General features: G+C 37.5%; 1 protein-coding gene across 2 annotated transcripts; it reads right to left on the bottom strand.

The window, feature by feature from the left end:
* Positions 1-44856: 44856 nt before the first annotated feature.
* LOC113656395 (proline-rich extensin-like protein EPR1) lies at positions 44857-51182 on the bottom strand. 2 transcript variants are annotated; one of them, XR_007138609.1, is made up of 6 exons: positions 50890-51182; positions 49264-49491; positions 47530-49173; positions 47129-47224; positions 45604-46894; positions 44857-45500 (listed from the first exon to the last, which is right to left on the bottom strand). XR_007138609.1 is itself a non-coding variant. In XM_027167662.2 (5 exons), the coding sequence occupies exons 1-5, from the start codon at positions 50890-50892 to the stop codon at positions 46670-46672; spliced, it is 2196 nt and encodes a 731-aa protein (XP_027023463.2). In that variant the 5' UTR covers positions 50893-51182; the 3' UTR covers positions 44857-46669. The 2 variants fall into 2 exon arrangements, 1 of the variants encoding a protein (XP_027023463.2); XM_027167662.2 differs by having other exon boundaries at positions 44857-46894.
* Positions 51183-72089: the final 20907 nt, after the last annotated feature.

The raw sequence follows: 72089 nt of genomic DNA, 5'->3' as shown, positions 1-72089 counted from the left end.
TCTTAGCACCTATACATACACATGCCATCACAAACATGGCTTATTACAGTGGTTCCTTTAAACTTCTCCTTGACATCCTTTATCTGTTTTTCTTTTACCGCTAGCGAGGCCTGTAAACATGTCACCAAAGAGGTCTGTTCCTGCATGCAAGCTTAGATGTGCGATCTTAATTAAGACTCGAGGAAGCCGGGGTGTAATGTCTCACAAAGGCCCAGCTCATTATTCTGAAGATGATGGAAAAACAAACATGGCATAAAGCAGCAGGGAAAGGAAGCCGGATACAAGCATTCACAGGTGGATAGAATTAATAATTTGTGAGGTAGATCATACCTACCCATCTTCACACAGATTACTTACTATGCTCATTTAACTGTATGAGTCTCTGTGGTATTCAAAGCTACTCCTGAAAGCGGTTCTGTATTTATTTATTTATTTATTTAGTTTGATATACTGATGTAAACCCTATCATTAAACAGGAACTAAACTTTGCAGTAAAGGAAAGTTCAAGGATTTTTAACTAAATCAAATAGATTTGAGAGACGACTTGCTGAAAAGTGCCGATGCTTAAAATATCATAGAAGAAAGACGACTGACGTTTTACTTTTTTTTGTTCTTTCCCCATTAGATTCGTCTGTAGCTGCTCTCGCTTCTCGCCAAAGAGGAACTTTTGATGTGTGCAATCAAGAAAAATGTCTTTCAGCTTCATCATTGAGACTGATGAAAGGCTAGTGTACACCTCTGGAGTAGCTTAGGGTTGTTGTTTTTTTATGCTGGGTTCTTTCAGTGAAGTTTATTTTTTGCTGAAAGATTCAAAAATTCCTTTGTCCTAATATATATCAGTGTGCAAAACAGAGAAATTTCTCAGCATGCATCTAAATCGCTGGAACAAAAGACAACAAAACGCACAATGAAGGAACGATCCTGCTTCGGAGCTTATTACGCCTGTTAATTATGTCAGAGTCCGAACAGTTTGAAGATGTGGGAAATATGTTTGAGTTATAATTTGTTACCATTCTAAGTTATTTTTTAAAATACTTTCTTGTCCAGCATCAGAGACTGGTAGCCCCGCCCTCTTTCACTACATAAGCAAAGCTACAATCGCTGCATACAGTGTTCAAAGTGTTCAACCTTCCACACTTTGTTTTCTCAGTTGAATAATCACATCAAACTCAAATACATTCTCAAACTATTCATACTAAAAATGTGTAGAATAGGTATGTGATTTGGGATGAACCGGTTAATTTTCCAATGAGTAGTCCAGCAGTCAGACTCACCGGCATTGTGGTGCCCTCGGATATGGTTTGATACAGCATTGGCGCGTTGGAAGCCGTGCCTCGATGTGGGATACTGTCAGGATCCAGCCCGGACTTTGGCCACGTGCTATCCTGCATTTGTGTCTGTTTTTATCCACGCATTGCTGACAATACTAACTTTAGAGGTTGAGGTCAGAACACAGGGTCAGCCATGATACAGCACCATTGGACCAGTGAGGGTTAAGGGCCCAACAGTGACAGCTTGGCAGTGCTGGTGCAGGAACCCCAATCAACACCCAGAGCCTTAACTGCTTGAGCCACCAAGGCCACTTAGTATTTGCTTCAGTCTTTCTCAATTGAGATCATTCTAAAATGATTCTAAGATGTGTTCTGTCAAAGAATTAAGGCAATCAAAATTTTTTCAATATGTTTTTTTTTAAAGAACATTTTACCAAATCCAATGTAATCCAATTCTACAGCAGTCTTTCTTTTCCCAGCAATGCTCTAGTTGCTTCATCGGCAGCTTACATAATCAGGATCTTAACATGCCATGGATTCCTCTGCTTCATCTGACTGTGAAAATTGTACATGAGTACACTTCATTATTATTCATTTGCTCTGTGCATTACATTGCATGTTGTGCTACAAAAGGTCTTGATTAGTGTTTGTTTAGTTACCATGAATCTACAGTATGATGTTTCTGACACCTGACAAGTGCTATGCTCAATTAAATAGCATGAAACATAGAAAGCATTTCAGAAAAATACAGCACGAATGAGAGAATCTGTCTTTTCATATGTTAGTAAGATAAATATGAATTATACTAGAAGTGAAGACAAGCAGGTATTTATATTAAAACAATCTTAAATGTTTCTTATGAAGTAGATTTGAAGGCATATTGCATCTAAGGGAAGGGTATATGTACAGTAAGTGTATATTAGATAAAATCCCAGACAACATGGGAGTGTATTCTGCTGTAGAGTGCTCTAAATTCTGAAGCAGATTGAAAGCTTAACCTCTCTGTATTACAGCTCCAAGGCTACAGTCACAGCACAGGGCTGGTGTTCAACAATCAAATGATGACCTCTTTCTCCGATTTCAGCAGAAACAAAACCTGCTACACAGCCCACTATTTATCTGGGAGGTCAGGATGTTCTGAACACCCCCCTTATTTCTGGGAAATCTCTTGAGAATCACTGCATCTCAGCACTACTGTCTGGCTAGTTGATGACTCCTATACTTTTCTGGAGTCTGCTGGATTTTTAAGGAAGATATATAGATAGACCCTTCATACATACACGGATAATAATGTTTAGTCTGGTGTTTATATGTTCAGTTATTCTCATATTATTTAATTAATTCATTGTTATATTACCCGAAAGATTTGTTGATTAACATAACTTTATAATTGTGTTGTTTCACCTTTTACACTTTTAAATGTAAGGATTTTGAAAAAAAAAAAAGTGCTATACTACTACACTACATCCTATACATTTCCTGATAGATAGATAGATAGATAGATAGATAGATAGATAGATAGATAGATAGATAGATAGATAGATAGATAGATAATAATCCATGCATATATATATATATATATATATATATATATATATATATATATATATATATATATATATATATATATATATATGCATGGATTATTATTATTGTTATTATTATTATTGCACTTAGTAATTTCATTGCCTATTAATGCAACAACATAAGAATTCCTACAGTAACAAAAACTATAATATTTGCCTTAATGAGAACAAAGAAAATATTGTTAATTTGTTAATTAAAAGCCAATTGCACAGCCTGCATTTCTCAAATATAAACATATACGTTGCTAAAAGATAAAAAAAAGTTAATGATGACAAGCTTGGTGTGTAGCACTTGTATTTTCCAACTCAAGATGAGCATATAGTCCCTGGAGATTGAACTGTAATGCTACTGTGCTCCAGTTTTGTTTCAAGTGTACTTTTCTACACTCCGATGGATTCACTACTTTTGTTCCTCAATTTAATTTCAGGCCTCAATGAAAAGCAATGACTTACAAACAAGCATCACCGTCTCCTTAGTCATACAGCGATGTCTTTAACGAGGTATTTTCCAGGGACCCTTTTCTATCTACCCACACAAGCTCTTGGAGAGACGAGAGCTCGGCACAGAAGCAACTGGGGCATTTAGCAGATGGACGATGGCTCATGAGTATTTAGTAAAGAGAAAAATAAAGCAAGTCAAACTCTGAAGAAAAAAAAAAACTGACATGATTCTAAATGCAGGAAATATACCCACAAACAGCAAGGTCCAATCACATTTCACAATTTCATGATTATGACTACAAAGTTGTTTCCAAAAGACCGTGGCATAACTTAGTAATCAATCAAGTTTTGTGACAATATCACAATAATAATCATGTAAAAATGCCTGATTAGCTATTGGTGGCTTTAATGTTCTTTAAAAATTCAGATCATTGTCGCTATACTGTATATCTTCTAACAGGTTAGTACAAATATACAATAGACCAAATTCTGCCTCAACTGTTCCTGAGGACAATAATTTGCACAATCATGTTGCAGCTAATTTGAGTAAATTATTAGTCACTTTGAAAAGGTTGTTTGGCATGAGCAGTTTGGTGAAAATACTAGGAATTGCATGTTATGCAAATTAGCTTTATCTGGTGGAACTTAATCAAACTGTTGTCTCTACAGCCTAGAGGGTTTTCCAGACATGTTCTAAGAATACAAAGTGGAAAGTGGGTTTATCTTACAAGCTTAGAATAACAGGTTCTATGGTATCTGCTGTCATAATTTGGTCTGCAAAATTCATTTAAGATGACAAAAATTACAAAAATGCACAATAACAAAATCATCGGCATCGTTTGCGATTATAATTGCGATTATAACTATTCTCCAGTAACTTGAGCCCCTACCTTTTGTTTGTATAACTATAATTGTGTCCATTCTAAACCATTTCTGGTTCTTTGCATTGTAAAGGGTCCCTGTATATATTTTAACAATATGACAAAACACACTAACCACTTTACTCATTAATCCACCCAACCTGTGGACTATTCATACATCATACCATTTCTTTATAGACATATATTAAATAGGAACTATTTTTTTTTTATGTCATTAATAGAATATTTCACTAGACTTCAGACTATTTATTATTTGGAATAGCTAAGTTATAGGGAAACTACACTTTTGAGAACATAGCTAGCTACAAGATACGTTTTAAAAAAAAAAGTAGCTAACTACACTGAATTTAGTTGTGCAGCTTTGTTGCATCAAACAAAATATACAGACAATGATATAGAATATTTATTTATTTAGTTTTCTCAAATAAAACTGAGAGGTTTGATCCTTACATAAAGCGATGTGAACTTTTTGCATTAAGCTTCCAAATACATAGAGTGAACGATCCATTAGCTTATTGGTCATCAAGGCATTGAGCCCAAAATGGAGTTTGGGATTTCAAAAATATGAATAAAGCAAGGAGCGGGCCTTAGTGGCAATACAACTTCGTAGTGTGTATCTAAAACTAGCAAAGGTCACGTGTAATACATCAGTCTTGGAAGATTGCTTTCTTCTCAAGTGGCTCATGTTTGAAACCTCTGTGAGTCCCTGTCTCCCTCGTCCATTTCTTTTTGGCTGGATGGAAAGAGTAAGCTTGGAAGCCTTCGGTTAACCCCTTGGTATTTGCAAGATCGACATCCTAATTTTAACAGAACAATGAATGGAAAATCTATGTCAATGTCGTGAACTCAAAGACCATGTCTAGCACTCGAAATCCCAGAGCTTCCAGAGGAGAATAGCTCAATAGTGCCAAATGGGCCAAGGCGCCAAGGCTGTTTACTGCTGAGTCAATGAGTATTTGGTGAAGCATCACCAAATAGGTGCGAACTAACAAAGACTGGGTGGAAAAATCTGGAGCCTCTTTTAAATACCAAAAATCTTATTAACTTTCTACCCATCTATGTGAAGATGTGCAAACACATTTATTCATTTTAATTATTGAACACTTTCCATTTAAAGGATGTGCTTATTATACTAGAATGTCATTATATGCGGTGGGATTACAATTTCCCTTCATTGTAACTAAGAGGACAAACCTGGTCCAGCATGACAAAAAATGTGTGTATTTCACCATATCTGTGCTTTTTAGCAACACTTGTGTCCACGTGTAAGCATTAAGGATGGGAAAATTGATCTGAGCTCCTGTTACTGAAAATTAATCAACAACCTTCTGATCAATTACAATTAAGCTTTCAAGCAAACCTGATATCCTTGTTTGCACACTGAGCTTTAGAAACTCCCATGCAATTGTAGCAGCAAAGCAGCATCAAATTAATTAAACACTGTAGGAGTAAGTTTTATCCATATAAAAAATTACTCAAATTAAATTTTGATCAAATTCAGGATGGGATTTTTCAGCTCCAGCTATTTATATTCTGTACTGCTTATTCTACACAGTGTTACAGAGTCACTGCAGTATATATTAGGGGAACCGGGGCACCAGTCTGCTGCTAGGTACAATCACATAAACACACACACAAACCCACACATCCATTGACACACTAAGGACAATTTAGAGATACCAATCAGCCTACAGTACCATGTCTGTCTTTGGACCAGGAGAGGAAATCAGAGTTGTTGTTGTTGTTGTTCTTTTGTCTGCTACCTGATTCGGGTCATCACAGCTGATCATTTGGTTTGCATATTTGATATAGCACAGGTTTTATGCTGGATGCCCTTTCTGAGGAAACCCTTCCCAGACCAGAACTGATTTAACCCGTCAGCGGCTGGGTTGGTTCCCTGACTGGGAACAAACCTGTAGCAATGATAGAGCAGGATCCTGCCACCGGACCACCAGGGAATCAGGTGAGTAAACCTGAGTAAACAGAGGAAATCCCCAAGCAGGGGGAGAACATGCAATTTCCAGGCAAACAGCGCAGAGGTGACGATGGAACCCTAACCACAGAGGTGCAAGTCAAACTTGCCCTATGGACAATGCAAACTGTTTGTTGTGGCAACCATTTGCAGTGAGCAACTGGAAATGTGGTAGCAGACAGCAGCTTGGTGGTCAAGTGCAATAAGGTAATTTGCAAACTTCATGTGATTTCAACTTGTCCTATCAGATACACATTTCAACACAAGTGTAATTGTGTGCAGTCCCAACAGGATTAAACCCAGATCCAAGAGGCCTTAAACAACAAGGTGATAAATGAATTTAAAGAACCTGTTTACACTTTCATGCAGCTTGAGTATCAGGGTTATGACCCCATAGAGATTAAAATGCGGGGTTAACCGCACCGAGACTCCCCTCAAACAGATTGTACACACTAATTCAGAGACAATTGTCTAACCAGGCCACACCAGACAATCAAAACACCCTTTCTGAATAGTTATATAATAGCCAGACATGTAAGGAAATAAAAATTAACACAAAAAAGTAAAAGCAATTGCTTAGTTATTGTACATAAAAATGTTTACACATTATTCCTCAGCTATATTGTCATTTTATTCTCATTTTATTTTCCATATGATTTGTTTCTTTTCACTTGAATTTCTACAATTTATTTTCCAACCCTGATTTTTACACATGATGTATTTTCATGTGATTTTTTATTTTTTTTTACATGAGTCATTTGTTTTCATGTTACACCCACAGGACATATTAATTTCCCATTGCCATACACTGTATATTTTTTTTTCTGTTCACAATTAATTTCCATCAGTGCATAATTTTATGTGATTCAATTATTCTTCCTCTCTTTTTCACGATTCATTTATGTCCTGTATCAAATGATTCGCATGAATCAAATTATTTTTTGATATATTTCATTCATTTTCAGTTGCTTCATTTTCCCCATGCTCAATTTAGTCCCATGTGATTTTGTCATGTGAATCGTTCATTTTCCACAACATAAAATTCTCACATAAAACTCACATAAAACGTTTATTAATCATCTGTAAAATCTTGATAATAACATATTAAATGTAAATGATGTTTCTACACAGTTAGGGTCATGGGTGGGCTTTTACCCCTTTCTACCATTTTTGCATGATTTCATGAATTTATCAAACAATGAAAGAAGATTAACTAAAATGCCAACACAAATTTATACAGATCTACTTTGAGCTCAGTTCTTTTTTTTTCTTTCTTTCTTTCCTTTTTTTTTTTTAGAGATGCGTTTGACTACAGATTTACAAATGTGCATACTTAAAATCTCATCAGGACCCAATCCTCATAGAAGGTGTATGATATATAGCCAGGTGTAAATTGAGTTTACAATTCAATCTTGGGGATTGTGTCGAGTGCTATTCTCCAAACAAGGGAAAAAGTTTTATTATTATTATTATTATTATTATTATTATTATTATTATTATTATTATTAAAAGACAATGGAGGTAATGGAAATTGCTCTCTTCTGAATCAAAGTACATTAAAGCTGTCATTGTGGATGAATCACAGCATACAGATTTACTTCATCTAAGCATTAGAGCCATGTATTCACACCCTGACACTGTAGTCTGAGAGAACCCTGTTTGATTCCCCTTGGTTAGCCAAGAGTCTGTGTAATTGTGGCTCTCTCAGAGGGATATATAATGAATCACAGCACAAAAGGAGCAGAGGAAGCCATCTCGCCTGCTGTCCAGATCTCCTAGCTATAAGATACAGAGAAAAATAATTGTGTGAAAGGGATGAGAGGTAAAAGAAAAAGTCATAGACCATTTAGAGCTCATTTGATGACTAGCACAGTACCGCCTGAAGCTTGTACCCACTCCTGTCCTTGCTGGAGCTGCTCTTCCTCCACTTTTTTCTTTGGCAAACAACAAAGTGATAATGGCTACATGAAAGCAAGTTATTTACAAAGTCCACTCTTCTCTTCTCAGCTATTTTCTCCCAGAATGAAGCATAATTCCGTTTTCTGCAGTCGTCCTTGGGTGAAAGTAGACTCCTGCAGGGCTGTTCCTCTTAAGTTGTTCGAAATGTCCTGATTATGAATGTGACGCCATGACACTGCTGGCATTCGCCAAATATATCAGTATCTGTATCCAGATTCATGCTGCGTTCAGGTTTTTATGGTTTCCTCTTTTTTAGTTGATCAAGTGACATCAAAACAACATGGCTGCTTACAACATGGACAGTAAATAAATATACTGTATAGAGTACTAGCATTTATTTTAGATCAGTCAACACAGTTATAACTGTTCTAGTTGGATATTTTACTCTCAGGGAGTTTAAGCTAGATGTTCCTACTTATGAAGGAAATCAAACACAGCATTAAACTAGAACTTGGTATATAGCCTAAAGCAGTTATTCTTTCTTTCTTTCTTTCTTTCTTTCTTTCTTTCTTAAACCCACTTCATCACGTCACTTCAGTTCATCATTCATCTCTCAACTAATTGTTTTTGACAAATTCTATTTGTTCTATTGCCCAAATATAAGAATTGTAGCCTGATTTGAATCGCTGCAACATTGAGTTACTAAGGATGAAAGAATGAACTCTGAAAGTATTTGTTAATGAATATCGATGTGGTCATGAACGTATTAAACATGACCTTGTTGGTGTGATCTGTGAGTTTTTCAGTCCAGATGCACACCTACTTCTCAACCCAGTGCTCTAAGAACCTTTCTGACAAGAAACAATCAAATAAACAAAACTAACTGTTCTGCATCCTATTCATTTTTGCATTTTTGGTCCCTAGAACCTCCCTAAAACTGAAATACTGTACAGGAGTCAGAAGATCAAACTGCATTCATAGCATCACATCACTGTAAATATAAATGTGTTGAAGAGCAGAAAACCTTACATTTTCACTGCCATGTATTGTAGGTGATGTTCTAATCATGGGTTCAGTTCATTTGTTTGCCACAATAGACACACTGTTAAAATAATTGAACTCAATCGCGTTTGCAGTTTGTGTTCCTATCCACTACAGGACAATCAGATATAATAAAAGGCTGTGTATTGCATTACGGCTTTTAAACGTGTGGGTGGTAAACATTTACCCAGATAAAATGAATCATAATTATGGGATAATTGCCTTGAGTACAGGAAAAAGCCAGGATCCAAAGTCCAAAATAATGTTTATCTAAACAAACAGGACTATAATGCATTCTAAGTGCATTGTGTGAATTTATAGCTCACTGAGTTATTATATTTTAACTGAATATTGTAGCAAACTCATATTTGACATTTTACCCAAAGCATGTTTTTATGTCCAACAGATTCAATTATTTATGCGATTGCATTGCATTTTACCTGTCTTACCTGTTTTTTCCAGAGGCACCTCATTTAAATTCTATCCAGGGCAATAACTTGTGCTATATTTTTATTTATTTATGTTTTTTATTGTCTAAGCCAGAAGATAAGTTTATTCGCTGCTTGGTTCAGTGTCACTTGTATTTCAAATCCGTCTTCCTTTTTATAAGAAACGATTGGTCTCTCATGGGAAATGGAGGGCAAAAATGCTTAGGTACGTCAAATCACCGTGGCTGCTCATAACATTACATATCTGTATCAACTTAAAGCTGTAAAGATTTTTTTTTTTTTTACTAAAATTCAAAGAAAAAAATGGAAAATGGAAATCCTACAACAAAAATCTTTCTCTGAAACCCAGAGTTCAGAAATAGTAGCATCTGGCTTTTTGTATAGCATTTAGCATTTATTTTAGACCATAAAGACGCAAATATTTTTGCTTGTTAGTTTTATCATTTTAATGATATAGTTGGTTGTTTCGATGCAGTCATTTTTTATTAAAAAAGTAATACTATTTACAATTCCATATGCTATGTCTGAAATAATTGACTGCAGCCTTAACCTAGAAATGGGTGTGACCTAAATTGTGTCTTTCTTTCTTTCTTTCTTTCTTTTCATGTCTTTTCTTTTCTTTTAAATTGTTTTCTAATTTTTCTTTATTTTCATTTTTTCTCTTCTTTTCGTTTCTGCTTTTTTCTTTTCATTTCTTGTATATTATTTTCTTTTCATTTCTTTTCATTTCTTTTCTCTTCTTTGCTTTCAAATTTATCATTGGTTGTAGAACAAATGCTGCTCTGCCCAAAATATAGAGGGGGAAAAAAACAAAAACAAAAGCATGTACATATAATCAGTCCAAAGCAAATCTACTTTAGTACCTGAGCAGGTGATGTTCTTGTAAAAATGGTTGATTTGTTAGATTCAGTAATGACCTATTCACTATAGCTGCCTTTTAAATAAACTCACTGTAGGAAAGCACTTCGATTTAGGAAATCCTACTGTTTCATAAAAATTTTAATTAAGTAATATTCGTCCCGAAGGAGCAACAGAACAGCATCCTGAATGACTTTATAAAGCACAGTGAGATACATGGCTTAATTCTGTTTTTAAGCTGTCCATGGAGTCTCAAGAATTAATTTTCACATCTCATTTTTTTCTTTTACCCAATTATTTTATTTTCATCTCATTGTTTTTCACCTGTTTCACTTCCATTTTTGTGATTTTTTTTTATCTGGTGATTCAGTTCTCTTTACAGGTGATTTGAAATTCAGTTTAAAGAAATGGAAAGCATTAAATTCACAACATTTAATAGATATGAAGAAAAAGAAGAAAAAGAATCATTAATTTAGTTAAATCATTAATATTATTTTTCACCTGGTTTTTATTTTTTCACATATGATTTTTTTTTTTAGATTTATCTTATTTATTTATTTTCCATCATTTCTGGACCAGATCTGTTAACATGCGTGTAATTGTGTGTGATCTATTTCACTCAGTTTTTGCTGCTGAGTTCAAAACAAATAAAAAAACAAACAAAAAAAATGTAAATCTTGTCAGTCTTTTCAAGCTGGAAAATTTATTAGCTTCTGTACGAGTGGCAACAAACTCCTTTGGATCCGTGTTTCAAGTCGTGGAAATAAGAAACCGCAGACATTTTGAAATGAGCTGATTAACTGATAATCAAAAGCCTTTTTCCTGCCTGTGCATTTGCTAATGTGAAGGGTGCTGTAAGTACACTTTGATTTGAGACTGGAGTGTGTTTCCTCATGTGGGCAGGAAGGCAAGAGGGTAAGAGAGAGTATGTTAATTTTATACAGTTACAAGGATAATTAAAGTACTCTCAATAATTAAGAGTTTAATATCTCAGAGTTTCACATTCTATTTATGCCAAGTGTGACCTTCAAAGACCAAGCTTCTTTAAGACTATAGAAGGGCTTCCAAAATTATTGGCACCCTTTGTGGGGTGGGGGGTGGTTGGGACAGATCATGTTAAAAGATCAACCTGTGAAGTAAATATTATATGCTTGCATATATGCTGATAACATTTTTATATAAACATGTGGCAAAACATTTTTTTCTAAATGATTAGCGCCCCCACAATTAAGCCTCAGCTGGTAGGGTGTTTTTCCACTGATCCTGAAACATGTGTTATATTGTTATTTTTGTGTATGAGGAATTGTCCATTCAGCTTCAAAGGTTAAATCCATAAACTGGGAAAACCAAAACAAAAGACTACATTTTTTTAAAATTTAGTCTTAAATGAATTTACAGTAAGTGAATAAATAAAATCTTTTTCCCCTCTACAGACTGTTCATGTTTGTTTTTCATTGTGTCTTTGAAAAAGACTCTACAGACAAATTGTAACCTTATGGCAGAGGGTCAAAGTTTTGGCTGGTCAAAGTTTTTTGTTTGTCCATGTATCGAGCTCTTTATTTTTTTTGACAAATATGCTAATGATGTACAAGATTCAAACGATGTTTTTCTTTCTTTCTTTTTTTTTTTTGGCAAAACACAAAAGTTTGTCATGAGTCTTATTTTGATTGTGCTCCAGCTACCGACTTCTTAGTAATGCTAGTGTTAAGAAAGGCAATTTCCGGATTTCACGTTGCATTTGAACCACACTGAACTTGAACAAAGAAGCAATGTTTTATTTCCCTGTTTGGTCATCCATGCACTGCAGTCTTTAGTTGTTTTGATGGCATCTCTGGTAATTATAACGTTCATGGATCTCCTGGCAGAGTAGAGTAGACCTGAAACTCTCACAACGCTTAGTATTTTCTAATTAAGAGGTGATTATAAATATATAGCATAAATGGAATTCTGAGCTGTAATAGCCTTCATGATAAGGATTATCTTTGTGTGTGTGTGTGTTGTCTCTCTCTCTCTCTCTCTCTCTCTCTCTCACACACACACACACACACTCTCTCTCTCTTCCTCTCTCCCACCATTCCCTCCAGATAAAGTCACACAGATAAAATTACAATCTCTCACTGTGAGACTAACTGCAAATTTAATTTGGGAAATTCAGAAATGATACCCTGGAAACTTCCGAATCACATTGTCACACCATCACAACCAGCCAAAAAAGAGACAAGATTACACTTCAGAGCTGGAAATTTTCCAATAGCACTTAAAAACAGCTAAAAGCAGCTGAGAGAAATCCAGTTTAATAATGACTTCACTCAAACTGATGTCTTCCACTGTTTTATTTTTATATATCCTCCAGAAATTCTCATCATATCTGATATGAATATCATATTATCTTATAATGTGCTCATATAATGGGGATGATCTTCAACATACCTTTTCTATCGAAGAGAGATATTTGGGAAAAAGTTGTCACCCAGCAGTTTTGTTCTCTTCTAAGTAGTAACAATATTTGGATTAGTTTCCTGAAGCAGTATAGTAGAGTCTCTGTGCCTTCTGTGTGCCTCAGATTGTGGAAATGTTTCTGTATTGGTAATTAAAATTTCAGTGATCACTTGATCCCACTGACCAAGATATTTGACTGAAAATATTTCATGGGTACAGTACTTTTTTCCTTGTCTGGTTTAAGCCTTGTTTTGGGGATGTGGTAGCCTAGTAGTTAAGGTGTTGGGCTACCAATTGGAAGGTTGTGAGTTCGATTCCTACCTCCACCAAGCTGACACTGCTGGGCCCTTGCGAAAGGCCCTTAACCCTCAATTGCTCAGTTGTATAAAAATGAGATAAAATGTACGTCGCTCTGGATAAGGGCATCTGCTAAATGCTATAAATGTATAAATGTTTTAGGTCTCCAATGATGCTCCGTTTCTATCCAGCAAACACAAGGTTTCACTTTCACTTCTACACTGATGATACTCAATTCCATTTGTCAGCTCAGTTCACTTCTGTAAGAAAATAAAACGATGAGAGTGATCTTAATGAAGAAGAATTTGTTTATTAGCCTAGCAGAGACAAAATACATGCAGTACTTTGGGTTCATCAGAGTCAAGAAGAACACAGGACAAATCCTGCTCAAGCATTTTATACTCATTTTCCTCTGTGTAGTTTGAATGGGGTTTCACTATAAATGTGTATTCGATACACATAAGTAAGAACTCTCTAATGGCTGGGTCACACATTGTCTTCTAGACAGATGTCTTTAAATGGTAATCACGGTCACGTACACCCTTTGTTTATTGACGGACCTTGATGTCCTGCTGCCGCTCCCATACTAACAATTAATCAAACCATTCATTTAGAGTTCTAAACGTATTACCTTATGATACTTAAGTCTTTTTGGGAATGAACTCTTTCTGACATGTATCTTGAAGTAGAATATGGGTGCATACAATTAGAAATTTCTTACACTTCCATGCAGATTTCTGATTTGCCAAGAAATGAGGAAATTAAATTTTTTGGCCACTGGCAATAAAAAGACTTTTTGACATTTTAATCTTTACATTTCTAAAGATTTTTTTCAGATTTGCTCCAGGTTTAGCCATAAACGTCTTACATTTCCAAATCTGTCTAACTCTGTAATAAAAAATGATATATAGATATAGAGATTTTTAGCATTTAAACCTTCCTTTAAATTACAGCCCATATACTTTACTGACAAATTTGCAGCCATCAATGTCAGGACACCAAAGATAAGAAAAAGCTTATCTAACATAGTATAAGAAATTGGGTTTATATTGCTAGTGTGACCGTAATAAATTTACATTAACCTTTAACTTTCTTTTAAGTTTCTAATATTATGCTTAGTCGTGTTTTATCACCGATTCTTAAATTGGAACATAGCTACTGTACACTATTCCACAGGAAAAATAGCAGGTAGACGCTATCATCGCTGATAGAGTCGTCTTTAAAAGGTGTTTAAAACATTTGTTTGATTTTGTATGATTTAATATTATTTTTGCTAAAGAGCATGAGAAATATGTTCTAACATACAGTACACACAGTCCTTAGGTATGTGTTGTTTTAATTTAGTAACATAGTCCTGAAAATACAGGGTTAGGGTTAGGGTGACTGGCGCAACTCTTCAAGTGGTTCTATCCTCAGTAATCGCATGGATCTCAGGCTGTCAAGGAAGATCTTTTGTAAATTCTGTAAATAGATATAAGTAAAGAACAATTCAATGTTATTGCTGACATGAATAGACTGACTAAGAAGTGAAGTGACCTAGGGTGCCTAAACCATTTCAGACAACTGTATATGACATGTAAACTTTTTCTGCCATCTTATCTTAACATTTCCACACACTAACTCTATTCGTATTTGCTCACTCCAGTCTTAAATGCTTAAACTGAGGCTAAAGAAAAATACAACAAGGAACACCACAAGTCATGCAGTGTTGTACCATGTAGGGATGTAGCTAAGAATACTGGAGAAGTTGTGCCAGTTTTCTAACTTCAGATCTTTTAAAGACACTGCAGATACCCATTTTTTATGGCTTATATCTTCTATTTTTCATTGTCTGCTGAAGCCCCAAAAGCTTTGCAAAAGTGTTTGTTTTTTGTTTTTGTCTACTGACATTTGGTTTAATTCTTCTTTAGAGAAATGTCACTTCTGTTTATGACAAAAGTTTGCCATGATTCATAATTTATGCAACAAAGTTAATTGTGAGCCTTTTTACTTGTTTGTTATTTGTCTGATAATGAAGACCTTTGGGACATACACACAAATTCAGCTTGTACATAATGTCTGTCCATTGTACGTCCTTTGCTTGGACATACTGTAGCTTTGTTAACCACTAAGATTCATTTCAATGCATGGGAAATGCACCCCTGGATACTTCTCACTAATGATACCTAGTTTTTATAGTCTTAGTCTTATGAGACAGTTCGCCTCATCCAACTCCTAAGCTTAATGGGTCTCAACAACATACCATATAATGAAGCCACACTCTAAAGATCTTGCAGCATCGCCACTCTCTTGATGACAATCCTTAGATCATGTGGTGCAACGTTAACTGTGTCCTTGAGAACAAAGATCCCCAAAGTGGTCTTCTTCTTTTGGTATTGTGATCCAGATCCTTGTCCATGCCCTCTTAAAAAAGAAAAAGAAGTAGTGAGAAAGGCTTGCTGTGGAATACCTGTGATTACTTCTCAATGAAAAACACAAACAAGACCAAAGTTTAAATTTTTCAGTAATGTGTGTTCATAATGTTTAAATGAATGTCAAGAAAAAGTTTCGTACCTCAGACATGCCTAAGCTTGAAGACATTAGCTAAACTGATTGGTGACCAACTGTTTACATATTACACACAGAAATTGAAAAACTTGAATCTGTCCATTTGTTGAATGATTGATTGGTGCATCATTTATTATCCAGGGTTTAAAACAATTTTATGAAGCACCAAACTGTCTACTGTATATGCTGTAGTATTACAAGAAGAAGGAGCCTCATGTACATTACATTATTTTTACCTCATGTACATTACAGCACAGTGAAATTCTTTCTTTGCATTTCCCAGCTTAGCTCGTTGAGGTCAGAGCATAGGATGCAGTGGCCCTGGAGCAGGGATGAATAAGGACCTTGCTCAAGTGCAACACCTGAACTTATTATTATGTTCTATTCACTGGAATTTAACAGCCCCAAACATGTTCCAGCATGCTAATGCCCTTTTGCACAAAGCAAAGTTTGGAATGGAAGAACCTGAGTGTCCTGCACAGAACCTTGACCTCAACCCCACAGAACACGATTGGAACATTGACTCAACCCCAGACCTCCTCACCCAATATCAGAGTTTGATCTCACTTATGCTCTTGTAGCTGGATGATCATAAATCAACAGAATCATGCTCCAAAATCTAATGTAATACCTTCAAAGAGTAGAGAATATTATGACAGCAAAGGGAATCAAATCTGGAATGGGATGTTCAGAAGGCACATGAGCATGATGGTCAGGTGTCCACATACTTTTTGCCCATATAGTGTATATTAGTCAGAATAGTTGTACTGCATGTTGATGTGTTTTAAGACTTGTATTAAAAAAAAAACATGTTAATAGTCATACATATCTAATAAAAATTTCAGTGTAATTGATAAATAATGAAAATAATCTCAGTCTAATCAGCATCTCTATTCATATCATCCAATAAATTCAAATCTAAAGCAGATAACTAGCTAGTCATTTATACTGTATGCTCCTATGTATTGAAAGGGGAGTAAGCCACGGAAATCAAGTATGCTAAAAGGCAAAGCCTTGGAAAGCAGTTTTCTTATTTGTAGATAAGTTATGCAAGTTCTGTCAAAATGTTAAAATGAGAAGAAACACTATCTTCTTTCTACAGACACCTGCAAGAATGTAATTCTTGCATGAGCAACATTGGTACCATAATACCAACCAGACAGAATCAGATAGGTTTCAGATTTGCTGCAGGAAACAAAGTTGGCTAGAATCTGCAGAAGTTGTGTTGGTACCACTGAGAGCATCCTGCCTGTGGTCATGGCAACTATGGAAAAAATGCAGCCAGATAGCTGCCAAGTAAAAGATGAGCAACTCCGCCTGTCAAAATGTCAGTGTGCATGATAATGAGTCAGATGGAAAAAAATTAATCCTGTAAGTTTTATTAGTTCGCAAGCAGCTGGTTCGGCTTGAACAATTTAAGCAAAAGTATTTTCTCCTGAGCAATCTAATTATTTATTCAGTTGGTGTAAACTTGGGAATTAGTTTTATAGCTCATTTTCCCCCAAATAAATGAAATTTTAAACATAGAAGTTTAATAGGGTTTTTTTTTGCCTCCTCCCCATATATTCCAGTTCCATTCCTTCAATTCAATTAAAATTTATTTGTATAGCGCTTTTAACAATGAACATTGTATCAAAGCAGCTATAAAGAACATAAGAAAAGTAATACATGAAATTTTATATTATACAAATTAATATTAATTATACAGATTAATATTAGACATATTTAAATATGTTTGAATTTATCCCCAATGAACAAGCCTGAGGTGACTGAGGCGACTGTGGTGAGGAAAAACTCCCTTAGATGGAGGAGGAAGAAACCTTGAGATTAACCAGAATCAAAAGAGAACCTTATCCACATTTGGGTGACACTTGGGGGTGTGATTATAAATATACAGTCTGACAATTGTGTATTAATTAGAAGGTTGTTGTCCTCAAAGACCACATGTATTTGGCATCTCCTCTTGGAATGTCCGAATACTAATGTGACCCGAATGTCTCTGGGTGACCCGAGAAGATTTTCCTCTCTGGTTGTAAAGAGATATTTGATCTACTCTAGCCGTCTTTTTAACATAAATACTGCTCACTGAATTAAATTAAGCTTTTTTTTTTTCCTTTGGAGTCATTTACATTCTGCCACCATATTATTAGAGATATAAGAATTAAAAACAAATCCAAAGCTATCTTGATCTGGACGTCTATGTCCATATGGCTAGTTACAGCTGCATTGACATCTTTATAATGATAAAATCATAAACTTGCCTACAGACAGAGAAAGCAGCAGGTGTTTAAACTGCTATTATGAACATAAAACATTGACAATTTCTTAAATAGCTGCAGGGTCGTAGATAATATGGCTCCTTTTAATTGTCATCGTTAAAAATGGAAATGAAAACATGCTGTTTGAATTGAGTTTTGTTTTGTTTTGCCTTTGTAAAACCGCTAATTTCTGGGAAATACACAACACATCGCTCACCGTGGAGCAGAACGTATTCATGCATGGGCATGCTCTGTGAAGAGGACTCTTGGGTGAGATGAGAATTGTCTTATATTTCCTCACTTTCTTGTTTCGCTGCATTTTCCTTGTCAACTCAGAGCACAGTGTACTCCTGTTCCCTGATTTGTTTTGCATTTTCACCTCTGAATGGAGCTTTTCTAACGCAGTACAGTACAATGTCTTTCCTAAAGCGTACAGCTTGCTCGTCTCTTTCACCTGTTTATTCCTCACAAGTCCCAAGACCATGATGTGTTATTTTTCCATAACCCTTGTGATGATTTTTTTCATCAAGCCAATGCGAGCATGCAATCTCTTGCTACATCTGCCATAAATCTATCACTACGACACACGTTAACACACACACTCACACACACACACACACACACACACACACACACACACACACACACACACACACACACAGTTTTTCCCAAGCATGTCTTCGGAAACCTTATACTGTACGTAGAGTACTGTAAATCTTACACTGTGGAAGGAATATTTGGTATCTAGCTACTGTACTTGAGAGTACTTTTCATTATGCCAAATTACACATACAGCACAATAGCCTCACTTGTATAATCCTATGTAAAAACAGTGTATTCCATGACACTTTTCAGGAGATGCCCTTACAAGTTTATGGGTTCTAAAAGGTTTTTGCAAGAAAAAGTGTGAAAATATTATCATCAAGATGTGCCACACCAAAAGACTGAATGATTTAATAAAATTTAAAGTTGCTTCTATTAACTAATTAGTTTAGGGGTGTGCATACTTATGCAATCAGGTTTTTCATTTTTCTTTTTTTTTCGTAACTTTTATTTTAACTTAATTTGTATATGTTGTAATTTCATATTAAGGATGGAAATAATTCTGGTATGATTTATCTTGGTCATTTTGTTTTATACAAACTGATTCCAAAAAAGTTGGGACACTGTACAAATTGTTATTAAAAAAAAGGAATGTAATGATTTACAAATCTCATAAATTTATATTTTATTCACAATAGAATATAGATAACATATCAAATGTTGAAAGTGAGACATTTTGAAATGTCAAGCCAAATATTGTCTCATTTTGGATTTTATGAGAGCTACACATTCCAAAAAAGTAAATAGGCAGCAATAAGAGACCGGAAAAGTTAAATGTACATATAAGGAACAACTGGAGGACCAATTTGCTAATTATTAGGTCAATCGGCAACATGATTTGGTATAAAAAGAGCCTCTTAGGGTGGCAGTGTCTCTCAGAAGTCAAGATGGGCAGAGGATCACCAATTCCCCCAATGCTGTGGCGAAAAATAGTGAAGCAATATCAGAAAGGAGTTTCTCAGAGAAAAATTGCAACGAGTTTGAAGTTATCATCATCTACAGTGCATAATATCATCCAAAGATTCAGAGAATCTGGAACAATCTCTGTGTGTAAGTTCAAGTTCAAGTTCAAGTTTTTCTTTATTGTCAACTCTTTCACATGTACAGTATATACACAAAAAAGATTCGAAAATGTATTTCTCTCAATCCCAAGGTGCTGAGGTAAGGTAAGGGTCAAGGCTGGAAAACCATACTGGATGCTCGTGATCTTCGGGCCCTTAGACGGCACTGCATCACATACAGGAATGCTACTGTAATGGAAATCACAACATGGGCTTAGGGATACTTCCAGAAAAAAATTGTCGGTGAACACAATTCACCGTGCTATTCGCCGTTGCCGTTTAAAACTCTATAGGTCAAAAAAGGAACCATATCTAAACATGATCCAGAAGCGCAGCCATTTTCTCTGGGCCAAGGCTCATTTAATATGGACTGTGGCAAAGTGGAAAACTGTTCTGTGGTCAGATGAATCAAAATTTTAAGTTCTTATCAGCGCTCAGTTCAGAAGCCTGCATCTCTGATGGTATGGGGTTGCATGGGTGCGTGTAGCATGGGCAGCTTACACATGGCACCATCAATGCCGAAAGGTATATACAAGTTCTTGAACAACATATGCTGACATCGAGACGTCACATCTTTCAGGGAAGACCTTGCATTTTCCAACATGACAATGCCAGACCACATACTACATCAATTACAGCATCATGGCTGTGTAGAAGGATCCAGGTACTGAAATGGCCAGCCTGCAGTCCAGATCATTCCTATTCCTAATCTTGAGCAACTTGTCTCCTCAGTTCCCAGACATTTCCAGACTGTTATAAAAAGAAGAGGGGATGCCACACAGTAGTAAACATGACCAATGCAGTTGGATTGGACAATTGGACAATGAAACAACAAACCTAACACGTGAGAATTAAATGTAATGCTAATAATCATTCATGTAGCAGTTCTAAACTTCTCTAAAGTTGGCCTCATGATGCATTTATTTTATGTTTTAATTTATTATTATATTACTAGTAACATTTAATGTTTCCATATTTATTAATATATCTATATTTTATTTTAGATATGCTCTCATTTATCTGCACTTAGTGTAATATCTTACTGTATTAGGTGTTGCACATATTAAATCAATAACATGAAGGAATTTAAATTAAATAACGCTTGACTTGAATGTCTGGTGTGTTCACTGCTCTAAAAAAGGATTTTAGCTATTTTCTTGCGAGCAGTGCGTACTGTTTATGTAATCCAGTGCCTTCCAGTTATAGACAACAAGATGTTTAGCTGCTTGAATAATCTAATGCTGTAATAGAAATGCGTATCTAGGGCAAGTATCCTTTTGGGAATATTTCAAACATGATCCACAAGATGAATTAAATGGACAGAGAAAACAGATTTGGGCATGTAGCAAAAACACTTTGCACAGAGATCCTCATATGTGACTTTTGGCATTTACTGTACATGATACTGATTGTGAACACCTTCTGATTAGATGGATAATGCCTTATAAACAAATACAAATATGAATTGTAGGTGTTCCAGATAGATAGATAGATAGATAGATAGATAGATAGATAGATAGATAGATAGATAGATAGATAGATAGATAGATAGATAGATAGATAGATAGATAGATAGATAGAAGGTTGTGGGACAAACATGGACCACATTTATTAACATGAATATTCTGCATCCTTGGTCATTTAGTTCTTTTTTTAGTCTGATCGTGATGGTATAAATTAGGCAGTTAGTATTATATTTCTAGTTATAGGCCTAATGAATTCATTGAAAATCAGTGTATTGAGCTAACAACAATTATAATAACTGGTATAAAAAAAAGACCTTCCCTCATTCATCCAGAAACACCCAGAGTGCACAGAGCAGTTCCATCCCAAAATCCCACAGCCTCATTTGAACAATATATAGCCTTTTTCATGACTTTTCCCACTGAAATCGGTAGTGCGTAGGCTGAGACCACTCACCCTCCCAGTCCTAAACACCTGTGACCTGAGAAAGGGAGTCAGCTGTGAACTCAACGGCGGCTATCAATTGCCAGTCGATATGGCCCACATCCAATATCCACAGTCATCTTGACTCAAACCCAGGCCAGCTGCACACATTGTGATTGATTAGAGCCAGTCTGGCATTGAGCCTCGCCTCTAGGACAGGCAGGTGGCACTCTCTTTCTCTCTCTCTATTAATCACACACACACACACACACACACACTTACCCACTCCCACACACTCCCATACATACAAACACAAGCTTTATTGCCAAGGTTGATCGAACCCCTCATGTATGGAGAGACACGCACAGAAATGAATTGAGCTACTCCAACATCTTTTTTTTTTTTCTGTGAGTTCATAATATGCTTATTCATTGTCCACTGAGGCAGTTTTATGAAGACATGTGTGGCTTCACAGAGTGTAACCCTCTTAAGAGCCTTGTTGTTCATACTGTATATTGTAAATGCATGTTATGCTTGTAACTTAACTTTATGAACATATTTGTTTTTCTACCATGTTTAAATAGATGTATGTATAGAAAATACTATCTATCTATCTATCTATCTATCTATCTATCTATCTATCTATCTATCTATCTATCTATCTATCTATCTGTATGTATGTATGTATACGTGTGTGTATGACCTTCTAACTTTATATACCTAATATATCTAGTATATATGTAATCAGATTTATAGATAATAAGTAAGCATATACAGTATGTACTATGTTTGTACTATGTATGTACTATATATATATATATATGTGTGTATATAGTATATGTGTATATTATTGTTGTTTTCAGTCCTCTTGGATGTGATGTCCTGTACATACAACAGAATTAACAATAAAGCTGACTGATTGCATTGTGAAACTACTGTAAAAGCCCAAAGTTCAGTGTGTCTACACCCTGGATGGAGTGCCAACCCATCGCAGGGTACACACACACTCTCATTAACTCACGCAATCACACACTACGGACAATTTTCCAGAGATGCCAATTAACCTACCATGCATGTATTTAGACCGGTGGAGGAAACCGGAGTACCCGGAGGAAACCCCTGAGGCACGGGGAGAAGATGCAAACTCCGGACACACAAGGCGGAGGCGGAAATCGAACCCCGACCCTGGAGGTGTGAGGCGAGCATGCTAACCACTAAGCCACCATGCCCCCCACTACAGGCACCTTTTATAGAAAAAAATATATATATTTTTTCAATAATATATAATTGAAAAATAATTTAATAATAACAATCATTTTCCGTATTTACTATGCACCCCTTATTATCTCCACACATTTCTTCACTGCAGTCTATGACTAATATGACTAATAGACATATAATTAGTAGATCCAAAAGTCAAACAGTAAATATTAATCTTCTGACTTGTCATCACCCTAGAAGTGTAATTGAAAAAAAAATCTAAGTGAAATTCATTATTAATACTATTTTTTTTATTTTTAATCAAAGTAGCCTTTTATTAAAGCCATGAGTCACTTTTCTAAATGGGAACAAGCTATGATGTGAATTAAAATCTTCATATTCTCTAATATTTCCTCTTCATTATTTAACACAATTTCTTAACCAAAAAAAAAAAAAAAAATCAAACTGACATTTAATCATATTTCATCAAGTGTTTTTGTCTGTTACTGACTGAGTTCCCGTATTAACGCTCGCTCATTGTTTCTATCCTTTATTCTTTTTGACATCTCTTTTTAAGTTCACGTCACTTGCTTGAGGTGGTTTTTTCTTCTTTTTCTTAAACTTTAGCTCATCCTGATATATTTATGTGTACAAAACTTTTCACTATAGATATTATGAGAGGCCCAAAGACGTACTGCTGGAAAATGCACATTGACCTGTGTACACTATGCATCTTAGTCAGAGAAAGTGAGGGCCAACAGGGAGCTAGGAAACTAGCAGAAGAGCATGAAAAAGCTCTTAAAGGTGTTTTTTTGTTTGTTTTTTTCTCGGACCGACTCACAGTAGGAGTGCTGTTTCTAAAGGAGTTGTGCACTATACAGTAGCATACAAGATATGACACACAGCATGGTTTCATGATGGTCTCACTTTATGTAATATGTCTCATTTCTCTCGTCAGGAGAAGGGAAAAAAGGACATACAGTAGAAAGGGTCCTTAAATGAAAGTAGAACGAATGTGTCAAAGTCTTACTCAATTAAAAGTGGGAGTGGAAGTGAAGTTTGCAGCCAAAGATGTACTCGGGTGAAAGAAATGTCGTGTTTTCGTGTAAAGATGAACTTTGATTACTCGTTGAAAACTTTTAGCTAGTAGCAATTATGCCACTTGGCTTGAAACATCACTCAGTTTTGTTGCTTATATGCATAATTAAAGCTATATAGTTTGCTAATGAATTAACCAGAAGTCAAATATCATGTAAATAACCAATATTAACCATTAACCAGAATTTATCTAGCTAAATCACTTTACTACTACTTATACTATAGGCACTGTACAGCCTCCATTTGCTTTTAAACAACTTCAGCTCTCCATATTGTGGATGTTAGAAATGTTCTTGTGAGATTGTGGTCCATGTTTGACATGATCACCTTGCACTGTTTCGTTCTACTACATCTCAAAGGTGTGACTCAAATGACTGTGATTCCACTGTAGAACTGTTGTCATGAAGAAACGCACATTCAATTGAATTCAATTTTATTTGTATAACAATGGACATTTGCTCACTGCAGCTTTACAGAACATGAGATATATACTACAAAAGTTTAAGATTAATATTATACAAAAGTTCAAGATTAGTATTAAACTTGTATTTAAAAGATAAAAGTAGCATTTGTTGATATACAAAAGCAATTTTTGTATTTTGTTTAATTATATATTAAAAAAATGTGTTCATTATTTTGCACATTTATTGCACTGATTGGTTTATTTTTGTCATTAAATACATAGACATAAAATGAATTAAGGAATTGAAGCTATTCACAGTTTTGTTTATATTCATGTGTTGTCTCCACCAATTTTTGTCCCTAATCTGTTTTGATTAATCTGGCATGTTTTCAGATTACGTCCCGATTTGTGTCTGTATTTAAACCTTTGTGTGTGATATTCTTGGCGGAGTATACAGTCCGTGCTCTCAAGTCCGCAACATTACTTAACCTCTGTTCCTTACTGACTAAATCTGTCTTTGCCTATGCTAACCTTGTCTTTTTGGCCACAGCCTGTTCTTTGACCTTTTTGTGACACTAGGAATGCACATGACACTAGGAATGTAATTATTATCCTCTGTATTGCTGTTTACTGAAATAAAGTTTAGCACATTGTTTTACTGTTCTTTACCTATTAGCATTTAGCTGTGCCAAAAAACGGGGGGCACGGTGGCTTAGTAATTCACCTCACACCTCCAGGGTTGGGGGTTCGATTCCCGCCTCCGCCTTGTGTGTGTGGAGTTTGCATGTTCTCCCCGTGCCTCGGGGGTTTCCTCCGGGTACTCCGGTTTCCTCCCCCAGTCCAAAGACATGCATGGTAGGTTGATTGGCATCTCTGGAAAATTGTCCATAGTGTGTGGTTGCGTGAGTGAATGAGAGTGTGTGTGCCCTGCGATGGGTTAGCAGTCCGTCCAGGGTGTATCCTGCCTCTATGCCCGAGGCTCAGGCTCCCCGTGACCCCAGAAGTTCGGATAAGCGGCAGAAAATGAATGAATGAATGAATGAATGAATGAATGTGCTAAAAACAAAAATGAACCTGTCCTGAAATCGTTGCTTTAACTATAGAAAAGATGACTAGTTGTCTACTTTTTTGAAAAAACATTAGGACATGAGTATGAGGAGTCTGGTTCCTCTCAAGGTTTCTTTCTCATATCATCTAAGGATGTTTTTCCTCACCACACTCACCTCCAGCTTGCTCATTAGGGATAGATCTTAGATATAAAGAGTAATTTAATTTTAAACTTAAAATTTATTCTGTTTATATGCTTCTAAAATGCTGCTTTATGACATGTCCATTGTTAAAATAAAAGTAAATTAAACTACATTTAATTGAACAGAGCATCACGTAGCAGACAAATGAAGCTCTGCTGGATTTTTACTTTTTTCCTGTTAATTATAATTCACACCATTTATGCCTTTACCTCATTACAGTCGCTTCAAACCAATTTACCTCATTAAAGTCGCTTCGAAACAACTGTACTATGATTCATTTACAATTTAGTTTGCGCTCTGACAGTCTCAGCAGTCCTGATCTGTGCTATTTCTTCTCTACTCTTCCAAGCATCACGCTTTACTAATTAATTGCAAACCAATTTGTTTGCTGAAGCAGACAATGACACGTCACATAACTACATCATTCTCATTGCAATTTGCTAGGGTCATACCCATGATTGAGGATTTCTTTTCATCTGAAATTCCATAGATGTTAGTCTTCATGTCGGACTCCCATCCCAAATCTTCTGCTCCAGATCCATAATTGCTATTTTGTCATTCGAGCGAAACACGTTGTGAGAGAATGTTACTGCTTGCCATCTCTGCATAAGAGTTGGAGTACCTAATTAACGGTTTGTTTTCTAAACACTAGAAGCCGACGCATTCTCCAAGTGCTACATCAAGCATTTCAAGCACTTACTCAAATTGCAAAGCACTTGCAGTTTATTTTGCTTTGTTTTGATTTTTGATTTTTTTTTGTTGTTTTACTGCCTGAGAACAATGAAAGCAATTAATGCAAATCCAGTAATTTTCTGCAAGACTAATCTATTTTGTACCAAGTTTGGAATTGCTGAGGATTGGCATTCACATGGGGAAAATTACGCTCACCAAGTGAAATCATTCGTTCAGAATTCAGTAAAATTTGCGAAAATGCATTATGAAAATAATTTTAAATAGAGAGAAAATTTTTTTTTAGTTTTTTAATTAATTAGTTAGTTGTTTTTTAAGGTTTTTATCCTCACTGGACATTTCAAGACAGTTATGATGTAACTTTAACTTGCAGTCTGATTTTATCTACTTTCATCACATCGAAAATTACACTTTTAGCCAATTAAGGCTGTCAGCAAAACCTTTTCCAACATCAAAAGCAAAGGATAAAAATGTTTTTTTTTTGTTTTTACGTGACATTTTTCCTATAAAAAATGAAAGGTTTCAAAACGTTTTTGAAAGATAGTGGATCGTCATAATTGCACTTGCTTTTCAAGTAGGAACAGATTGCAAATCCATGTACTTTTCATGAAGATCTTACTAATATATGACATGGCAATTGGCTCAAAAAAGGCTTAGCATCTAGACTTTTATTAGGAGACAGAAAACACTGCAGTGTTTTGCTAACAATGCAGAAGCCTGGGGCTTTCAAGATATGTCGTAAGTCTCATTTTCTCAGGACACTAGAAGTTGTGTAACTTCTGAAAGGTTAATGCTCTTTCTTTCTTTCATATATACAACTGAATGAAGAAGGAAGCTGCTGTAAAGTAACAATACATCAGTGAGTATATCAGTGTGTACATCAGTGTGTATATGTGTGTACATCAGTGTGTATATCAGTGTGTACATCAGTGTGTGTATCAGTGTGTACATCAGTGTGTGTATCAGTGTACATCAGTGTGTGTATCAGTGTGTATATGTGTGTACATCAGTGTCTATATCAGTGTGTACATCAGTGTGTGTATCAGTGTACATCAGTGTGTATATCAGTGTGTGTATCAGTGTGTATATGTGTACATCAGTGTGTGTATCAGTGTGTGTATCAGTGTGTACATCAGTGTGTGTATCAGTGTGTATATGTGTGTACATCAGTGTGTGTATCAGTGTGTACATCAGTGTGTACATCAGTGTGTGTATCAGTGTGTACATCAGTGTGTGTATCAGTGTGTGTATCAGTGTGTACATCAGTGTGCACATTTATATTCAATCTAAAACCACATAAATATGTGAGAGTTATGTGGCTTTAGACCCATTTTAAATTAAATCATTTCATTTTTAAATAAAAATCATTTTACATACCCCCCCCCCTTTTAACAAAATATTTTCACGTATGAGCGAGTTAAATGATTCATTTATTTTCACATGCATTTTGTACAAAATTCATTTTCAAGTGATTTTCCACAAGATTAAATAATTTGTGTTATCATTTTTAAATTACTTTTTGGAATTATTTTCATGCAGCTTGTTTAAAATTCATCATCATGTTTTTTTACATGCATCATTTATTTCACGTAATACACACATCATTTATTTTTACTTACTGTACAAGAGAAACAAATTTTTCTAGGACAACATTAACAAACATAATATAGAAAACAATATGAATATACTTCATGATGTGCTAATATTATTAAATAATCATGATTATGGTGGTAACAGTAACTCATTCTCAAATATCACACGATTTGGCAGTGTTTTATTACAGTGTCTCTGCATTTGGCACCCAAATATTATGGAGCTTTTAAGACCTTCAGACAGTATCAATGTGCATTTGGGAGCAGTTTCTAATCATAACATTTTTTCAATAACAAGAAGTACAACTTTTCTTGGCTGGAATGATTGCCGCAAACCTCACATGCCATCCCAAAAGACCTCAGAGACTTTTTATGGTAACTGAAACAATATTTAGACAAGCCAGGTAAGTCTCACTGGCTTTGTAAAAAGAAATGAATGTTAGTGACATGTCATACGGCGCTAATTAAATGTGATCAAACGCCTTTCAATGGTGTAATACATTGGCTTTGCAAACAAAGACCTCCATAGTTCAGTTGTTAAGGCAGAGCAAAGTGTAAGTAGAATTTAAGGGCATGTAAATGAGGTTTATTGTTCTTGTATCCCTCAAAATTTTCTACACACAGTTTAACTCTAACAACTTTTGTCTTCAATAGTTTAAAAAATGCACTAACTAGCCTACGATCCTTCTTAAAGTACCACATGACTAAGCTAACAAATTTATAGGACATATAAAATGTAAATATTTGATATGTTTGTTTTTGATTAGGAAATTAAAATGTCACCAGAAAGTGAGTCATGGAATATTCAATTGTATGGTGAGTTCTTACCAGTGCCCCAATTTATTTACATGATATATTGATTCACCACCTTGGTAGCTAGATATCTGATTGTGATGCACCCAAAGTACTACTGTTGTTTATTTGGGATGTCTGGAAACATATGTATTTATTTTTGAAGCATATTATTGTTTTATGCTATTATTGACAGCTCAGACTATTCTCTGCCTGAACACCAGAAGGGCATTCTGGCTAGCTTTGTTTTTCTTGTGCCATGTGCCTTTGTTTTAGTTCTGTGTTCATGTGTTAACCCTGCCCTTTCCTTAATCCGTTCCCGCCTCTGCACACCTGTTCTCTGTGTCTCAATGATTGTCCTCTCTTTATATATCTGTTGTCTTGCGCTTGTTGTTTGCTGAGTCCTTGTGCTACTGTTTCTCCGTCTTTGGGTTGTTGATTCTGTTTCCGTGTTTCCAACCTTTTTATTATTTATCCTAATAAACCCCCATTTTATGTTATCTCTGCTTTTCGGTCTGAATTTTACAGTAATGTATACATGCATGTCATTGCAGAGAAATGTAATTTTAATGCAACTTTTCCAGCATGTATGATTTACAAAGAATAGGAGGCATTAATATTTTGAAATATACACCTCTAGCTCTGCTGTATTTCGAAATGATTCTAAAATCAACATATATCAGACATGAGCATTGGGCTATTACTGTAGAATTGCTTGTTGTAAATGATATCATTCAATCTTGTAAGAGAAATCAATATTTTGCTGTTCATTTCATCGACCTGTACAACGCATTTGACACAGTCAAGCAGAAGCTCCTGCGAACACTGGCCTCTATATGTCAGTAAAATTAAATGGGTTCACGATATCTCTGATTTAACTTAACATCTGGATATATGTGGATGGTGTCCATTTTCTGATTTTGTTGGAATCTGACAGGGTATTCTTCAATAATCTATTTTCTTTTTTTAGCTAACTTTTTTTTTAGCTAACTTTTGTTTGTTGTATCCTTTGTCATCAGGAAGCGCTCTGTGTATGTTTGTGTCAATTGTCTGCCCTGTCTGCCTAGTGCAGGTGGAAAATAAAAAAATATATATAAAATATATTTGGGAGAGGATCATGCCTGGTTGGCCCTCGAGGGAGCCGGCTGCATGCATTGCGTGGGATCTGCGCAATCTCCGATCCTGCTTGGCTGTATTTTCAGCTTTAGCTACACCTCATGGTTTGGATCCTGGGCGGCCGGTCAGCGTGCCCAGGCCCAGACCCTTCAGGCGAGATCGGACCTTATGATCGGACCTTATGGTAGGCTGGCTAAGAAGGAAACCTGATGCCCGAGGGCTGGGATGCTTAGGACGGTCCTTTTAGGCTTTTACAGCCCAAATTTTATTGTTCCCAAGAAGGACAGGGGGTACGTCCAATTTTAAACCTGCAGGCTCTGAACTGTACTCTTAAGACTTACAAGTTCAAGATGCTCCCGCTCAAGTTTACTTTGTTCCAGATCATGTCTGAGTACTTTGTAATGCTTATTTTCACATAGTCATTTTTCCAGAGCACAGGAAGTTCCCCAGGTTCGCTTTTAGTCAGTGTTCTCCCTTTTGGCCAAGCCAAGAGAATCTAATGAATACTGGGGCTCCCTCCACTAGGAAGCTGAATTGGAGGCTTTTTTGCCTCTGGTGCAATGAATGCTGTCAGGATCCAGTTCACTGACCAGTCAGTTTAGTGCTGGAGTTCCTGCAGTCTTGCTTTTCTTGGGGCCTGTCCTACTTTAAAGGTATATGTGGCAATATTGCTGCGAACCACGGACCTGGGCCTCCTTGGGTGGGCACCCTCGGGTCTCTTGGTTTCTGCGTGGTGTCAGGTGGCTGAGGCCTTCCGGCAGACCGCACCTTCCTACCTGAGACCTTTCTGTGGTCCTGGAGGGGATGCTGGTAGCCCCCTTTGAGCCCATGAAGTCAGTTTCTGAGAATTTTCTGACCCTGAAGATGGCACTGCTCCTGACGCAGCATCGAGTTCTCTCGAAAGGGAGCCAGGTTCCCTGAGAAGGGAACAAGATGGGCATCCGGGCATCCTCTCGTGCTTCCTTAAGACAAATAGAAGCTGGAGTAATGTGATGTAGATTGTAAATCTGATGTGTTACTGATGCGTAATCACTTCATCAACTGTCCTTCCTAGTGATGATTTTGAACTACAAAATCATTGCAAATACATTTCAGCCCCAATAAAAAGGCTATACTTTAAAGAAACATTGTATAAATCATTTTCCAGCCAAAACTCAGTTCTAAGCTTGCAGTTCAGTCCATATGCAGCATACCCAGGTGTCCATCGTCGACCATCTGCCAAGCTTCTAACCAATCACTGGGGAAATCTCAGCAAATACATGAGGACCATAAGAGCAAAGTCTCTCACAAAAAGCTCAGATTCCTCTGTAGCTTCTGCTGAGTCTGTCTGCCGTACATGATTAAAACATGGAGTCAGTCAAGCTTAATGTGCTTAAAACACACACAGACACTTTTTATATTGTATACATGCAGAATCTAAGATCAGCTTCACATTCTGCACAGCTAAATACTCATTAATCATGTCAAAAATATGGAAATTCTGACACACATCAGCTGTAAAGGTGGCTTCTGTTTCAATCACAAACTCACTTTCATAAATGAATAACTATATGCTACAGTTCTTGCTTGTTTAGTTAGATAGAAAGCAATTAACTGTTGCCAGGCAGCAATAAAAAATTATAGTGGTGTAATAGAAATCACATTGCCTAGTGTGATAAGGGAATTTGGAAAAAGCTAATCCAGGAATAGCATGCATAAAGCACTTCCCAGCAATCCTGTGATATTGGGAATCAGCTATGACTTTTAGAATACAGTAGATGCAATGAACCTGCTGAATATTGGTTCTTGATATAATAATAGCGATGTGGGTTATTGAGGTGGTTGGGAAGGAATTCCAGAGTCATTGTCCCTAATAACAGAGCCAGCAAGATGTTTAACAAAATTCATATCAGTGATAATGAGTGAAATTGATTTCATTTGGTTTAATAAGAATGAAGTGATGAGAAACGTTAGAACTGCTAGCTCTGCCTCCTAGCATAATCTGACATGTAATTATACTAAGTACTGAATTTGAATGTGAACATAATTTTTTTTTTTTTTACTTTCTTTTTTTCCCATTTTGGTAATTTGCCAATTGCCCTATAACACAATACTTACCTAGTGGGAAGGGTGATGAGTAACACATGCATCCTCTAAGATAAGGAAAAGCCAGGCATACATCAACACTTTAAACTGATTCTCATGCTGCATCACAGGGCAAGTAAATGGAAAACGCTATATGCCCTCTTCCACATACCATACTATAAGTCATGGATAGTTACTGAATCCGTGGGATTCAAACAAACAGACCTTTTCAATTTTGTGTAATTTCATCCAGGTGCATTTTAACCCTGTGTTTGCATGATGTATAAGCCCATAGAAAACAAGATGGACCTGTTGTTAACATTTTACCTTTTTGAGTTCTGATGGGTTTTCCCAAAATGGTATGCAAAAGTTTCACATTATATCCATTTCTTCCAGCTCAAATTCCAGTTCTTTATGACAAATGATGATGATGTTTATCCCAAGCACTCTCAAATTAGTGTTGTCTGATGTCTGTCTAGTGTCTGCAGTAGTGTATGTACAAAAAACATTATCTGTGTTATAAACATACAAATTATCAGACAGTTATGTGACTTACCATCCCAGTACTGCCAAGCTGCCAAGTTTGGGTCCTTGTGCAAGATTCTCAATCCTCAACAGCTCAGTGTCTGCCAGAATGAGCCAAAATGTAATTCCCTTTCTCAGATTTGCCTAGTAGCTCTGCTCTCTGCAAGTCGTTCTTGAGTACAGCTCAAGGATGCCAACAGAATATCCATTAGTGTCAGACGAATTGACTACAGCATTAATTGAAATCCCATATTGATCTTATCAAGTTAAAGGCATTCTGCAAAATGTAATTCCGACAGCTTGAATGAATAAACAATAGACATACAGGGCAGAAAGACTTCACTACTTGTTCTCTTAATAGAATGGACAATGTAATGCCTGACATAAAAAAGGAGGAAAAAAAACAATATATCATCTCAATGATATGATAGGACATTTTTTAATGGACAGCACTTATTTTAACTCTTTTTACAATTAAACTGATGTTCCATTAAGCAGGTGGAATGGAAATCGACTTTTTCAATCAGTATAAACAAATTAATCATTTTATTGCCACAAGTCAGATATAAAATTAGTCTGTTTTTTTTTCTATGTTGGGATAACCTTACACAGAATTTTAGTGGTTGAATGTAACACCTTCAAATTTAAGATGCTTTAAACACGCTACTTGAGGCATCTCCTAGATTTATTGAAATTTTATAGGAATTTATTGGCTAGGAAAAAGCAGAAACACATAAAACTACAAATTCCTAAAGCCCAGAGTATGCTTTAATATGAGCCATAACGCACTATTGTGGAGTGTTACATGACAAACAAATTCAATGCTGAACATTGACACCATCAAAACATACACACATTTTAGTTTTTGCCCTGTGATAAAAATATCAATGTAGATCACTTTCCAAGCAGGAACCTTTCATAGTAGCAGTTAATATTAATGTCATGAAGTGAATGTGTCGATTTTATAATAGGTTTCATATACGTATAGGTTCTTAAATTAGAGGAGAATTTAAAATCCTGAATCCAAAAGGTGGAGGAGTTTCTGTACCTGTACAAAGGTAGAGTCTGTTATCTGATGGATAATGGTAAATATGTTGGAGCTCCAACATATTTACCATTATCCATCAGATAATGGTAAATATGTTGGAGCTCCACAAACAAAACGGCTGGCATTCATTTGATAGTGGATTAGTTTGGCAAATTATAAAGCAGACATTTGCAGCACTAAGAACATTAAGCCCTTTCTGTTTGTCGGTAGCTCATGAACAGAAGATTCTAAGTGCCTGAACTGAAGATGTTGCAATGTAGAGCAACTGATTTTGTTTTATCCAAATTAGTACATGACTGTTATGATTGGTCATTAGTCTTTCTTAAAATAACTTTTAATACTTTATTATTTCTATAGTAACAGCTTAATCAAAGTAAAACTGCTAAATTCCAGTTTTAGGTCTTGTTCCTGCAGCTCAGTTGTTAAGGTGTTGGAGCAGCAGGTCATGAGTTCAATTCCCTCTTACACCAGTCTGTGCTAAATGCCATAAATGTAAAAAGTGTATAGATGTTGATGTAGCGTTTATTGTTAAATAGAAAAATATTAATTTAGTTTCTTTTGAAAAGAGTTCTCAAGTGTAAGCACAATGGAACAGTTAAAAGAAAAGGCTGATGAAGGAATGACTGCAATAATATACATGATAAAATTAACTGGATTGTTTCATGGAAGTTTCAGAGAATAAAATTTAACTGGAAACACATAAAGAATAAAATTTTGTTCTTTATATAAATTGAAATAAAAGCTTTCTATATATTTGGAAATAATTTGGAAAAATAATTATATATATATATGTTTATTGGGTATTATGTATAAAATTATATCAATTTCTGATTAACATGATAAACACGTATAAAATAAAGAAATGTTTACGATATAGTTCATTAGCTATTTTTGTTTTACAGTATGTATTGATGGACATGTTACTTGAATACTGAATAAACTGGCCAAGATTGGGTTAAAATATCATATATTGCATTGTCAACAGTTTTTTGCTAAACCTCAAGAATGCAATACTCCAGAGCCTCATTGACCTGCTCTTTCAGATGTATATACAAATAGATGTCTTGGTCATGCATACACAATAATTAGGCAAATTAACCAATGTATTTAATGAAATTAACTAAGGAATTTGCCATTGAAACTTCCAAGCCAACTAAATTAAAGGAAAATCTACTCTTCCCACCACTGGGACTGTTTTGTAATGCTATTGCTATTCAACTCTAACAGGAATCCAAGCTGTTTCATAACAGCTCGATACTGATTTTATCCGCTGTCCCCACTTTAGATCAAACAAGACTTGATTATTTGTCATAAATACCAGGAGGAGGGGGTGCTGTAGCTCTGCCATGCCTGTCTACTTCTACATGAATGTTTTGCTTAATGGCTGGAAGGATTGAACATTTTCCACCATGCTTCAAAAGAAATAGGGACACTTGTGCATCTTAATTACAGGATGTAATGATGCTTGTCTGTTCAGATGACGCGACCATTCATAATCAAATTGCGATGCCTGAAGAGGATCTGAGGAAAATGGTGTCTTATTCATATCAAATAATTAACGCAGAGACACAAAGCACGTGCCATGAGTGTTAGGATACTGAAAAAAATGACCATATTTTCTTTTTACTCAGGTTTATTAGATATTATATAAGGAAATGGACAGGGTGTCTTCACTAATAAAGATTTTCACTGCATAAATTGGATTCAATTGTTAAATTTAAACAATATTTCCACCTTATTGTTTGTTTGTTTACAAATCCTCAGTCATGCTAGTGGTTTTTTTTTTCACATTGTTCAAATGCATGCACTTAACAGATTCTTCAGGTGTTTGACAAAGGTTTGACAGACTCCATCAACTGACTGCCTTTTTGTATGTATACATTTAAAAATGCATGGATGTATTTTTGAAAAGGCTGTTCATGAGAACCAGTGAAAAAGTCCTATTAGTATTGAAGTAGGCAATTTATATTGACTTGTTACATAGGCCTTTGCTCTTTTTTACTCTTATAATCCTGGACTAAATCGGTATTTAACCTTAGAATGTGGGGTGAAATTGTGTCAGATTTGTTCAAGATAGCTAGCTATGTAGCTTTAGCAGTGAAGAGTATAAACATTATAAAGTATTAATCTTTGTCAGGTTAGTTGATGTTAGTTTTGGTTATTTAATGTCCCCTAAATGTTACATTGTAATGTTAAATATAAAATTTTTAATATAAAATGCTATGATTTTGCTGTAGCAACTCCCAGCAACTGTACGATACACTGACTAGATCATGTCAGAATGACATTTTACTATTACACAGACACATTGTTAGTCTATTCTTTGTCCATTTTTACAAATGTTTCCCTCTTTCCTGTGTTTAACAGTATTTTAATGAGCTTACTTATACCAATGTAGATTTTGACAGCATTGTATTGAAGAACAACCACTGATGTGAAAATGAAAATGAAACTGTGGCTTTATAAAGAAATAATACATCTAACAAAAAAAAAAAAAATACATTCTAAACTAGAATATATGTAACTCTGGTGCTATTCCATACTATATACTATTTTATGATAAGGCTATATCTTATTTGCCACACTATTTCTGAGTCAAATGTTTACCATTCTTATCAGTTATTATGAATACCCATATGACCCTTACATGACATGTTTCACCCCACTGCTGTATAAAGAAATGAATTATTAATGTGAAAATAGGCATACATAGTGTGAGTATGTGAGAGAAGCAGGATTATAAGCTGTGAGGGTGAAATTTGTGACTCCATCAAAGTTCACCCTGTGACAGGTTTATGTGTGGTCCAGGGCTCTTATAACGGACTATAAATTTCCTCTCAGTAGCAAGAGCTGGCAGCTAAATAAAAGATGAGTCCCGGAACATGAGACTTGTCAATCTGCCATTATACATCCCTCCCAAAGCGCTGACCAAAGACGGGTGAAGAGACATGAGCGGAATGAGTAAGGCTCTGAGATGTTTAAAGCAGGGACAAACCTAACACACCTGAGGAGATTGACATGGCTACAAAGGCTAAAGGTGACCAGAGAAGCATGATAGTCATACAAATACAGCGACACTGTTGCATTTGCGTTCCAAAGTGTTATCTGCTGCAATGTTTGTAATGTCATGTCATTTACCTACTGTATCTGCAGGAATCTCAGAATAATAAGAACTGATATTGGACCGATTAGTAATATTTGTAGGTATTAATGATTAGGCATAAACATAAAATTGATTAACATAAACATAAAAAATAAGATGCATTTTGGTGCATATAAGCCATGATCAAAATGGAATTTCTACCTGTTTTGTTGTGCCCTTGTCCATGAATTTCTTTATATCACACTCCAGATTGCTGGTTAATATCTCATATTAATTTAGATCATTAGGGTTTAGTATTCATGTATGTAGCCTAATAAAGTCAAAATATCCATAGAAAATTAAAAAGGTAAATTTTGATATGAACAGGGACCCATTTCTACTCTCAGAAATGCCCCAAATGTTTGTTTGCTTAATTTTGCAGGCCAGAAATATTTTATTTATATTATTTATTTTAGTTATATTATTATTATTTATTAGTTATATTAGTTATATAAATATTTTTCAAGTGTGTTGAACCAATGACCTTGGACAAATATTTAAATTTAGGCTACTTCCTTATTTCTATGATGGCAACATAGTGGTGAGACTGTTTTTAAATTTATTTAGTTATTATTTCATTCTGTTTTGAATAAAATAATATTGACATATGCAGCTTTGAGGTAAACAGTGCACAACTACACAACTGGGTTGTAAGAAATTGTACAGGATTTAGGTCATAAAAATCTGATTTTTCATTGCCTGTGCAATGAGTGGCCTTCAAAGATGGTAACGAACATCAGGGGTAAACACCTAGCTCCTGGTAGTGGATACTTTTAACAAGACTGTAGTAGACTCTGTCTGGTAAATGTAGAGGGAAATTGTTGATCATTGAGCTTCTCATCTACCAGAATGTGCTAGAGTTTTTGCAAGAAAAATTCAGTTTGTTCTCTCTGTCTGCAGGGAATTTCATTTTTCCATCTCTATATAGAGTAAACCAAAGCAGATTAAAGATTCATTTGATTTAAATGGCACTCCGAGTTGTGCCTTCACCCATGCCAGTGAGTTACATCAACACCAAGATACATCCAACCAAATAAAACAAATGTCATTGTTATGCTATTAAATCCACTTCCACCCTAGGTCTATTTTTGAGCCTCTTTTACATACTTCAATTAAAATTAGTATATCTCAAAAACTGCAAGGTTTATTTGAATAATTCTGGTACCAAAATAAAGGTTAAGGTGAAATTGTTAAAATAAGTACATGCTTCTTTGAGGAACTTCTGCGCGCACACACGCCGTTCTAATGGCTTGAAAGGACACGTGACGGAGTAATTACTTGCCAGTAAGTCCATATAAGGGCATCTAGGTCACACTGCTCAAGCTTTCTTTGTCCTCAGGAAGCGCTCTGTGTATGTATGTCGTTTGTCTGTCTGTCAAATGCAGGGAGAGAAAGAAAATAGGGAAAGCCTAGGCAATATATTACAGTCAAAACACTTTAAGAGATGCGTGCATCCGTTTTATCATGGGGAACAACCCGCATTCTCTTTGCGTTGTGTGTTTGTGAGAGGAGCATGCCCGGTCGGCTCTCGAGGGAGCCGGCTGCGTGCATTGTGAGGGATTCCCTCTCCACACTCTCCGATCTCTCCTGGCTTTATTTTCGGCTTCGGATGCGCCTCGTGGATCGGGTCCTGCGTCTTCCGAGGTGGTGCAGTGGCTTCAATCATGGGGTTCCCAGGTTGAGTTAACGGAGGCGGAGTAAGAGATAGGGGTTTCCCTTTCTCTTGCCCTATCCCCTGACTCCATTCGCTTGGTTTCGGTTTGGGAGCTCGCGCTGCGATTTCTCCCGACCCGGAAGAGAGCATGCTGCTTTCTGCGTACGGCTCTGAGGAGCTCATTGTCGTAGGGGAGGGGCTTTCCACCTCTGAACAGCCAACACAATCAGTGGCGTTCGAGGAGCTCCTCGAGGTGGTAACTCGTGCTGTCGCGAGGTTGAATTTAGTTTGGCCTGAAGAGGAAGTTAGTGTCGTCCGTTTTAGGCTGGACGACCGTTTTCTGACTTCAGGCCATCAGCCACCATCATGCAGACATCTGCCGTTTCTTCCAGACCTCCATGCTGAGGTATCGAGGTCTTGGAAAAATCCTTTTTCGGCGCGTATATTTTCTCCAGCCATATCTGATTATTCACCCATTATGGGGCTAGAAGGCCATGGGTATGGGGCGATGCCTAGAGTTGAAGAGACGCTGGCTAGTCTCTAATCTCTAACCTGCATTGCCCACACGGAGGAAACCTGCCCTTCCATCCAAGCCTTGTAGGAACACTTCGGCCCTTGTGGGTAAGGCCTATGAGGCAGCGGGTCAAGCGGGAGCAGCACTGCACACCATGACGGATTTGCAGGCCTACCAGGCTGACCTGCTTGCAGAGCTGGATGGCGGTGAAGGGCTGGGACCACAGGCGGTGTCTGAGCTCCGCTGAGCCACTGATCTCTCCACGAAGCAGACGGCCCGCTCTATAGGCCATTCTATGGCTGTGCTGGTTGCCACGGAGAGGCACCTGTGGCTCAATCTGACGGGCATAAAGGAGAAGGATAAATAATTTCTCCTAGATGCCCCAGTTTCACCTCAGGGTTTGTTCGGCGGTGCGGTTGGTACTGTCGTCGACAGGCACCAGGAGGTGAAACGCCAGTCGGCATTCAGGGAGTTTCTCCCTTGCCGCGAGAAGCAGCCTGGGCCATCATCTAGCCACAACCACCCCTTCTAGCTCACTCAGGGCAGTAAAAAGGGTTAGTGTGGTGGACCGTGCCCCCCGTCTAAGACTAGGGAGGCCGGTCAGCGTGCCCGGGCCCGGACCCGTCTGGTGAGGGGGGACTTTAGGTCTGTCATCTCAGCCAAGCGGGTCACAAAGGAGTCCTGATGCCCGAGGGTGGAGGCTCCTGGGAGCGTCCTATTCAGGAACGCTCCCCCTACTGCCTGCCCAGCGTATTTGTCATTTCGGTGGGCAGTAGGGCCTGTGTCGGTGTCCCCTTCTTGTGTAGATCTTCCCGGGTTAGCACCTGCCAGTGCGCTGTTTCAGGGCACCCGGGAGGTCTGCGCGAGGTTGACGTCACTGTCAGGCAGCCTGGCAGCATGGAAACTTCTGCCAGGGGTGTCTCAGTGGGTCCTGGATACTGTAGAATGAGGGTACAGGATCCAGTTTTCCTCCCGTCCTCCGCGCTTCCAGGGTATGTTGCTCACGATCATGGGCAAGCACCAGGCGGTGTTCCTCGGAGAGGAATTCCTCTCACTTCTGGAGAAAGGGGCCATAGAGCATGTTCCCCTCCCAGAGCAGGACTCCGGCTTTTACAGCCGATATTTTGTTGTTCCTAAGAAGGATGGGGGGGGGGTGCGTCCGATTTTGGACCTGCGGGCTCTGAACTGTACTCTGAAGACTTCAAGATGTACAAGATGCTCACGCTCAAGGTGATTGTGTCTCAGATCAAATCCGAGGACTGGTTTGTGACGATCGACCTCAAAGATGCTTATTTTCACATAAGCATTCTTCCAGAGCACAGGAAGTTCCTCTGGTTCACTTTTGGGGGCGAAGCGTACCAGTATCGTGTCCTTCCTTTTGGCCTAGCCCTTTCACCACACACGTTTACTGAGTGCATGGATGCTGCCCTGGCACCGTTGCGTCTCCAGGGCATTCGTGTACTGAATTATCAGGATTTTGCAGGCTATGGCAGCCAGTCATCAAAATGCTGTGCTTGCCCACATGAGGTCCTTAGGCCTCAGGCTGAACCCAGGAAATTGTGTGCTTTCTACTTCTCAGAGAACCACCTTTCTGGGGGTATTTTGGGACTCCACCACGATGCGGGCACATCTGTCTCCCACTCGAGTGGCTTCCATCTTGTCAGCAGTGAAAGCTATTTGGCTAGGCTGCGGCGTCTCTGTCAACGAGGCACAGAGGGTGCTCTGCCTCATGTCAGCAGCAGCCAATGTTATCCCTTTGGGTCTGCTTCACATGAGGCCATTCCAGCTCTGGCTCAGGGGTGCGGGCTTTCATCCTCACAGACATCCCCTCAGGGTTATACGGGTTATGTGCCGTGGGCTTCGTACCCTCCTTATGTGGAAAAGACCCCGTTTCTTGGCCTTGGACTCTTTTGACGGACGCCTCGCTCTTGGGCTGGGGCGCAGCCTTGGATGGCCACCCTGCCCAGGGTCTATGGGTGGGCCCCTGTCTCTCATGGCACATAAATTGCCTGGAGATGAGGGCTGTGGTTCTAGCGTTGAAACACTTTCTCCCACACCTCAAGGGCTGCCATATCCTAGTGCAGACAGACAGCACCGCGGTGGTGTCCTATATCAATCATCAGGGTGGTCTGCGTTCACGCCCCCTGTTCAGGTTGGTGCGGCAGATTCTGCTCTGGGCAGAGACCAGGTTTCTTTCGCTGAGAGCGGTTTTTATCCCAGGGCAAGTAAATCGGGAGGCAGACTTCCTGTCGAGGCAGGTGCTGAAGCCCGGGGAGTGGCGTCTTCACCCCCACGTGGTGGAGCGAATCTGGCAGATTTTCGGCCGGGCGGAAGTGGATTTGTTCACCTCCAAGGAGTCGACCCACTATCTGCTGTGGTTCTCCATCTATTATCCGGCCCCTTTGGGCCTGGATGCCCTGGTATGAATGTAGCTGAGGCTCCGTCTGTACACTCTACTCCCACAAGTCCTGGCCAGAGTGCATCACGACCGGGTCAACCTTCTCCTAGTTGCCCCTCGTTGGCCCTCTCAAGTTTGGTTCACTGAGGTGACAGAGACTATGCTGAATGCTAGGACACCCTCCACTAGGAAGCTGTAAGCTCTGAAGTGGAGGCTTTTTCACTTCTGGTGCAACGAGCACTCTCAGGATCCATTTCACTGCCCGATTGGTACAGTGCTGAAGTTCCTGCAGTCTTGCTTCTCTTGGGGCCTGTCCCCGTCTACTCTAAAGGTGTACGTGGCTGCGGTCACCGTGAACCTGTCCTTGGAGCCTCTTTGGGTAGAGACCTCTGGTCTCTCGCTTTCTGCGTGGTGTCAGGCGGCTGAGGCCTTCCTCTAGACCACGCCTTCCTTCCTGGGACCTCTCTGTGGTCCTGGAGGGGCTACTGGAAGCCCCCTTTGAGCCCATGGAGTCATCCTCCGAGAAGTTTCTGACCCTGAGGTCGGCTCTGCTTCTAGCCTTGACCTCTCTCAGGAGTGTCGGTGATTTGCAGGCTTTGTCGATCGCCCCCGCCAGCCTAGAATTTTCCCATGGCATGTCCAAGGCTATCCTGCACCCCAGGCCGGGATATGTCCCTACGGTGCCCAGGATGGCGGGTTGTCCAATCATCCTGCAGGCCTACTGTCCCACGCCCCATGAGTCGGCAGAACAGGGGAGGCTGCACTTGCTTTGCCCGGTAAGGGCCTTGAGGACTTACGTCCACCGCTCTAGCTCGTGGCATAACTCATCCGCCCTTTTTGTCTGTTTTGGGGGCCGGAATAGGGGTGATCCAAACCCAGGTTTCCAAACAGTGCCTGGTGCACTGAGTGGTGGAGGCCATTACTCAGGCCTATGAGGTGCGCGGTCATTCCTCACCTCTCGGCATCACGGCTCACTCCACTAGGGGTATTGCCTTGTCCAGTGCTTTAGCCAGGGGTGTCCCCATTGAAGATATTTGTGCTGCGGCAGGATGGATCTCTCCGCACACCTTTATCAGATTCTATGACCTGGACTTGGACCCCACTTCAGGGTCCCAGGTATTGCGGGGCCTGTGATATGCTGTTCCCAGTCTGCTCGTGCTCTTTCACAGCCTCTGGCACAGTCATCAACCAGTGCGTGGTGGCGTGGGTATTGGCGTTCCCATAGCGTCCCCGGGCGTCCGTTCGCGCTTCCTTCAGACAAATATAAGCTGGAGCAGTGTGACGTAGATGGACTTACTGGCGAGTAATTACTCTGTCACGTGTCCTTTCCGAGCCATTAGAATGGCGTGTGTGCACACAGAGCTTCAGACACAATTTCCTCAAATAAGCATTCCCATAGCGTCAGCACTGACGCAGCATCTTGTTCCCTTCTCAGGGAACTGGGTTACATACATAACCTGGTGTAGTTTTCTCAGCTACCAAACTTAATTGAACTGATTTATTTGTCACTATAGGTGTTCATTACATCAAAATATAAATATTTAGGGTTTGTTTTAGAATCTCCCCACCACTACATACAGTAAAAACACTAACTTGACCCATGCCAATCTGACACACAGTTGCACTTCAAAAACAATTGAGCACTTAATAACAGCAATAACTTTGGACCAAATAAACAAAATGAATCCACAAGTTTTAAAAACTTTTACCACAATATTTTTGAAAAAAATTTCAAAAGGAAAACAAAGCGATTAAATCCTGTAGAAAACTAAGTCAATGTGTATCACATTTTTACGAGACAAAACCTTTTAGAACAATCTGCTGGAATATTCAGCTTGTTTTCTTATGAATTGTTCTCATAACACTTCTCATATATTATTACCCAGAAAAGGAATGGAAAATCAAGCTTTGGGAAGAAAAAAAGAAGAAAAATATGAAGAGATTCTGTGATTGCCGGCTCAAGCTCAGAGAATGATTCACCCTGGCTGGCGTGGGAGAAATAAGCGTGGGGTGTGGATTTCAGTCACACAACAAATGAAAACATGCTCGGCGCCAGATATTTGAATTAGAACTGGCATTCTTGGGGATGTTCTGATCCCCTGTGTGAAAGAAGGGTAGTGCAGGTTCAGCTGAGCTCGGGGCAAACGGGATATTTTGTGTACAAAGCTTATTTTTGTGCTAAAATGAAGCTTGTACATGGAGTGACAAGGAACATGACATGGCACTGAGGACTGTAAGGAAAAATAAAGCATTAGTAATAAAGAATGTGTTAAAGCTGATCTTTTCATAGACCAAGTAGATAGTACAGTAGATATACGTATACTGTAGACAGTACAGTATATATTTAATGACTTGTTAAATTCCGTAAATAAACAAATAAGAAGTTTGATTTTTAGGTTTTTACAAAGATAAAAAAAATAAAAACAGTCACAAGAAGTAGACAAGGTCAGCGTTCAAAAAAACGCAGCCAAGAATAAAAGATCAGATAAAAGACAGACAATATTATCGCTATCAATCTTCTCAAGGTCAATATGCAAGCAGGAAGGGGGTCAAAATGCTAGAAAACAAGAGAAACAAGCTAGAAGACAAAGACCAAGATGAGAAAGTGAAGAAACCTGCAACTCATGGTCTGTTTTGGGCAAGGGTCTCATGATATTTCAGTTGAAGTCAATTAAATTTTATTTTTACAATGGACTTTGTCATAAAGCAGCTTTGCAGAAAGATATAAATTATACATTTGGAATGTTTCCCTAATCAGCAAGCCAGATGTGACGATGGCAAGAAAAATCACAGTGATGATATAAGAAAGAAATCAGACTCAAAAGGAAACACATCCTAATCTGGTTGACAGCAGATAATGTGATTATAAATAATTACCTATCAATAAGAGTGTACTATAATCAATTTCATTCAAATTATTTGTATATCGCTTTTTTGTTTTTTTCTGAAGATGCAAGTGGCTTAATTTTGTGATTGCAGCTTGAGTGACTCATCATGAGTAAAGTGGAACTGGTAACATAATATTTTGTGTTATATTGTCACCAAACCCCCTGATGACATCTCATTTCATTCACACACCTGAAGTGGTTTCTGAGTCCTGATCATTTAAATGTCACAAACTGCCATGTGTCTTTCATTTTGGGAATTTATGGGAATAAATGTGTCTTTCATTTTGGGAATTTTAAATGATCAAAATAATGGTTGAATAGTGGAGGGAAAAGTGCAGTGATAAAAGTGATAATATTATTTACATGATGACTAGGTATTTAAAGACATTCAACTTTCAAAACTAATTTTTGATTAGCATTATACTATCATTATTACACATTTTTTACTTAATTATATTACATTGTACTTTCTGAAATTAAATAAAGGCAATTTATGGATCTAGGTTGTTGATTGGAGGACTGGGGTTAAGCAAGGCCCTTAACCTTCACTGATCTAGGAGTGCTGAATCATGGCTGACCCTGCAATTTGACACCAACTTCCAAAGCTGGGATATGAAAAGTAAAGAATTTCACTGTGCTGTAATGTATATTTGACAAATGCAGACTTCTATGTAAAGTTTGAGAGATCAAGGAGGGTGTATTTTTAGAGAAAATCATCTACTATCATGTCCTGGTTTACATAAAACTTAACATGACATGACATGACATGACATAACATATACAGCCATAATGATTTAAATATATTTTTTGAATGTGAAAATGCTTGTTTACGTTTGGATGTGTCACCTGTCAGTTAATTTATAGACACTATACAGGTCACCTAAGATCCTGGGGATGGGGTGTTATGTGAATATGGGTATGAATTATTTAAACGTTGAGCCCAATTAAGGTTTTGTCACAGGTGGAGTAGGAAGACAGACTCAGATTCAGGATAGCTTTAAATAAACAGGTTTTAATCAATTAAAATACACAGAACAGGAACACAGAGGAAACTAGACAGGACAAAGGACAAGGAAACACTGATATACTCTGATGATGATTCACGGTTAAATAGGCATGGCAATTTACACATAGGGAACAGGAGTGCAGAGAATGGGAGGAGTAAACAAGGGTGGGGCAGACACATGGCACAGAACATAAACAGAAGCACATGTCCAAAAGTCCGGGTTGAGTCCTGACTGTACCACCCCCCCTCGAGTCGCGGCTCCCAAAGCGCCAATTCCCATCTTAATGACAATATCCATTGGGACCATGATCCCAATGAGATCCGGGGGGAGGCACATGACAGGGCAGATGGGGGGAGCAAGGCACACGACGAGGCAGATGGGGGGAGCAAGGCACACATCCACAGCCGAGCAGAAGGGACGAGAGACATCCTCAACCGAGCACAACACCCGACACACCGCAGCCAGACCACGCCTCGAAGAACAGAATGGGAGGGAGGGCGGGAAAGATCCTTCGCCACGGGCCTGCAACACCCCCCACAAAACAGAAGTGAGGCGACGTACTCCACGGACAACCAGGAAGTGAAGCAACGTCCCCCACCGGAACAGTTGCAAAGCGATGCCGCAGGACACTAAAGGAAAAAAAAAAAAAAACAGGCTGGTGACATCCTCCGCAGAACATAAGCGAGGTGACGTCCTCCGCAGAAAAATGTAAAGTGTAGCGGCATCCCTCACCGGAAAAAATGAGGAGCAATATCACTGAAAAAAGGAAAAAGTCCTTGCTGATTTAAAGTGCTAATCATGAAAAATAAAACTTACTTTTAAATAAATATAAAAAATGCTGCTTAAGGTGAATCCTCACAGTATGGTGATGATAAAGGATTATGGATGCTATAATTATAACGGTTGCCATAATTAAATGTGTGAAATAAGAAAATTCATAAAATGTTCATTATTATAAGATTCTGTGTTGACCTACTGTTAGCTCAGAGGTCAATAAACCCAGTTACCTGTGAAATCAGACAATTTCAGACTGACTGTAACCAATCTGCTATGAGCTTGTGATGTTCATTTAAGACTGAGACTTTCTGTTATGAGTTGAAGTGTTTCTGAATTTGCAGATGAGTTTTGATATTTATTTTTGGTTTATAATAGTATATTATTTTTTATAATTTATTAGAGTAATAAAGAGCTCCATGTGGATTTCGGCTGGATGATTGTAAGAAATTTGTATTTGTATTTTATCGTTTGTTCGAACATCTTCAAATCGCAGGAACTAGGTTTAAGGCTTCATAAACACACAGGGTCACATGAGTGTGTGTAGCCATCTGTATCAGTTTATTGTTACAAACATGACCTGTATATATTTACTTAGTTATGGTAAATACTGTTCATCAGTTATTTCATAGTTCATAACTGAGGTTTTAATGGCTATCAGTTATTAATTTCTAAATCTACTTTATTGAGGTGGAATTTTAGAGCTGATTATTTTACAGCACTTTTACTGCTGATGCTGCTGTGTGAGGCATTTACACCAACATGTGTTTACTGTGATAAAAAAACTAATGAAACAATAAGGTTGCATTCATTCCTATTAGAGTTCCTGTGCCATGCCCTTCTTTTCCAGCCACTTCTATTCTTCTGCTGTGCTCGTTTGGAAGATGTAATTGTATTTATTCCTTTTAGAGATCCTTATGGCAGTGGCCAGACCCTCTTTGAGAATTTCACCACGTCCTTCATTTCCAGCCACTTCCATTCTTCTGCTGTGCTTGTTTGGAAGATGTAATTTCATTTATTCTTATTAGAGTTCCTTATGGCTATGGCCAGACCCTCTTTGTGAATTCCACCACGTCCTTCTTTTCCAGCCACTTCTTTTCTTCTGCTGTGTTTTTTTCTCTTTTGTTTTAGACAGAGTAATATTCAGCAGCTTTGTTCCCACGATCTTCCCATTCATCTCCTGGATAGCTGTCTTAGCTTCACCTTCAGCGGAATATGTTATGTATCCATGTCCTTTTGACTTTATAATCTGTACAAGAAGACAGAGAAAGCAAACAATGAGCATTGCACATACACTTATATATATAAAATAGAACAGCTTTACAGTGTTAGTATCAGGGAACTGTGATTGAACCCCCTATAGTCCATATAAACATCTTCTGTGATAAAGGTCACATGTGTATGAAAAAACACATTTCCTGAAAGAGAGAGTAAGGGGAATTGAACGCTTGAGAAAGGAGGAAACTGTAGATTAGTAGTTCACCTTAGCTTTGATGATATTCCCGAATGGGAGGAACTCCTTATAGAGGCGCTGCTCATCAATGATCAAGTCCAAACCCCTAATGAACAGTTCAAATTTCTACAGAGCAGAGAGCAAAGTCCAGTTAATATTCAGTGTGTTAAATAAGCCAATCAAAATGCTCAAAATGTGAGAAATGAAACAGAAAAACAAACAGAAAATCACAAAGCAGCATGTAAAGGAGTAAAGTGTGGCTCTAGATTCATGGTAATCAGATCACATTAACAGCACGTCCCCACGTCCTTATATGGACACAAAGACATGTCCTTTCAGGTCTGCGATCTTCATTCATTTTCTACCGCTTTGCGAACTTCTCGGATCCTGCGATCTTCAGACAGACTTTAATGTTGTACCTTTGTGTTTACCTTTTTCTTTTTATGGAAATCCTCAACCTTTTCCTTCTTTTCTATGACCTCCTCAATCGCCTGCTCCTTATGCTTCTCTGTCTCCTCCTGCTCAGTGTCCAGTGCATCCATCATTTCTCCCCATGTCATTTGGGGAGGAGTTGGTGAAAAGTCGATGGATGCAGCTTTATCTGCCTGGACAGGAGGCAGATCTGAGGCCAGTTGAGGTTCAGGTTCAAGTGGAGAAAAAGTCTCAGGCAGAACCACAGGGCTGGGTTCTGACAAAGTCTTAGGTGGAGATACAGGCTTTGGTTGAGACATGGTCTCATTGGGAGGCACAGGCTTTGGGGCATATGCATGTTCAGGTGCAGACACAGGTTCGGGCAGAGATACTGGTTCGGGTGGAGACACATGTTTGTGTGATGACAAAGTCTCAGGTGCCTCAGGTGGAGGCTGGAGAGATGGGAGGAACCATTCTTCTTCAACAGTCTCCACTGTTGAGGGTTTGGGTGGCAGGACGTGGTAGTACACTGGATAGTACACAGGGTAGTACACAGGGTAGTACACAGGGTAGGTGTTAACAGGGACGTGTCTGAAGTCAGGTGTATTAGTTGCAATATCTGTATGGACAGGAGGCAGATCCGAGGCCATTTGAGGTTCAGGCTCAGGTGGAGACAAAGGTTCAGGCAGACCAACAGGGTTGGGTTGTGACAAAGTCTCAGGTGGAGACACAGACTCCGGTTGAGACATGGTCACAGGTGAAGGCACAGGCATTGGTGGAAACACAGGTTCAGGGGAAAATGCAGGTTTGGGTTTATGCACAGGATTGGGTGGAAACACACGTTCGGGTGGAGACACAGGTTCGGGTGCAGACACAGGTTCGGGTGGAGACACAGGTTTGGGTGGAGACACAGGTTCGGGTGGAGACACATGTTGGGGTGGTGACAAAGTCTCAGGTGAAGGCACCAACTCCAGTTGAGACATGGTCTCAGGTGAAAGCACAGGCTTGGGGGGAGACACAGGTTCGGGTGAAGACACATGTTGGGGTGGTGACAAAGTCTTAGGTGAAGACACCAACTCCAGTTGAGATATGGTCTCAGGTGAAAGCACAGGCTTGGGGGGAGACACAGGTTCGGGTGAAGACACAGGTTCGGGTGAAGACACATGTTGGGGTGTTGACAAAGTCTTAGGTGAAGACACCAACTCCGGTTGAGACATGGTCTCAGGTGAAAGCACAGGCTTGGGGGGAGACACAGGTTTGGGTGAAGACACATGTTGGGGTGTTGACAAAGTCTTAGGTGAAGACACCGACTCCAGTTGAGACATGGTCTCAGGTGGAGGCACAGGCATGGGGTGAGAGACAGGTTCGGGTGGAGACACATATTGGGGTGGTGATAAAGTCTTAGGTGAAGACACCGACTCCAGTTGAGACATGGTCTCAGGTGGAGGCACAGGCTTGGGGGGAGACACAGGTTCAGGGGGAAATGCAGGTTTGGGTGGAGAAACAGGTTCAGGTAGAGATACAGGTTCAGGTGGAGACACATATTGGGGTACAGACACTGTTTCGGGTGGTAACACTTTCTTGGGTGGATACATGGTCGTTCCTCTCAGAAGCTCGTTGACCGTAATATGTCGGCCACCTTCATTGGGGTTCTGAATTGGAATCTGCAGTAAATACAAGTTAAAGTTAAAATGTGAAAACACCATTATAAGAACCTTAAACATTTTTACTATAGTGCTTTTTTGATTATTTACCAGTATGCGGTTCCTTCTGGGCAGGATTGGCTGGTGGTTCTGAGGAGGCTGGGGAGATGGGAAGAAGCATTCTTCTACAGCAGTTTGCACCGTTGGGGGTTTGGGGTAGAAGTTGGGTGGCAGGACATGGCAGTACATTGGGTAGTAATCGGCGTAGATGTTGACAGGGACATGTACAGAGTCAGGTGTATTAGTGGCAGGCACATGCACTGTTTCTTCAGGCTGGAACTGAAAGAAGAAACAGAGTTGGCTTTAAGAGAAACTAATTGTTTCAGAAAAACAAACAGAAATAAACAGGTTCATACTGAGGCTTACTGATAAAAAATAAAGACATTTCTCTTCAGAATCAAGACTGGATGTATTACTTATTATACTGTATTACATTTGTATGTTAAATCATCATGTCTAAGGCTTTAGTGTTTCTTAACCTTCCTATTTTCCTCAGGACAATTTTGACCTCTGCTGAAAACTTAATGTGTCATAACTTGCGTTTTCTTCCACATATTTGCCTGAAATTTACCAGGATTGTTCCAAATGATTAACTTTGCAATTAAAATTAATTCTGTCTATTTTCATTTAACTATGTGTTCATAAAATAAATACTTTCCTCCTCAAGAGCATGGGGTCAATTTGACACGGACACATTTAGTGGGGCAATAGGTCACACTTTTGCTTTTTTCAGCGCAAATGAACATACATACAGTACAGACAAAAAAAATGCACACATAAAATGTCCACTAACACACGCATCCAAAACACACTCACACACCACACACACATGCACGCACACACGCACAAATTGGGCATTGCAATTCATTAGGCCTACAGAAAAAATAAAAGCTACTCATTTGTAAATATTTCACACTTGTTAGATGGATTTGTCCAGCTGGGGGCAAATTCTGATCTACCAACAAGCTTCACACACACACACACACACACACGCACACACACACACACACACACACACACACACACACACACACACACGCATTGGGCATTGCAATTCATTGGGCCTGGTAGGCAAAATAGACATAACAAGTGTAAAATGTTCAGAAATGTAAGCTGATCACACAGAATGGTGATAATTGTATAATTTTTGATTTATAAGCATTCAAGTCAATTTGGCCTGTGAAAAAAACAGGTTTTATTATTTACTGACATTAAAAATGGTCAAAATGGTTTCAAAACAATCCCCTGGCCAGCCTGTAATTGTGCATCAACTTTTGCGCCTCTATAGTGAAAATAATTCGAAATTTCAGGTTTTTTTTAGTAAAAATAAATAAATAAATTTTGAATTATTTTCACTATAGAGGCGCAAAAGCTGATGCAAAAGGTAAAAAGGTGAAAAGAAAAAAAATGGCTATCATATATACTTATTTTTTATAAGCAGTCAAAACAGACAAGGTCAAGTTGACTTGGCGCTCCTAATTTGCATAGGAATTCAGGAAAGGAAAACAGGAGGGTTAAGACAATAAGCTACTTGTCTTACAATTTAATATGAAATTTATATAAGTGAACATTAAACTATACAAATTTAATATTAAACTAGAAAGCATGAATGGTTAAATAAAATGGATCCTGATGATCAAATTTACTCATCAACAAAGTCATAATCAGGAAACTTACCATTTTCCAAACTTGGTGCTGTGATGTGCCTCATTTGAAAAAGAAAATTTGTGCAAATTAAAGTTTGTTGTGCAAAAGGTTTGGTGTGTGGTTTGTAAAAAGTGTGCGTGAAAAGTTTGGTGTGCAAAGTGTGTTGTGCAAAAAGGTGTGTTGTGTAAAAATAAAGTATGCTGTGTAAATCATGAATAGTGAAAGTCTTTCTAAACAATCACTAACTCGATGAAGTTTGCTCACTGTGTTTAAATTCGAAATGTATTTTCACCAGTTTATTCTGTGATGAGCTCTCATTCCATTCTAGAATAATCCAGAACACTGACCCTGTAGAATGTCACATGACTCATCCTACAACATCCTTCAGTGTTATACACTCATATGTAACCCACATGTTTACGTTCACAACCACAACATGACAATAATTCTATTAAATTCAAAATGTCAAACATTCAAAATAAATGCACGTGCAGCCCTGCCAAAAAAATAAGCTAAATCAAAAATTACCACAACATGGACATGTGACATACCAAAACACTCAGAACAATGAGTGGGATTGCGTCATGTGTATTCTGATGACGTCACGTGACGTCACGTGCAGCCCCGCCCCCAAAATACACTAAATTAAAAATGACCACAACATGAACATGTGACATATCAAAATGCTCAACACAATGAGGGGAACTGTGTCACGTGTATACTGCTAACGTCACGTTCAGCCCCACCCCAAAAATAAGCAAAATCAAAAATTTCCACAACATGGACATGTGACATATCAAAACACTCAGAACAATGAATGGAATTGCGTCATGTGTGTTTTGCTGACGTCACATGACATCACGTGCAGCCCCGACCCACAAATTATGCGAAATCAAAAATTACCACAACATGAACATGTAACATATCTAAATGCTCAGTACAATGAGGGGAACTGGGTCACGTGTATACTACTAATGGCACATGCAGCCCTGCAACCAAAATAAGCAAAATCAAAAATTACCACAACATGAATATGTTACATATCAAAACACGAGGGGAATTGCCTCACGGGTATTCAGGTGACGTCACATGATCACAAATCGATCGATACATCGAGGAGAAGTGGATTCAAGGTATTCTGGCATCATCACATGCTCATATCTTTTCAACTCCAAGAGTATTGGCATCCTATCTGTTTTATCAGTACTTGCTTTGTCAAGCCAACATCAAAGTTACCAAACTTTACAAATCTAGTTCTGAGATACCATTCTTTAGACTGCAGACTAGCATAAACTGCAGTTATAATTGCAGTGATAATTGCTCTGCATTAGCCAACATGCTAACAAAGCTTAGCAGTATAAACAGAAGAGATGCACTAGAAAGCTAATGCCATATGCTGGGAGATATTTAATTGAATTAGACTAAACTATTAGCTAAGACCCTCATCGGATTTAACATTTTTTAAATTTCAAAATTTAAATTCTAAAATTAAATGAATATTTATGTCTAAGATCTATCCCTAATGAGCAATCCTGAGGCAAAGGTGGGAAGGAGAATCTCCCTCAGATGAGAAAGAAACCTTGAGAGGATACAGACTCAGAATGGAACATCATCATTGCAACGTGCAACCTGAGTAAATAATAGATCAGCACAATTTCTGAGTTCAATATAACACTGATTCCTTTCTGACAAAGTCTTCAAATGTTCACTGATGAAAATCAGAGCACAAAGTTGAGCAAAGCAATGGCAGTTCAAAGACGGCATGATAGTCTCCGATTGGTTCAATCCACAGCAATCCCATGGGTCACAGTCTGTCCATGAAGATCAAGTAACACAAGCAAGGAGACACAACCCTGGTCAGAGGCCATTAACAGGTAATTTACTAACCAGTGCTGTCTGGTGCTATGATGAGGCGTAAATCCTGACTGATGTTATTCCTATGTAGGTATGAGCATGACTGCTGTATTACGAACCTTTGTAGGATATTGGAGATAAAGGGGAGGTAGATATTGGCCTATAGTTGGACAGCTGGCAGGGGTCGAGTTCAGGTTTTTTAATTAAAGGTTTGATAACTGCTAGTTTAAGAGATTTAGGCACATAGCCAGTGATATTCTACTAGTATTATTTGTTTAAATAAACATGTAGGTGAGGGATCCAGTATGCAGATTGATAATTTTGAAAAAGAAATTCATGAAAATAAATTAATCTCTGAAGGGGAGTAATATTATTATCTACAGCTTAGTACAAACTAGTAGTCTGAATTTTCTGCCTGATATTTTCATTTATTCTGTATTATTTGTCATTTCATTTACAATAAGTAAACGGTGCGAGAAATCTTCTATTTAACAGTTGAAGGTTAAGTTAAAATGTGCTGGCTGTGCATTCACTATTATCTAAGTGTATGCTAATCAGATTACTAAAACAAACATTCTGAGTGTTTATACATTTTTGCTTAGCACAGTTGTTAAATTGTGAACCCTGCGTGGCGACTCATTGCAGCTAGCAGATGGTCCGATTAGCCTGCTTGTCTGATCTCTGGGGCCAGAGAATACTACAGCATCAGACATCACCTTTCCTAATTTACACACCTTTACAATATTACTCTTGGTAACCTCTGACTTGTCAAAAGGTGCAATTATTTAACCAGGAAATTGAAGTCTTTAATAGTCATTCTTTATGATTTCTGACTCATTTGTGAACCTGAGGCTTTATTAGAAAATCATATTTGAGTAGACATGCTGGTTGTTTTATTCCATTTCAAGTCAAGTCAGGAAGCTTTTATTGTCATTTCAACCATATATAGCTGTTGCAGTACACAGTGAAATGAGACAACATTTCTAGACGACCATGTTGCTTCATAAAACAAAGAAAGAGCTTTAAAGTAGACTTAGCCACATAAAATTGCATCTGTGCAACCTGGTGCTAACAGTGCAAAACAAAAGACAAATGGACAGTACAAACAAACAATACCAGACATTGCACAAAAGACAATACACAAAAGCAGTGCCGACTAGTGTACATACTTTTCTTTAGTGCATGTGCAATTTCTACAGTTTCTATATTACAGTTATTTATTTGTTAGAATATATGTGAATCTAAGAGTATTGAAGAGCACATTGTCATGTGGTGAGCATTGCAGATGAAGTATATTGACTTGACCTGGTCACCCTTGGAACGATGAGTTTCGGCTCATCCCTATACACCATAATATGTGTATCCATGGAAATGGCTTGCTTCATATTTGAAAGGTGGGTAAGCTTAATACACCATGCTGCATTTAATCCACAAAAAAAAAAAAAAAATTAAACTAGATAGGAACTGAAGAACTGACAAATAAAAAATATAAATAATAAAAGTATAAAGTATAAAATATAAAGAATAAAATATGTGCCTGCTTAGTGTAGTAGAATAATATATATATATATATATATATATATATATATATATATATATATATATATATATATATATATATATATATATTACTGCTTTTGTTATGGTCATAATCATTAATAGTAGCTTTACAATACAGCATGAAAAATATGAGGCTGCAAAAAACAGTAACAGTAAAAGCAACCCTTTTCATGACTTATAGCTCAAGGTAAATGAGTCCTGTTAAAAATAAAAAATAACAATTAACTGAACTGTCTTTTTTTTATAGTCACACTAAAGAGTGGTTGAATATGCTATTATTGTTTCATGAATAAAGGCTCTGTATATCAAAGTGGAGAAAACAAAGCAGGGAAAGAAGAGAACCGCTAGCGAACATCCCGAAGTTGCTCAAAGAGTCGACATGAGAACAGTGATGATTCAGTAAAATGGCAAATTAATATTACAAAATAGAGACACAGAAGGTCTACTTGGGTAATTTTTTTTACCAAAGTATTTTGGGATGTTTTCAACTGTATCTCATAAAATTTCAGGAATTCAAAGAGGTCTTCAGAAAAGAACTTGTATTTCTAAATAGAAATTTCTAAAATGACCACAAGCATGATCTGAATATTATTATTAGAGACAAGATATCATGATCATAACATGTATATAAGCATTACATCATTTCTAAAGCAATACAGTTTAAAATTTTGTAATTTTTTATTAAACACAGAGAAAAGGAACACTAACCTCATGCCATAACTTAGCAAGTTATTTCAGTAATCTGAATTGTTGCCAACTTTCAAGATTGTGACCATGTTGAACTAGCTGATTACAAGCTAACTGAGGGTTAGCTAGGCAACACACTGAAAAGATCTCAGCTATGGAATGCTACAAAATGTGTGTTGTTATCAGTAGCAATAAGCAGTAGATGATAATAGCATTAAAAAAAATACAATGAAATAAATTGAGAGTAAAGCATCATTTAAGTTTGTAAGTATGTGTTTAGCATGGTCTTGTTTTAAAATGCTACCTTTCTAAATGCTAGTGGCTATGAGGAACACCGTTTTTCTGAGATAAAGTGCCTAGTTTTTCTCCCTCATATATTATTCTCTTTAAAAATGCCGGGTGAAACTGTGATGTGGAGGCTAACTGAAGGTTCGGGGTTGGACAGTGAGACATAGATAGTGGAGTTGAAATTTTGATGATCAATGATGAAGAACGGTGAAGAATGATTTGAACATTATGTTAATAGCATTTACAGTCTTAGCTCAGTCTATGATTAGCTCCCAGAAGTAGCCTTGTTCTGGTAGCCATGTTGAACTTATGTCACAGTACAATTCCACCTTTAGACCTGTTAAATCTTGACCTAATCCCTTAATATAGCTTATATCTAAGTTCAACCTGAGAAGTTCGGATAAGCGGTAAAAAATGAATGGATGAATGAATGAATAATCTGAAGTTCACTGTTTGATAGGTTGCACACTATGGACTTTATGTGGCTTGGTTGACTTATTTTTGAATCTTTAGCTCTGTGCAGTCGAAATTATTAGATTTTTAGATTAGAGTTGAAGTTATATACAACATCCTCTTGAAAAACTCCAAAAAAATCAATGTTGTTAAATTGCTTGTCATGAAAGGGATCACAGTTTTTGTACAAACCTTATCCTAATGTCTCCACATCTCTGTGGAAAACATCTTCGGAGATGCATGACTCATTAAAGGTTTTTCATAAGGACTTGTGAGAGTGATCAAACTCCATCTGGATAGATTTGAAATTCATACGACAGCCTAAAAATATTTTTTCACTGCGTCATACTGAACTCTCTCAAGGTTAAGCATCAGGCATACTATTAGCCTTAAAAACCTCAAAGCTGAACAGCCTGTAGGCTTTAAAGCCTCTCTCTCTCTCTCTCTCTCTCTCGCTCTCTCTCTCTCTCACTCACTATGTGTCTGAGGATCTCTCTTTCTCACTTTTCTCTTAATGAGCCCTGTAAGATAGACATCATTCTGGCCATCATCACAGGATTCAAACTAAAAAGCTTAAGCAATTATAATGATACAGGCCAGGATTCAGACCCTTGGTAGAAATTAGGTCCGCAATTTGGAATGAATACATAATGCGGTCTAATCAGATATACTTCCTTTTCATTTGGTCAGAAAGGTTCAAACGGGATCTATTTGTGAGAACAGAATAATGCAGGACAGCAAAAAAGTCCTTTATATTTATTTATATGTAAACACATATGAAGCTCAGACTACTTTTATTGACAGGAATATGTTATTACTGCATGATGACTCATGATTCATAACAATGATTCATTCATTCTTGTCTGGTCAGGGGTTAAGATCACAGTGTTAAAGAATATTATTAAATACTAAATAATAGTCATTTGTTTTAGAATCTGAAGCCAATTATATTTGTTTGATCTATTTGTTTCCTGTTTTATGTAGTTGTAAGTAGTTCTTTATATAACCTTTTGGTGTCAGATTCTGTATCTCAGGGTCAAGGGGTTTTTTTTCCATTTAATTACTTGTCATCTGTATTTATTTATTTTATTTTATTTCTATTTATTTATTTATTTATTTATTTATTTTCCTGATGGTTCCTGGATTAAATTACCAGCCTCGACTATCCAGACATATAGCATTATATAAGTGTTTGTAGTTAATCTTAACTATGGGAAGTCGTAGCCTAATGTTTAGAGAGTTTGATCCCTAACCCTAAGGTTGCGGGTTCGAATCTCAATACCATGACTGAGGTGCCCTTGAGCAAGGCACCGAACTCCCCCCAACTGCAGCATAAATGGCTGCCCACTGCTTCGGGTGTGTGTTCACGGTGTGTGTATGTGTTCACTGCTGTGTGTGTGCACTTTGGATGGGTTAAATGCAGAAAACAAATTCTGAGTATCTCACCATACTTAGCTGTCTGTCACGTCATGTCACGTCACGTTCATGTAAAGTGTTACTAAGCTTTCTACTAATTGTTTTAACCCATAACGTTCATTAACAGTTAAATAAAAAGCTGACTAACACCTATCATATGATACCAAATTCAACCCTCCATAGCACCAGCTTGAGAAAATGCTCTTGGTTATAATTACTCTAAATAATTTCCCAGATGTCATGGTTCAGAACCACTGCCAAAGAGAACAGGGTCAGACATTTCCTTGCTCATTTCCTGGTCCTGGACTCCAGCATGCAAAATTATTTTGACCCTTTTGACCCTGGCTATTATATTTAGGGCAATTAGAACACACCTATTCAGAGCATTCACTCCCTGGTGATTAAATTGCAGCATCGATTTTCATACAAACTCAAACCCTTTGTTCATCTCTCCCTCCTTTATGTTGCATATGAATCTATATATCATTTCAGCTCCTTCTTTCCCAGATTCAATTAGGCCTCTTTGCCAGAGTTCAATAGACTTCTTTTTTTTTTTTTTTTTTGTTTGGGTGCTTCACAAAGAGCTTTAAGTTACAATTTTTTTGTCATTTCACCCTGAAATAGTCCTTTAGTGGAAGGAAAAGTGCACTTCAGCGTGGACCTGAATACAACAGGAGTGTATATACAGTAATTTTAATAAAGACATCTTGTTCATCAATCTTTTTTTTTTAACCCAGTAGCTCCCATTATGCATCACACAATCTGAAACTTGTTTACAGTAGTACAGTTAAAACTCTATAGTGTAGTAACAGTATAAACTTTTTCATTCATATGGATTTTGAAAAATGTAAACTACACCTAATTAAAACTAAAAACTTGATTGTAAAGCACCAGAGCTATAGAATTAAAAGTTTTATAATTAAATTTTTATTATAATAAGAACTAAACAGCATTATAAGGGCATATCTTACATTTTATCTTTACACTATATCCAACCTTATAATTCTGTGCTTACAATTTGTCAATGATAGAAAAGTCCAGGCTGTGCTTTCATAAGGCGTAAAGTCAGGTCACGTTAAACTCGAGTAAGCATAATGTCTGCCGACTAGAGTACATGAGGTAACTGAACACAGCAAGATTGTTCTCTCAGTCTGGGTCCATAAAGTGAATGGTATATGATGTATACAGTATTAATGCAATCTGTTTCAGCTTTCAGGCTCGGAATCCTGACATAGCCTCAGAGCCTAAGAAAAATGCTGTGTGTATATGTGTGTGTGTTTTCATGTCTATGCATGTGCCAAGTTTGTGAGATAAAGCAAACGAGCTGCAATCACTTAGCACAAACACGGCACTCCGGCACATTCACTGCTGTAATGGCATGTGATCCACCAAAATCCCAGTTTCATGGGAACTGACAGCTGGGAGTAAAATAAAGATTTGATGTTGGGAGCAATTGAGACAGTTGTCCATGACTATCTGCTATCATCACCATGTCGTTTGCCTCGCAGCGTCGTAGAAAGCCGATCGATGATTGAGTAGATGTCATCCATCAAGCCCAGCACTATCAAGCTTCTCGTTAGCAGAATTATTGAACCGTGTTGCAGTTTGAGTTTGTCAAGCATTGGTGGGATTTGAATAATGCTCATGCTGTGCAGTGTTTGATCTATGCATTCATTTCACTAGCTGATGAAGACTGATGGAATCTGTAGCATAATAACAGAATTGAATGCTACTGTTGAATTAACCCTACAGGACTTAAATAATTTTCCTTTTCGAGAATGAATTACTGCAGTCATGGGGTGTAAATCAATGCTGCATTGAACTTTCCCTGTATGATATTTCTGAAAGACCTCTAGCACCATCAATAAACAACAAGCATGGAAAAGGTGAACACAAATGGAGAACAAACCAGTGGATGGACAGGGGTCAAAAACAAGAACAAAACAGGATTTAAACAAGAGAACATGGAGTTCAGTGAAATGTCAACTGTGTATGTCCAAGGGGTAGTTTATGTCAGAATCCTATTAATGTCTAGCTGAATAAAACAATAAAAAACAAAAACTGGAGACTTCCTGAGCAGACTTTAAACATTTAGTAGTAGAACTAAAGTATAGTTTTAGACAGGACTTGCAGAGACATCTCCTGTTGGTGGCATGGGAAGCGGAGTGACTCAATCTCTGTGAAGAATGATGGCAGAGTGACTTGAAAGATCCTGTTTCCTGCGTAGATGGGAGTTTGAACAAGAGTCTTCTGTGAAGACTAGTCTGAAAAACATGGAGCAAGAGAGGCCTCAGCTGGAGGAATAGGGTCCACAGGTTATGCAGTAGTGTAAGCAGGTGGAGCCCTGGAGACAGTGGGTTGTGGCTCAGTGGATGGTTGCCCCACAGAGTTCTTGTCTGAGACAGGCAGACAAATCCATTGTGATTTCTCCACCTGTGCCACGGTATGTTCATTTTTTTGGGCCGACACCTGAGCTCTGCAGGTTGGTTATGCTGTGATAAGATGAACCTCACTGTAACATGAGCCTTGTTAGTAGGCTTAAAATCTGCCACTTAACAAAAACATTTTTGGTTTTGGTGAATAAATAAATTTGGAGAAAACTTGGGTGATTTGGAGAGGAAACGACAAGGAATAATCAAATTAACAACTAAATCTAGGGGTTACCTGTCTTCAAGTCAAGTCAAGACACTGCATGAGCGAAAACAAGAGGGTTTTGTACTTCACACTGTAGTACTTTTCAAATCATGATACTGTAGGACAAGGTGGAAACATAAACATGAGTACTTGGCTTTTATCATCCTGGTATCTGTGATTCAAAGATGAACTCTTTGCCAATTATTTACCAGCCATACAGGAATATACTAAACACTTCTAGACTCTATTGCTTCAGGACTAAATTTGATTACCTTTTCACTTTGATGTCCAGTATTTGTACTTTTAGCTGTAGCTCCACCACATTCTCCCTTCTCTTCCTATCCTTCCAAGTTGCATTCTCTAACACATCATAGCCCACAACCCACAGTCGTTTCGCTCAATTTACGGCAGCCATCTGTCTCCTGGAATGTGACGAAAGAGTAAAACTACACCTAAATCCTTAATGGCACCCTGGCGACTTTCTCATCACCCTCCTCAAATGGCCTTTAAACCTTTTCAATCAATTAAGTTCTATACCGCTATTGCCACATACACCGACCTCATTTCAGGTAAAGAAGATCGTACATCTGAAATTAAATCTCCAAAGGTTTGGACATTGGGGAGCAAGCAATCTTAGATGGAGGTTATGGGCTGAACTCGGTTGATTAAATATATTATGGTAAACTACTATCAAAACTGAGACCGAAACAGTCATTGAACATGGCTATTCCAGCAAGCATGGCCTGATAATAGACCACCCAAGGAGCAACAAAACAAATACATTTCCATTACGAGCAACAGTCAAGGAAAATGGCCACCTAAGAGAATGGGAAAATTGCAGAGGTGCTCAAATAATGCAGGTTTAATACAAACCATCAAAACAATGCACTGCCACATCATTACCACCAGTAGATAATAATAAAGAATAGGATTTATTTTTGCACCTGAATGAAGGAAAGTTTAGTAAAAATGCAAAAAGGGCCTTAAGTATATAATTATCAGGTATATAATTATTACCGACACGATTTGTTCCGCTTTTACTACACATCCCCTTTCACCAACAAATAGCCAGCACAGTTTAGCAAAATACTTAAACGTTTCTTTTTAGGCAAATAAACATCTGCTTCATTTTCTAGCATGCTTCAAGCAATACACCTGAGAATGAAAGACAATAATAAGGTATTTTATTCCATCACGGAGGTTTCAAGTATTACAAATAATTTCTAAACTGACATCAGTGCAAATAAAAAAAGTTATTAGTGCATGCAAAATTAAACACTGCCTTTGTTAGTATGGAAATTGCAGTCATTTATCCTTGTTAAATCATTATTTTTTAGAGTGAATGTATTTTTAAAGAGACATATATGATATTATAAGTTAATATGGCTTAGCTAATTTATCATAATGAATCTAGGTATCATAAAATAATTGTATCATGTCTCTGCACAATTATTAATATTTCTAACACAGAAACTTCAACAAGCATAAGTGAGTGATTAGATTTTATTAAGCAATACAAATTCATTGGTCTAGAAACTTCATTGGATTTCATTTTATTAACTGATTATTTTGTTTGTTTGTTTTTCAAATTGATGTGATTTAAGTCTTGTGAAAGTTGTGATCACTGACCCTAACCCTAGCCTTACTTTTCTAACTCTTTCTAACTCTACGTAACTAACTCACACTAACTCTTTGGCATGGTTTCCTGTTCCTGGTCTCAATTTACTTACAAGAGCTATTTCATGGCAAACATTGAAAACTTCATTGTTTTCGCCTTAACTTGGTCAATCATTTTGGCTGGCATTTTGTCAGTGAAGCTTTCCTGCATATGGATCCTTACAGTAAGCTCATGTGAATTGACCAATTCATTCACTCATTCATTCATTCATTCAATCATTCATTCATTAGTTTACTGATACTTTGATTCTTTGGTTCATTCATTTGTTTACTGATACTACTGATACTTTGTTCTGACCTGGGTTGTATTGGTTCCATGGGGGAAAGCCAAGCTCAAGGTTGAACTAGGAACCCTGAACTTATGAGGTGGTAGTGATACTCCCTTTAGCATTCTGAGTTGCATGCTGAGTCATGCGAACTGTTGTAATGTACAAAATGTTCAAGATTGAGAACAGACTCTGTTTCTAAGACATTAGATATATAAACTATTATTATTATTCTGTAAAAGTTCATTTGAATCTCCTTTTGAAAATTGTTTTGAAATTTAGAATCTCAAGACCATGTTGCATACTTCCCTTTTCATGCCTGCACTAAAGGCTAAAACATAATTGATAATAACAAGGATTTGATGATGTTGCACTTTGTTTCAATATAAGACACCACTTTACATTAATAACCATCTCCACACTCAGTAGACCAAAGCTAAACTACATTCATGTATGGCTGAGTTAAAAAAAAAAACATAAATGTTAGCTATCCACAAATTTTCCTTGTGTGTGAAACCTTTGTCCGCATCTAATGCATTGGCATTTCTCCTATTATGAACACAGGTCAGTACTTCAAAAGAGGCAGTGCTCCATTACTGACTGGATTGGATGAAATCATTTAAAATAAATAAGTGAGAGGATGTCAGGCTGTTGGCCTTCAAAGAGATAAAAGGCACTTATAACCCTTTGCATGCTTTCAGGTCTATAGCCCAAAGTCTCCTGAGATCCATTCAAATCTCACTACTGTAGAAATCCTCCTAAGTACTGAGCTAATCACATGAGGTTCAAGAAAGAGTTCACATCTGCAAAATAACAGCTCTGAAAAGAAATGTTCTGACAGTATAAAAATGTGCAATCTAATTTAAAAGTACAACTGTCAATCATGATGTGTTGTAATAGGACATAAAGTGAAACCGACTAAAGAAACAAAACGCAATTCTTGTTTTGTCCCATCTCAACTGAAGCTCTTTGATGTTTTATATTGTATTATACTATATTATATTATACTAGGAATATTGACTAGGAAGATGAGTAATATTATACTTCCAGTAACTTGGCATTGTTATGAAACCATTACGGTTAAGCACAGGGATAAACCTATTAGGCATACACGTTCAGTTAAATACATGCTATGTGATGTTTTTTGGTCAGGTATAGCAAGCAAGAGAAAATGAGCTCTTTTATTCAAACCACACAGAAATTATAGTTCTGTCATATGTCCTTTCATTTATGTACATTAATTGGATAATGTTTGCAATATATTTTTAATTTCCCATGTTGGAATATCAGTGATCGAGTACCTAATCAACCTCGTTGATGTCTATTCCAACGCTATTTTATGTATGCTGATGACATAGAAGTGTCAGTGAAGTCATCTTAGAGAAAGGTAGATTACATTAAGACATTAAAAGGTAGGGGCTCCGATTTTTGAGAAATGCTTCAGAAAACTGAGTTGGGCCGAAAAATAAACAAAAAACAAAACAAAAGTGTAGACAATGAGCAGAAAGGGGCGGGTCTTGTCAATATGGGCGGAGAGAGTGTTCAGTGCGCATGTGTGACATTAGCAGAAAGTGGTTTTAACATTGACATGGTGGATAAAAATAAAGAAAGAAAGCGAAGAAAAGCTTCCGATAAGGCAAGAAGTAGGACGTGTTAATATAGGATCAGCTTTCCAGCGCTAGAGAGAACTGAAGGAGCAAGAAGCCACATATTCACAGATTGGAGTTTCCTGAGTCAATAACTCCTGAGCAAAACACTGTTACTACACAAATAACACCTCTTTTCTATCGTAGTAATGTAGAGAGGCAGCTACAACCACGTTTTGCTAGTAACAGCGTTTAGCTCAGGAGTTATTGACTCAGGAAACTTGAATCTGTGAATATTCGGGCAACTTTACTTAAGACGCCGAAGCGCTTTTTTCCTTCTCGATAGGTGAGTAACGTTGGTTTTGCTTTGTTTTACAGAACTAATATATGCTGTGTGTCATTTTTTCTTGTTTGTTTATCTGCAATCGTATTTTTCTTCCCTTCTGCTATGATAGACACATTTCTTTCCATTAGTTGCCTGGGTTGAGTATGTATGTGTGGGCGGAGCTATCGATACAGGGGTGGGACCCATTTGGGTTAGGGGTGTGTTTGTTTTGGTGATTTTATATGTCAACAATTGGCTTTCAAAAATCGGAGACCCTACCTTTAATAATCCACTCTGTCTAAACACCAGACATGGCTGTTAACAAAAGATTGTGTCAACAATACGGGCTAGAAGGACATCCGTGTACTTTATACTGTACCATTCAGTTATAACCAGTGGTGCTTATTTTCAATTAAATACATTTATGTTAGATAACCCTGGTCTAGGCATAATTGTAGTCTTGTAGCAGTCAACATTGAAGTCAGAAATATGTATTTGGTACAGTGAAGACTCCTACAACTAACTGTAGGATTTTTCTTTTGTGCTTTCCAGCAGTTTTGTGCTTTCTGTTCAACATGGACAGCAGTGAGCAGTATTTTTGTCCTTTGTAAAGTGGGATCAAATTGCAGGCCCATCAATCAGAGGCTTTAGTTTTCAGCCTTTTCAAAAAATTATCTGTAACCAGAGTAAATAGAAAATGGGTTTGCTCTTGGCACTGAATTTAATTATATGACTCTCATAGCACTCCAGCTGCTTTGGACCACTGCAAGCATCTCTTTGGAAAAGCCTGGCAAAACAAATAGGTTTCAAATTGACATTCAAAAGCAAGAAAAAAAATGTAGAGGAACGTAAATAATGTTTTTGTTCTAGAAAAAAACATGGTGGTCATTAATTTTCGCAAGTGAAAGCACCAGTCTGTGATTTCTCTTTTTTCTTTTCACAGAGGGAATTCTGGAGTTGACGTATGGCATGGAAACCACTGAAGTGAAACTTTACTTTACTGAAACTTAGTGCAGTTTTAGACTTTTCATAGCACATCAGGAGTAAGTGTACTGCTGCATGAACAGCCTTTCATGCAGACAACAAAACAACAAAAAAACCTTCATTCCAAAGGCAAAGGCACAAGTATTTCCTTAGAAGACATCAAGCTAGAGGAAAACATGAAATTCTTGGTGGCTCAGAAAGCATTGCATTATATAATTTCCACAAATGGCAGTAGATTAAAATTACATGCAATAGTAATCTTACAAACCATTCTATATAGAACATTTATTAGTAGTAGCAGTATTAGTAGTAGAAGTAGTAATAGTAGCTATACTTTTGTGGTCCAGCTTAGATCCACAACATATCCCCTTGATTTGGGGAGTTAGGATGAAATTTCTAGAACTTGGTGGAAACTCATAGAGACATGTGAAGAACATGAACAAAGTAAAATCACTCAAACTGGGGGACCCTGGAGCTTATTTACACCCACAGGTGTAAATAACATTAACCCTTTAAAGACCACTGTTGCAGAATTACAACATCACTTACAATATAACAATTTAAAAAAAGACCACATTTAAAAAAAGATAGAAGAAGTGTTTATAGGACCGGTCATCTGGCCATGAACTTACTCTACATAGAATAAATATTCCGCTGAGAATAAATAAATATGGTAAGTTTTAGTAATGACAAATAAACATCACCTACAAATGTTTGATTTAACATTTATTAACTAACAATATTTTACTCTTTTTACCAAAAGTAAAAAAAAAAAGGAATTTCCACCTTTTTTCAATGCCTAACATTGAATTACTTTGTCAAGTCACACTCCACAGTCATGTTAATGACTCAGTGTTTCATAAATATTTCTGTCTTCACCTAGCCTTCTAAGAGAAAGTTATTCATAGAAATGTTCATAAAACAAATATATATTTAAACTATTTCTGTTGTCTATTTCTAAGCATCTAAAATATGAAGGCATTATCTTCAGCCACTAAAATTCTGTGTACATTTATATTAGATTTTCTGCAATAAAATTCAAATGTCTGAAAAGTCGATTTCCATTCCACTGGCATAATGAAATGTCAGTGTACTAACAGAAATGGTTAAAACATAATTCAATCCATACCAATTTTGACCAATCATTCTTTTGCCTGTTCGTTTTACTCACACTAGATTAAGATTACTTTATTTTCTCTTTTGAGAAACACTTCCTGAACCTGAAATCTTGAGAAATATAAACAATTTAAAGATATATTTTTAAGAGATTTTTTTTAAATCTAACCTTAATCTTAACGCTAATATAAACTTCATCACATTTGATTTGAATGTCACCATGCAAGTGATTACAAATAGTAGACCATGTTTTCCAATCTAATTTTCATTAAATTGAATTAATTTAGTAAAAATATTAACCCCACTGAAATGAGAAACTTTGTTAACAACCAGAAGGACATGTTAGAAGACCTTGAGAAGTTTCCTGATTGACAGCATTAGCTATTTCACTACAGTCAAAAGCAAACCTCATTTAATCCCCTTCATAAAAAGATTCCCAACAATTGATGGCAGAAATAATGTTCCTACGTGATTGCTAGCACTTCGTTGTAAACTCATTTCTTCTCCCCGCACAACAATAAGGCTATGCGGCTACGTCTTAATGGTTTCATCTTCTGGTTTTACGACGGGAAAGGAAAGACATCTTGCTTGGTGCTTTGCAGGTAATTTGAATGCACTTCACAGTTTCAGCCTACAGTGCTTTATCTCCTCGGGTGGTCTTCTAGGTGCACTGATTTATGAGTAACAGGGAGTTTGCTTTGTAAATTCCTTGGAATGGATGAAAAAGATGAAATACAATGTTCCCGCTGGTTGTTTTTTTTTTAAATGTGAGAGTCATCGAGCTGAGATACCTGTGAATCATCACTGATGTTAAACTTAACATGATGCAGGTGCTGCCCACAAGTCACGATGAGACGTGACTATGCTACCCTTGTAGGTCATGCAAGAATGTTTGGGGAAAATAATTACAACTAAAACTTTTTTGTATAAAGTGAATAGCACCCATACTTTCCTTTTTATAAGAGTTTTAACATTCTCAATTATTATAAAACATATCAAAATTTTGGATGGTGTTATTAACAATGATTATATCAATAATTAAATTAATATTAACAAGTTATTAAAAGGACTTCTACAGTATGTTAATAAATATGGGGTGTGAATTAAAAAAACTTTTTGCTTTTTCTAAAAGTAAACAAGGATAACAAACCTTATTGCTGAATAAGAATACCTTTGATGCTTTTCTGCTCACCACGGTTGTAAAGAGTGTTTACTTGAGTTACTGTAGTCTTCCTGTGAGCCAAAACCTCTCTGGCCATTGCCCTTGTCCTCTCTGCCTTCTCACTGAATGCTGATGTTACCATTCTGTGTAGACTCTACAGACTATTTTTAATGGTGGCAGTTTCTTTAATACTCAAACTACTGAGATCCTATTTTTCCTCTATTTTGAGGTTAGATGAGAATGTGATGCTCTTAACCTGTATCTGTTGACTTGATATATTGCTCTGCTGCTACATAATTCACTGACTAGATGATTGCATGAATATAAATGACCAGGTGTACAGGTGTTCCTATTCAAATGATCATTCTGTATTTTAGAAACATATGCTGCATCTGTCACTGATGGCAATGCTGGACTGAGAGTTATTGGAGTACGAAAATTCAGGAGATTGAAGTAAATATATACTGTAATACCTTATCCATCCATCCATCCATCCATCCATCCATCTATTCTCTGTACAGCTCATCCTACATAGGGTCATGAGGACTCTGGAATCTATCCCAGAAGACTCAGGGCACAAGCCAGGGATCCCCTAGATGGGGTACCAACCAAGGGCATAACTGCACATGCACAAACAGATCCGTTCGAACACTACAGACAATTTAATGATGCCAGAGAGGCTCGAACAAATGTCTTTAGACAGGAGGAGGAAACCAGAGTAACCCGAGGTGTGAGCTTTAAATGAATAGTTTAGAATCTACACATTCCTTCCTGTCGTTCTGACTCATTGCTATTTTAATGTCATGTCGCATTAAGGAGATTTCCGTTCTAAAATTAACCCTGGCCTCTTGTGACTGCCGCATGCCAAAACAGCTGCTTTTTGCAGACCGTGCTCATCACCAAACATGCAGTATTTGCAGATTAGCTTAGGAAGGATGACTGCTAGCAGTGATGAGGGCCAGGAAAGGTTTTAGCTGCCAGTTCATGGCATTCAAGCAGAGTGCACAGATGTGTCATTATTGTCTCTTTGTCTGTCTCTACCAGAGCTCTTTAATGAGTTGAGGAGTTGTTTTGGGATTCATTTACGCACCAGCTCAATGCAACTCTATGGCTTCTCACTGCTTTGGTGAGGAACAGTTCCCATCTGAGTGTATTGCTGTGTCACTTTATCAGGGCTTTAAGAATTTGTCATTTTTCATAAGTATTTTTCTTCTTACCTAGCCTACTGGGGCAATATATTTATTGAAACGTTCTATGAAAATAAACAAATGTTTATATCTTCAAATGGTGAAATCAAACCAATTTCTCTCTGACATATCCACAGTGTTTGGTTATCAACAGCCTGACAAAATTTTATATCGAACTAGGAAGGATAAACTGATTTGTTTGTACTGCTTGAAAATGGCTGATAAGTCGATTTTGGAATGGAACGGTGTAAAAAGGGTAAACTTAACACTATATGATGTACTACCACTGAGCATTTTCATCCAAAATAATTTTTTTAAAGTCAATGTTTCAATAGTATACAACAGTAGACACAAACAGAGTCCATGGTGGTCCAGCAGCAGTATCCGAAAAGCACTGCTTTACTCTGCCATGGCCCAGGCTCAATTCCCAGGCAATGATCCAGCCTAGCCACTGAGGGGTTACCTCCAACAGATGCAATCGACCAGAAACAATGAGAGAGTTGTGTCAGGAAGGGCATCCAGGGTAAAACCTTTGCTAAAATCAAAACTCATGGATCGAATGATCCGCTGTTGTAACACTGAACACAGTGCAGCCAAAGGACAACATCTTTAAATTTTAATGCTGAATAAACATCGCTGTTCAGTTCCACTGGCTCTTTTATGTAAAAATAGGCCATGTTTAGTGATAAAAATTACCAGACTATCTAGAGTCAGCTTGAAGCCCAGCTCATGAGACTACTATGTAACTACATGATAAACACATCACAGAGAATTTGGCTTTCTTTACGCATAATTAAAGAGAAAATATGCATGAATGGATAAATAATTAAAAATCTGTATTTCACTGACCAAAACTCTTTCTGTTTATTCTACAAATTCAGCACACGAATTTGTAACTACATGACCACAAGTGTATTCTGAACCCATTTAAAAGTCCCACTGTTAGACTAAATGTCTATCTTCACTTTACTGGCTAAAATCTCTAACTCCTAAGGTGTGCATAAGAGAAATTCTCACTCCATGGTAGAAAAGTATCAACTGCCTGCTGTTTTATAAGCCTACAGTAGCTGCTTCTAGCAATAAATTCTTGCTCCAATGCAGTGATAAATATTAGGTCATCCTCTTCACAGCACTCAAAATATTCAAGAATCACCCAAGAAGAATAACTCACCTTGATTAAGGAATCATTGTACTGCTTTTGAAAAGATTTGCCAAGCAAAAACAATTTTTTTCATCAGAATTTACAGTCCTATGTTTGTGAGTCATGGGTCCAAGTGTGTTTGTATTCAACACCTATTGCCCAGGAGACATGGGGAATAGAAGGTGTGCAGATGCATAAACATGAAGATGTGTTGAGTTTCATTAAAACATCACAGTCATCACAGGGACGGGAGCAGTGTGCCTGACCTGGGTCCATATTGGGACTGACCGAGTCTTTCTTAACATTCAACAATCATTTATAGATTAAGTTGAGTTGATGCAAGTCCACGTTTTGATACGTTTGTGCTACGTTTTGATTTTATTTCTGTACTGATTGACAATTTTCTCAAAATTCCTTCTTACATTCCCAGAATAATACAAAGGCTGATTTATATATATATATAGAATTTTTTTTAAATGTAAATTTGTAGGCAGACATTGCCAAAAAAAAAAAAAAACATGCTATTTATATTATTTACGAACGTGCTCATATATTTTTTCATTATTTCATTATTTTGAATTATTTTTGCCAAAATTAATGGTGAAAATTGTGGAGTCGCAATTTGTATTCTTCATTTAGACAAGTTATAATAAGTTACTTTAGTGCAAGAGCACATTCGGACAAGCTATCTTTGTGAAAATATTTCTTCATCCATCTTACATGAATCCCATTAGAATAGACCTTAACTCTGTGAATCATCTCCTCTTCATAATCTCTTCCCAAAAGCTGTGCTTGCGATCAGTACTAATTCAATATTGATTGAAATATTCAATTAAAATTTATTTGTATAGCAGTTTTTATAATTGACATTGTCTGAAAGCAGCTTTACAGAACATAAACATAGAACAATTATATTATAATTTATATAAAGAATTATTATAAAGAATAATATAAAGATTAATATAATACAGAATTCAAGATTTATATTAGATATATTTAAATGCGTTTGTATTTATCCCCAATGAGCAAGTCTGAGGTGACAAGAAAAAATACAAACTTAAATGTTTGAGGACTAATTTTGTTTGGTAGACGGCATGTTGCTTAAGTCCTTAATCCTGCCTCTAATCATATACAGAACACACAATAAGTCACAGAACAAGTCCTTATGCTCAGCGTGGTAGTAAATTAAATTTTTGTGCACTTCATGCTGTCTGAAGTCTGGAAGTTCAACCTATGAGATTATATATAAAGCAAAACACGGCCCTTTTATCATTATCCAACTGCTATCATCATATCACCAACTCACCCATGTTTTAGCTTCAATTCTGGCTTGTAACCAATTATTCAAATGATTTATAGTTTTGCAAGTCTTTCAAATTCTGCTTCATCAGCAGGAAAAATTGGAGTTATTTGCTAGATACACATATTCATCCCAAAACAAAGTTAGGTGGTCATTGTTAGAGAAAATCCTTCAAGATTCCTGGGTAACGTATGAAAATTTCATAATGCTACACTGGCATCTATCTGAACTGGGACAGCTTACTGGTCAAGTTTATCGGCTTGATTTGAATGCTTACATTTGTTGATTGAATAACAGGATCACACTTTCTGGTAATACAAACTGTGAAACCTTTACAACATCTCAGCCCAAATTTATTAATAATCTTAAAATTATGTTATAACTGGGCTTGCAGGGTTAAGGCTTCCTGTCTTTTGGTGAATTTCAAAACATCTCCCTACCTTTCTAGGTTGTGAATGTGTACATACAGTATACACATTCTGACACTATCTACTAGCTAACAGACCTTTTTAAGTCATTAGAATGAAACAAGCCATATATTTAAAAAAGAGTTGAAAATCAACATAAGTAATCATTGAGATAACAAGCTATTTAGGGCCCGATCACCAAATGTTGCGAAGCCCTATTGTTTTTGCTCGTTTTTTTATTTTTATTTTTGCACACATTGGCCAATTGGGGTCCCTTAACATGCTCGGAAACTGTTGAAATTTGGCAGACAAGCCAGAGTCGTGCGACACTAGGCTCGGGCAAAGGCTGGAATACGGGCGTGGCAGGGGGGCTCTATAGCACCCCCTGTAATGCAAAAACAAACATTTGTGCACAGATGGGGCAATTATGTACGCACATGTATGAGTGATGGTACGCATTTAGATCTCATCGACCCAAACAACTTTCGCGCTCTAAACTATGAGCTCAGCACAGCATGAAGTCGGCCATTTTGGATTGTTTTGTAAATGCATGCGGTGAACTTTTAAATACTCCTCCTAGGGAATTCATGCGATTGACATCAAACGTGGTGAACAAGATGCCGAGACATTGCACTTGCTAAATTGCAAAGGGATTTTTGATATCTCGAACAGTGCTGCCACGGCGAGGCAACTAAGTTATGGCGAATTCAGAGAAACAGGAAGTGTCTAATATCTAAAGCAAAAAAATGTCTTATTGGGATGACACGCGGTGTGTATGTTCAGCCAAACATGTACTCGGGTATAGTGCCACCAACAGGTCCCAGGAAGTGTGTCAATCACAAATTTTTTTGACAGCTGCATGCCATGAACTTTTAAATACTTCTAATAGGGGATTCATGCAATTGAGTCCAGACTTGGCCACCATGATGCAGATGTATTGGAGATGCGAAATTGCGAACGGATTTTTGATATCTCAAACATTGTTGCCATGGCATCGTGTCAAATTTTACTTTTATTTCAGGCATATTTAAGGCTTTTGGCATGCTTAGATTAACTTGAAATTTGAACCAAAAGGTCAGACAAAGATGTGTCTCTTAAGTGGCTCACTAGTGCCCCCATTTGTCTAAAATGTGGGGTTTCATTTACCTACAGACCCCAAATGGGTCAGTACCAACATAAAATAATTC

The sequence above is a fragment of the Tachysurus fulvidraco genome, chromosome 2, assembly GCF_022655615.1.
Source record: "Tachysurus fulvidraco isolate hzauxx_2018 chromosome 2, HZAU_PFXX_2.0, whole genome shotgun sequence".
Classification (NCBI taxonomy): Eukaryota; Metazoa; Chordata; class Actinopteri; order Siluriformes; family Bagridae; genus Tachysurus; species Tachysurus fulvidraco.
Note: the sequence above shows the minus strand (reverse complement) of the source record. Positions and strands in the feature narration are given on the sequence as shown.

What these genes read in the sequence shown, in the direction of transcription:
- LOC113656395 (XM_027167662.2), bottom strand. An exon ending in ATTTCCATAAAAAGAAAAAG is followed by an intron (nt 47,225 to 47,529) that starts GTAAACACAAAG and finishes TCTGCTCTGTAG; the next exon opens with AAATTTGAACTGTTCATTAG. An exon ending in GGAATATCATCAAAGCTAAG is followed by an intron (nt 46,895 to 47,128) that starts GTGAACTACTAA and finishes CTTCTTGTACAG; the next exon opens with ATTATAAAGTCAAAAGGACA.